The 72,089-nt window shown below is 38.1% G+C and overlaps 1 protein-coding gene across 1 annotated transcript; it reads left to right on the top strand.

The window, feature by feature from the left end:
• Positions 1-29,374: 29,374 nt before the first annotated feature.
• Positions 29,375-65,679, top strand: CWC15 (CWC15 spliceosome associated protein homolog). Its single transcript, XM_027849373.1, has 7 exons — positions 29,375-29,489; positions 30,745-30,883; positions 33,811-33,923; positions 37,332-37,420; positions 38,732-38,845; positions 61,923-62,041; positions 65,291-65,679. The coding sequence occupies exons 2-7, from the start codon at positions 30,753-30,755 to the stop codon at positions 65,418-65,420; spliced, it is 696 nt and encodes a 231-aa protein (XP_027705174.1). The 5' UTR covers positions 29,375-29,489; positions 30,745-30,752; the 3' UTR covers positions 65,421-65,679.
• The last annotated feature ends 6,410 nt before the right edge of the window (positions 65,680-72,089 follow it).

Here is a 72,089-nt window from a genome sequence, read left to right as displayed (position 1 = left end):
TTCTTTTAAGTCAGCTAAAATGCCACCTTCCACAACAAGTCTTTCCAGGTGCCCTTTAATGCTAGTGTATTAGTGGTAGATTACCGCCAATTCACCCTGTCCATATCTTGAAAGTACATCCTTGTATGCATGTTGTCTCCTCTGTTAGAATGTGAGACTCTTAAAGATAATGACTGTTTTTGCCTTTCTTTGTATCCCCTGGAATACAGCAAGTGCTTAATAAATGTTTGTTGACTGAGGGACTGTGCTTCTTAAAATAACCATCTTTCTTCCAGGTTCAATTCATGTGTAACTTCCCATAGGACTGATACTCCCATTTGTTAATACTCTTTCTTACCAAACTCATAGATTTTTATCTATTTAAATATTGTATTCCTCAGTAAAAGGTAAGCTCCTTGAGGGCAGAACTATTTTTCCTTTTATTTTTCTATATCTAACACCTTGCACATTGCCAGACTTACATATAGTAGGCACTTAATAAACGTTTATAAACATTTGTTGGATTGAATTAGAAGCTAATGATCTGTGGCGATCTTCTGCTTCACATCTATCTCTCATCCCAGTGTACTGGGCTTTCTGTCTCATCCACCAACCCACTTATCACCCTCAACTGAGGGGCCCATTCCTGCTTGTCAGGGATACAGCTATTTAGTTATGACTCTGTAGTTACGACTTGAATCTGATCACTTAAATGCAAACCGATAGTGGAACTTTGCCAAATCCAGCACCACAGAACAATTTTGCTTGAACTTGAAAAATAGATTAAAAATAAACAAAAATTCCTTTTACAATGTGACTTTAGAGGATATGTCAAAGCAACTTAAATACCTAATAGGAAAGGAGAAGCCACTGAGACAAGTAACAACTGGGTGGAGGTGCAACCATAAGTTTCTAGATATTGTAAATGAGACCCAAGAGAAACAAAATCACTACCCAGGGATGTATCCTCTGAGTTCAGTCACATCATACTATATTCATGTTTGCTGGAATGAAGATGAGGAAATGAGAGAAAGAGGAGTGGGTAGGCAGAGTGAAAGAAGAATTTGTCCTCTCTGTGGCCCTTCATACTTTTAGCTGGATGAAAAACAGGAAAAACAAACCAAGACTCTTATTTTTGGCTTCTGATGCAATTAGTTCCCCTCCTCCCCTTAGCCTCAACTCTTAGTTATTTATAACACAGAAATCAAACAACTACATAATAACTCCCTAAGGATTAAATTCAACAGTCAAAGCATTTCAGAAATCCAAATCCTGATACTTTAAATCTTTTCTTTTCCCTCCTATTCAAATGCCTCTGTGGGATGAAATGAAGCCATTATCTCCCTGCCATTGAGGGTAGCCAGTCCTTTGTTGATGTGAGTTTTAGAGAGTAGGAGGAGGGGGAGAAAGGAGGAAGGTGGGACATGGGATCCAGATATCACATCAGTACATTCTTTTCCAAAATCTGCCAAATGATTTTAATAGAAGAGGATTATCTAGGAATAGGGATGCTTAAAGATATAGGGGACTAAGTGAGCAAAGACAAGGTAAAAGCTTGGCCAGGAGGAGAACAGACTCCTCTCCTCTGTAGGGATAGAGAGAATGATAAGGAAAAAGCATACTACAGAGCTCTCTTCTATTTAGATCACAAATCTCAAAAGTGGAAGTGAACTCATGAGGAAACTGAGGATCAGGGATGTTAATGCAATTTGCCCAAGGGAGCAAGTAATAATGACAGAGGAAGGATTTCATTGCAGGTCCTTAGACTCTACAGCTGATTATGTTTGTTCCTTTTCCTACAGTAGAGAAACAAATGGATAATTTAAAAAATCCTGGCATTAGTGACAACACAGGCCAAGTTTACATCTGACCAGTGATACTAGTAGAAAGTAAATGGAATTGGCTGGAGCAGATGCCACTCCAAAGAAAAGCGGCCTGTGCCCATTTGTTATGCACATCTGAAAAGGGAGTGACTAGCTGGGCACCTCTTACTTCAGGCAGACATATATGTGTCCATTTGCTGCTTTCTGCTCAGGCCTATAATTATGTGCCCAGCTGCTGCAAATGAAAGACACATTTATTCCTAAGGCATCTAAAACAAGAAATCCATTTTTAATATGTAATGGGGTAGGGAGGGAGAGACTGGACAATGAGGGAAACCGATTTCTTGTTCCTGAACTAGGGGCATTCTCTACCACCTTGGGGAGAATGGGCTCAGTGTATGCTACAAAGTATTTGCCCCCACTAAGTTCACTTTCAAACGCAGAGCCAATGGAAGGAGTCACTCCCTTGCTCGAAGAACCGTACATCTCACTTGTGAGTCAATCCACTCCTCAGGAACAGCTCCTTTCTGGGCTCAACTGCTATATATCTGGTAGTTTGGGGGCCTTTTACAAAGCCCTATACCAAAGGAAAGAAGACACAGACAGGAAGCAACCTTTATCTCAGCTATAAATTGCCTAGGAAGCTATGCACTCATGGTCCAGTCTGGAAGAGGAAGGACACCTCCCTTATCTGCCCTCCAGAACTCAAAGAGTCATTCTTATACCACACGACCATCAAGAAGGAAAAGGGGGGGGGGGCAGCTTGGTGGCACAGTGGATAGAGAACTGGCCCGAAAGTCAGGAGGACCTGAGTTCAAATCCGGCCTCAGACCAAACACTTGACACGTACTAGCTGTGTGACCTTGGGCAAGTCACTTAACCATGACTGCCTCACTAAAAAAGAAGAAGAAGAAGAAGAAGAAGAAGAAGAAGAAGAAGGAGGAGGAGGAGGAGGAGGAGGAGGAGGAGGAGGAGGAGGAGGAAAAGGGGTTACTTTCTCCATTGAGATATATTGGATGTACTTTCAGGTCCAGTTTAGCAGTCAACCAAAAGGTCTTTTCTTTGCTGTGAAGTAAGCTGACAAGAAAGTCACAGAATACCAGCAAATGCTCTAGAGTAGAGAATGAAACCTCTCTATTCCACATTTGTCACACACTTCCAGGAGCTGGTTCATCAAATGCACATGCTCTCAAGACCAGGGCCTCATTGGCCTGTCCTCCTATTACACACGATCCTGTATATATTGAACTATTATTGCTCCTTTCATTTTGGCTTACTCCCATTTATTGTTAACTTTTTCTTCTCTCTTTTATATTTTTAGGATAGTCAGTCCATTAACAATGTTGACTGAATCATGCGTATGAATAGAAGGTTAAATAAGACTTAATTTCTCATTTGGCTGTAAACTCTTCCTCCAGAGTTTCCCCAAGTTTCTGAGGATTTTTGACTCTGAAGGAAACTATTTTTTCTGAGACATCATGCAGCTGGGACAAGGAAAGCCACATGGGAAGGCAGCAGAGAAGAAGGCCCGCCTGTTGCTCAAGCTGCAAGAGTCACTACTTTGATCACATTTCTCCCATCAAGCTAGCAGGTAGTTTGGGAATTGAAGCTCTGTGATGGAAAGTGGAAGAAACAAATGGAACTAAGACCTTGTGGCATGCAGACAGCTCAAGAAAGTAGGAAGAGAGAAAAGGAGAACAGATACAATTGCCTAGATCTGTAGGTCTGTACAACTGTAAGATTATTGAAGTGATAAGATTACTGGGCATTCAGTCCACAGTAGCAGTCCAATGAAATTATTATTGAAGAGCACAGTTATTTACAATGATTTCAGTCCAACAACATTCATGCAAGATTTTAGATTGAGAGAGGGGTAATTAATTTAAAAAGGAGAGGGGATTTTCTTCAGTTCAACCAGTTAGGGGGTTTGGAAGAAAGCTAATTACCAAGAAAATTTTTGCAATGTTAGTAATCTCTGAAGTATCTATGCCCATTAGACTATTAGAACCCAGAAAGAGAGTTAATAGGGAAATGATCCAATAGTAGTGAAAGACAGAAATCGTTATTTGTTCAGGTTACTACTCTACTCAAAGCACCAGTGCTTCATTTGGCTGCACCTATTATTCAATAATTTGAACAATGAAGCTTAAATGCATTAAAAGACAAAAGACTGCTGTATAAACTAGGGCCCCAGAAATAGTCATAAAGATATAAAATATAGGGAAAGGGGAATTCTCCCCAGTCTTCTTTGCACCATTTGTCACAGGCTGGTGAAGCTATCTATCATTCAGCATCATGGCAGCCAGCAATAATTTGAATTCATGTTTAATTTTATCTCTATTTTATTTCATTCCTATTTAATCCCTAGTGATCCTAGTGCTGGCTGACAACTCAGTCAATTCAGTGATTGAGGTCTAAGATCCCTGGAAGCCCTGAATGTAGGGCTGTGATGGAAAATGTTTAACAAGTAGCTCTCAGGGAAGAAAATATACCTCATGATACATTTCTAAGTTTAATCTGAGTTACTGACGGTTTCTCTCTTTCTTTCTTAAGTCCGGGCAATCAACAAAACAATAAACTGTTGTTGTTCAGTCATTTCAGTCACCTCCAAGTCTTCGTGACCCCATTTGGGGGTTTTCTTGGCAAGGATACTAGAGTGGATTGACATTTCCTTCTCCAGCTCATTTTACAGATGAGGAAACTGAGGCAAAAGGGTTAAGTGACTTGCCCAGGGTCACCCAGCTAGTAAGAGTCTGAGACTGGATATGTACTTAGGTTTTCCTGACTTCAGGCCCAGAGCTCTATCCACTGTGCCATCTAGCTGCCCAGGAAATGAGTCAGAGGATAGGTAATTTTTAATGGGATATTGGGAAGAGATGGAAAAATAATAAAGGGTACCATCTGAGAAGAATGGGACCCAATGTAGCACCACGCTGAGATCTGGGCCCCCATAGAGCCACACGAGAACACAGGACACTTCTGCAGAAGAGATGATACAGGGAGGAAGGACAAATTTCAATACTTCACAGTTATGCTAAGGGCCACCCCTAATGACCTGACATCTCCCCAATAATTTTAGTGCCTTCATTGCACTGATAGTTGGTCTCAAATTGTATATATGTTTTGCCATAAGTACACAGGCTACTTGCCTAGATTACTAAGAGCAATTTCACAGGGCCATCTTCTTAGCAAGGAATTTGTGCCTATGGCAGGGAAAGATGCAGAGTCTCTTTCAGTACGTGATGCTGATGAATTGCAGGGTGAAAGATGAACCTGCTGATCACTGCCATTCTGATACTCTTTGGTTGGCTTCCTGAGGCCACAGTTTTTGCTTTTTTTTTTTGTAGTCAATTCCCAGCAGCTGTTTGTGGCAGTGTTTAAACTGATGACTACACAAAAGCTTTAAAAAATGTTTTTAATCATTAATGGACACAACCCTCTGGTAACAGTGTCTTGGTTGGGATATTTAAGATCTCCAGAAATTAACTCTTTTAACTCAACCAAAAAAATAAGGGAAAAGTTCCTTTTAGGAATAATTCTATGTAACTAGCTATTAGGATCAAATTGAGGGTTGAATTCCTTACAAGTAAATAGAGACCAACACAGAGAGTTCTGGAAGAAGTCTCAGAGATTAACCCTAGGTTACCTACAGTTTAGGATCCTCATCAAGTCCTGAAAGTATTTTAATACATTTTGTTTTTTTATAAACATTTTTTTGGGAGGCAGTCGAGGTTAAGTGACTTGCCCAGAGCCACATAGCTAGTAAATGTTTGAGGTTGGATTTGAACTGAAGTCCTCCTGACTCCTGGGCCGGTGGTCTATCCACTGTACCACCTAACTGCTCCAATATTTTATTTTAATTTTAACTATATTTTATTTTAATTATAAATTTAACAAACATGAATATTTCAATATACAAAAGGGGAAGAGGGAAAGGAAAACACATTTATTATTACATATTAAGGGCCTACTCTGTGCTAAGTGCTTTACAAATATTCTCTCATTTGACAAAGAACAAGAAATGAGGTGGAACACCTCCTCTACGGCCTCTGCCCCAAACAGTCCCTCATATTTACTTGTTAGGGTACCAAGAAGGTGCAGATGACTACTTTCCTAGGGTTTTTATTGGGTAATCTTGAGGATCTGGGTTTTTAGCACTCACTGCTAGTGATTATCTATCAACAGCTGAAATACATTAACTTTCAGAAAAGAAATTTATTGGCAGTGTACAGTAAGAAGAGTCAGTATAAATCATTTTCCCAAATCAGAGGCACACTTTCCCACACACAAAGCCCTGGGGCAGAGTGAGATCATACTTAAAGTACAGTGGTAGTGAGGTACATATAGAGGACATATGTAGCAAAGTTTTTGTTCAGTTGTTTTTCGATCATATCCGACTCTTCATGACTCCATTTCGGGTTTTCTTGGCAAAGATACTGGAGTGGTTTGCCATTTCCTCTCCAGCTCAATTTTTGCAGATGAGGAAACTAAGGTAAAAAGGCTAAAGTGACTTGTCCAAGTTCACACAGCTAGTAAGCATCTGAAGCCACATTTGAACTCAGGTTCTCCTGACTCCAGGGCTGGCGTTCTATCCATTGCACCACCTAGTTTCCCTATGTGGCAAAGGGCTACCTGATAAATCCTGGTGCTGGGAGTTCTTTTTTCCCTTCATAGAATCCTCATGAGGTTCCCTCTAGGTGTAACTCTCAGGTTGCTCTGAGGATTGGTGACCTTCTAGGGCCCATAGTCACAGCACATCTCTCTGCCACAAGGGACTCACTTCCTGAAGCTGCCACTATCAACCAGTCAGTCAAAAAGCATTTTTTAAGTGCCCCAGGGACTGTGCTACATACTGAAAATACATCATTATCAAATATCTGTCCTTCTACATCCATCTGCAGGCATTTCCTCTGTTTTTGGCCTTTATCTTTTCAATGGCCACTACCACAACCTATAATGAACTCCAATATGAGACTTGTTGGGATGGGATATATGACTTGAATAGGACTGTAAAAGGGAATACTTTACTCAAAAGGAATAGGTAGAATAGATAAAGGCTAGAGAAAGTGTAGAGCAATACAGCATATTACAGAAATGTAATCGTATGAGGAAATTTAGGAAGTAAGGGTGATGAGAGAATGATAAAGAACATTTGGGTGAAGATCAAAGGAAGCAAAAACAGGTGATGTCATCAGAGTATCCTATAGACCATCTGAACAGAAAGAAAGATTAGATAAGGAGCTCAACAAACAGATAAGTTTATCATAGAAGCATAATAAAGCAGTGATTAGATACTTCAATTATCCATATAGCTACAGGAGCTTTTTCTCTTCTGAAAGAACAGGTAATAATTTCTTGGTTTGCCTTAATAATTTCATCTTTCAAAAAGTAGAGGAATCAATGAGGGGGACCACTATTCTTGATTGATGCTTACCAACAAGAACTACTTGTGTTGGAAAAGAAGGGAACTTTTAAGGCAAATGACAATTCCATCTTAGAATTGTGACAAAGGAGAGAAAGGAAAGCCAAGGCATGTTCTGTCATTTACCTTAGAATTTCAAAGGATTTTGAAAAAGGACAGTTAAGATCTTATGGGTTAAGTCAGACAATGAGGGATGGGAAATGTTCGAGAATTAAATTGTGAAAACACAAAGAGAAATCTTTCTGAAGAGGCAGGTAAGAGGAAATGCCTAAAGAGACTAATATGGATGTACAAGAAATTCAGTGACCAATTTCAATTTTAAGGTATGCACAGAAAATGGAAGTAAAAGTAAGTAACAAAGCCTGGCAAGGTCCAGTAAGAATGGAGTGAGGATCCGGATTTATGCTCACAACAAGCTGAGGTTGGCAAGGAATGCTAAGGACAACAAAAAATAGGGACTTTTTAGCCATGTTGGGGAAAATAGGAGGATCAAAAAAGTTTTAGGACTATTGTTTTAGATAGCTAGGATAACACTGGTGGTTGTCCTTTGTGCTTGAAGAGAACCAAAATAACACCACTATGTAGGGGTCAAAGTATAGTGTGTCCAGCTGTGGCTGATCAAACCACTATGAGCCTGGAAAGCTCTGTCTACCAAAGGTCGGACACCAACAGCCCACATGAACATTTGGAGTTGAGATGCTTGTATATCTCATACTTCTTTTAAGCTATGGCAATTCCGCTTTGCTCATATCATTCAGCACCTTCTTTGATGTGGGCACACCATGCTGGGCGGTCCTGTGCCAGTGTCTCCCATGTCATGCAATTCCAAAGTTCTTCAGAAAAGCCTTGAGGGTATCCTTGCATCACTTCTTCTCACCACCATGCAAGCACTTGTCTTGCATGAGTTCTCCATAAAACAGTCTTTTAGGCAAACATACCTTTGGCATTTAAATGTGGCCAACCCATCAGAGTCGCACCCTCTGCAGTAGAGTTTGAATGCTTGGCAGTTCTGCCTTATCTTGGTACCTTATCTTGCCAAGTGATCTTCAGAATCTTCCTAAGACAATTCAAATGGAAGTTATTCTGGTTCCTGCCATGGCACTGGTATATTGTCCAGGTTTCACAGGCATACAACAATGAGGTCAGCACAACAGCTGTGTAGACCTTCAGTTTGTTTGGCAGCCTAATATCTCTTCCACACTTTCCTTTCGAGCCTTCCAAATACTAAACTCACTCTGGCAATGTGTAAATCAACCTCATTATCTATGTGTACATTCCTGAAATGTATACTGCCATGGTAAGCTAACTTATCCACAGGATTCAACATCTCTCCATTTGTTGTAACCAATGGTTCTACTTTTATGGATGGTGTGGTGCTGGCTGGTAGAGAACTTCTGCTTTCTTGGTGTTAATTGTTGGGCCAAAATTAACACAAATGGCAGAGAATTGATCCATACACTCTTGCATTTCAGCCTCAATGGCTGCATTGAGTGCACAATCATCTGTGAACAAAAAGTCACACATCAACTCTCCCTTCACTTTAGTCTCGGCTTGTAGCTTTTTCAAGTTATGTAATTTACTGTTAGTGTGGTAGCTAACTTTGATGCCATTTTCATCCTTGTTAAAGGCATCCAACAACATTACTGAAAACATCATGTGAAAAGCATGGGAGCAAGCACACAGCCCTGCTTTACTCCATTGGTGACTGGGAAAGCATGAAAGCAACAGGGAAAGCAAGAAAACAACATCCATTATTTAAAATCCATGCAAACATGTCATCATGGAACTGGTGTACAATACTGATAAACTTCTCTGGGCAAACAATTTTTGCTATGATCTTCCAATAACACTAATTCATTACTGAGAACAGAGCTTTTCAATTTTTATTTTCTTTCTCTTTTCTCTGACAAGAAAAAATCAGAACCACAGGATGTCAGAGTTGGAAGGGACCTTAGAGGCCATTTAGTATAACCTGTACCTGAAAAGGGTTCCTCTCCACAAAATTCATGGTGAGTGATAATCCAGGCTTTTCTTACAGACTGTAAGTGACAAACAAGCCAACCACCTGTCGAAGTAGTCCATTTTTAGTCCATTCCACTTTTGCAAAGCCCTAACATTTAGGAGGCTTTTTTCCCCTTATATGAAGCCTATTTTGCTTCTTTGCATTTTCTTCCCATTCCTCCTACTCCCATTCTTAATGCAAGCTGAATATATTTAATTTAATTTTCAATTAATTCTTGCCCTCAAACACTTGAAGATAGCCATCACATCCCACTTCCTAAGTCTTACTTTTTTTTATAAGCTAAACATCTTCATTTCCTTCACTAGATCCTTTTATGAGATGAACTAGAGTTCTTTCTCTGGTTGACTTCCTCTGGATACTCTTTAGCTTATTAATGTCCTTCCTGAAATGTGAAACCAAAGGTTGAATGTGACTACATCTGACTACATTTAGAACAAAAATGACTATCAACTGAGAAATAGTTAAGCAAGTTAGGGCAAATGAATGTGATGAAATACTATTGTGCTGTAAGAAATGATGAAGGGGATGGTTTCAGAAAACCTGGGAAACCTTGTATGAATTGATGCAAAGTGAAGTGAATAGAACCAGTGCAGCAGTTATACAGAAACAATAATATTGTAAAGATAATCAACTTGGAAAGACTTAGTAACTCTGATCAACACAATGACCAACAAAAATTCCAAAGGATTCATGATGAAATATAACATCTATCTCCAGTTAGAATGCATATTGAAGCATTTTTTTTCTTTTCTTTTCTTTCTTTTTCTTTCCTTCCTTTCTCCCTCATCTAGCAGGCATATAGCAGGTACTTAATAGATCCTTCTTTCCTTCCTTTCTTCTTTCACTTTTTCTCCTTTCTTTCTTCTTTTTTAATACTAGTACATACATATAACACGTAATAGAGATTCATGGTCTCATATGTAATCATCTTTTTTTTCTATTCAGTTTTGTATTTTGCATTTGGAAATTTTGTATTTGGTTCATTTTATTTGGTATTTAAGTTCAGAATGAAAAACATCTTTATAAATTGATGCTGATGAATCTTTATCTTTCTATCTTGTACACTGAAAAGGACATGTGTAATTTGTTTAACTTACAAAGAGGTTGCTAGCACTCTTTGCTGACACCAATGATGAGACATGCAAAAACATGGTCACTCATTGTTCTGAAGGAAATCTAACATTGCGCAATCCTGCTATATGGAAGAAATTGCTCTTCTTCAACTTTCTACAGGCCTCTAGAACATCGGGCCACATTTTTAAGAAAGGGAAGTTCTACCTATATATTGTTACGTGAGTCACCTCCATGAAGGAGCCCCAGGCAGAGTGAGGATGACCAGTGTTTAGGAGCACAATGAGGTAGGAAGGAAAGAATTTAGATGCTAATAACAGGTGGCAGGGAATAACTTAGAAACCATACGGTCCACAAGCGCTATAGAAGTTTATGTCAGGATGAAGGTGGAGTGGGGAATAAAGGTAACAGGGTAGAAAGGGTGGAACGGAGAAGTTTAAGTTAGCATGAACAAGCCTCATATATCCTTATACTCATGTACCTGAATACAAAAGTCAGAAGACAGGAAGGAATGATGAGTGGGGTGTGCCTCAGATACCAAAGATCCTAATTTGTGTGCTATATTATGTTTTATTTGATTATAACTTATGTACAGTTATAATTTTTGTGTATACTTGCAAATATAGGACTTTTTCTCTTAGAAAGTATGTTTATTCTATAAATTAAAATTAAATAAAAACAAAGAAAGTATGTGCCTGGAGAGCCAGTGGCAAACTGGCAATAGGTGGGCAGCTTTGGAGTCAGGAAGACCTGGGTTCAAGTCAGATTCATGCTAGCTATGTGACAATCAGCAAGTCAAAACTCCTTCACACTCCCAGACAACTCTTTTAGACTACAAACCTGGCTCTGCAATTTACTACCAGTGTGACTTGCTGCAAGTCATTTAAACTTGCTAGGCCTTAGTTTCCATATAGTAGAGTGGACCGGATGATACCCCCCCCCCAATCAATTATTTGACTCCACAGGCTAAAGAACAATATTAACTTGTTTACAAAGACTACCTGTGTCTGAACAGTTAAACTCGGTTATTGCTTGATACTCGATCATTCCTATAGAGAGACTGTGTGGTATGCAGCAGAAAGGGCACAGGCCACAGAGGGAAGAGACCTGTATTTGCTTCCTAACTCTGACCCTTAGCTTGTGTGATCATAGGTAAGTTGTTTCACCTCTCCAATTCTCAGTTTCTTTTTTCTGCAAAAAGAGGATCATGCCACTATGTACCTTATAGGGTTGTTGAGAGAAAGCACTTAGTAAACATTAAGGTGTTATATATAATATATATATTTGAGTTATTACTATTATGATGAGATGTTTTACAAAAGCAATCACTTCAAATAAAAATCAACTCACAGCAAACATTGGATTTGAGGTGGGATTGGACTTTTGAGAAAAGTTCTTACTGTTTATGGGTTTTTTAAAATAATATTTTTCAATTGACAAGCATTTTTCCCTGCCTTATAATGCTCTCCCCCCACCCCCAGACTGAGGAGAGAGTAGGGAAAGATATGTAAATTAAATGGGATGAGGAGGGCAGAATGGGGAACTTTTGGCAAATTGCCTCAATTTTGGAGGGGAAATAAGAGGTGAGGTCTCAGGCTAAGAGGGTAGGAGGGGAAGAAATCTCATGAAAGGATTGAAACAAGGAGGTTGATTCATTTTGGCAGCTATGGAGAGTGGGATAGTGAAATGATTAGGGAAGAATAGCGTGTTTTCCTTGCTGCAATGAAGGCCCAGTTGAGGTTGAAAAAAAATAAATTTTAGTGGCCCCAATAAGCACAGATTTGGTTTCATTATTTCCTTTAGCTCCTTTCTGCAATATGGGAATAGAAGAAAAGGAGGCCGATGGTGGGAGTCACACAGGGCTCAGGTTTGGCAAGGCAGGATTTTATAGAATGGGGTGGGGGAGGGACCCAAGAACAGAGAATAGTACAGCATCGAGATGGTTCACCAATAGGTAGAGATAGGGAAGGGAGGAGAGTGTGGCTGGTGCAGGGGTGATGGCCTGGGAAAGAAGAGACAGGTATTAGGACTAGAGGTTACCATTGAGGACAAAGAACAAGGCTAGGGGATGGTAAGGCATTGTTCTCTGCTCCTGAAATGCATGCTTCCTTCCTTCTCCCCTGTCTACTTAACATTCTTCTACATCTTATCTCTGAAAATTTTTCCTATCTTTCAAGATCCAGATACTATACCACATTTTCCATGAATCCTACCCTAATCACACCCTGAAAAGATAACTCTACCCCTTTTAAATGCTCAGTACTTTGTAATTTGCTTATGGTCTTAATGTAGTCTACTATGCATTGTACTGTCTTCTCTCTCTCATACGTGTGTGTGTATACTTGATTTTACTAGATAGAAATTTCCCCCAACTAGATGTACTCTTTTTCACCTCCTCTGACTATTCCAACTGGCTATGACAGCTTTGTTAATGAGTACCTGTCACAATGCCAAGCTAGGTTCACGTGGGCATTTATTGATGCTCTTGAAATAACTGCACTCCCTTCCATTTTGACAAGTGATCTCTGGAAGACATTCAACAAACATTCAAAAACAAGCCTCTATAGCTAAAATTCTCAGTGTATAAGTAACAGGTAGTCCAGAGTGATCTAGGTAGGATGAGTAAGGCATTTTTTAACATGGACTTTCTTAACCTTTGACACAAACTCTCAGTAGTGCTAATGGTCAAAGATAAAATGCAGAGGCTAAGCTCATTCCTTCTGTGCTATAGAAAAGGCTGTATCCAGTCAACTCAGACCTCAAGAGGTATCATTACACTCATAATCCTGCTGACTGGCTTGATCCAGGTGCCAAACAAACAATCTCATAAAATGGAAAAACTCTCCTGCTCCAGTAAGGTAGCACGTCATGTGGCCTTAAAAGATCAATTTCTAATTAATTACTTAAACATTGTTCTAGATCTGTAACAACCAGCCTTCTAATGAAGGAGGCCAGATCAGCCAATGAGATCACTTTTCTGATGCAGTCTAATACTCAATTTTTAACAGATGTTTAATATATATAAAGTAGACATTACAATAAGAAAGTTGAAAGAACCGAGAAACCACCTCAGCCAAAAAAATGTACTGTCCATGCCAAATGGAAAGACACGACAGCCAGCAACAACACTGGTCTGGAATACAAACAGATCTGCAAAACTGGCATCACATTATGAGGAAAGCGCCTCATAACAAACGAGACTAGCCGTAGAGGAGAAGACAGATCTGCAGAAAGGCTGAGGTGAAATCCAACTAAATCAAATTATCATCACAACCAAAACTAGGGAGGGGCAACTAGGATTTTGCTAGAGTGAATAACTTTAGAGGTTGCCAACAGCACCATCCCAGGTACACTTTCCAAGGAAATACTCTTTGTAAAGTTCATAAACATTTGTAAATACTTGCTTAGCTCAGTACGTGACCTGTAGTAGAGATTTAATAAATGCTTATTGCCTCTCCTCTAATTGTTTAGAAGTTTTCCCTTTGAGATTTCCACCTACTGCTCTTGGTTTTGCCATCTGGAGCCAAACAGAACAAGTCTAATTCCTTTCCCATTCGATAGCCCTTCAAATACTTGGATACAGTTATCAAGTTCCACCTGAGTTTTCTATTTCTCAATCAAACATCCTCAATTCCAACCAGTCGTCGTGTGGCATAGACTCAGAGCCCCTCATCTTCCTGGTTGTCTTTCTCTAGATGTTCATCAGGCTATCAAAGCTCCTTCTTATCTGCAGTGTCCAGAACTTAACATGATGCTCAAGATGTGGTATGAATAGAGTAAAGTGCAGTGGGATAGCATCTCTTCTTCTTAGAAGAAGAGATGTGCTTGTGCTTCTGAAGTAATTTTTTCCTAAGTATTAAATTATCTATTAAATTTAATCTGTTTAGATTCAACCCAATATGCTACCCCAGAAGTCAGCAAACTATGGCACACAGGCCAAATCCTGCCTGCTACTTGTTTTTGTACAGCCCACCAGCTAATAGTGGTTTTTACATTGGAATGTACATTTAAAAAAATATCTAAAAACTATTCTTAGTTTGAGGATTATGCAAAAACAGGCAACAGGCTATATTTGGCCCATAGGATATAGTTTGACCCTTGAGCTATACCATCAAGATATCTGTGGTTACTGTCATCCAATGTGTTAGTACCCCCTCCCCTTAGTGTTCTATTCAAATTTGGGAAGCAAGCCATCTTAGTCTTTGTCCAGGTCACTGAAAAGAATGCTAAATTACACTGTGCCATGCACAGATCCAAGCTGACATCCAACTACTTTTAAGTACTTTTAAATACATCCAACTACTTTTTAAGTCCAAACTTGTAGCTAGTTCTTGACTCCATTTAATTGTGTTGCTCTCGTATATCTCTCCATCTTTTCAACAAAAATAGCATGAGGTAATTTGTTAATATCTTGGTTAAAAAAAGTATCTGTAATACTTTCCTGACCTACCAGTTCAATAACTCTGTCAAAAAATACATAAGGCTCCTCAAGAATGAACTGTTTTTGATGTAGCCATGCTGGTACTTTGGGATCACCTCTTCATTTTCTAGCTGTTCACTAACATCTAATAAACTTTTCCAGAATATTGCCAGGAATCAAAAGCCATGCCCACTGGCCTATAGTTTACAGATTCTGTTTCTTCCTTTCTTTTTAATTTGGAAAACTGAAGCATTTGCCCTTCTCTGGTTCAGTGGCATTGTTCCCATTTTCCGTGATCTTCCAGATACCACTGACAGTCACTAAACAATCACATCTGCCTTTAAGCACCTTAGGAAGTGGTTCATCTGGGCCAGGTGATTTAGTCATTAGCAGAGTAGTCAGGAGCTCTATAATTATCTTGATTATTAACTCCCTGTTTGTTAGTCATTTTGTTCTGTCATTTCCAATATAAAATTCATTCTCTTTGTGAGAGGAAAAAGAAACAAAACAAAACTTGAACAACTCTGCCTTCTCTCATCAGTTATCATCATTTTATCTGACCAAGCAATGGTCCTGTCCCTTTTGACCATTTTTCTCCTAATATAGCTTTAAAAAAAAACCATCACCCCTCAAAACAAAACCAAAAAAGCCCTCCCAACAAACTAGCTTTTTGTTGTCCTTAGCTTCTCTTGCCAACTTCAACTAATTCTGGGCTTTCGTTTTCCTGACGTTGTTTTTCTATTACCGTGCCACAGTCACATTCATCCTCTGTGACCTGGTCTGGCTTCTATCTTTTATACACTTTTTTTATAATCTAAATTGGTTTGTGAGTTCCCTGTACATCTACATCCTCTCTCTTCAGAGATCCTATTTTTCCTTAGCACTGGAATTATTTCCTTTTGTATCTTTGGAATTTCATTCTTAAGCATCTCTCATCCTTCCTGGGTTGATTTCCTCTGTAGCATTTTAGTCCCTGGATCCCACCTCTCTTTTCTTTTCTTTTTTTTTGCTAGGCAATGGGGTTAAGTGACTTGCCCAGGGTCACACAGCGAGTGGATCCCACCTTTCTTCTGAAACTTTTGAAATCTGCTCTCCCAAAATCTAGGGAACACATCAGTATATTCTCAGATTTCAGAGCAGTCACCTCCGCCCCAGGGTTCCGATGATTCCCATCCCAGCAATCGATTCCTCCCTGTCAGTGAGTCAGGTCCAGAATGGTATTTCTTTTTTGGTTCCTATGCCTTTTGAAAGATGAAATTATCATTCAGGGATATCAGGACATTATTAGCCAGAGGGAGGGGAGGAGAGAGAGAGAGAGAGAGAGACAGAGACAGAGACAGAGATAGAGATAGAGAGACACAGAGACAGAGAGAGACAGAAAGAGAAAGAGAGACTGAGAGAGAGAGAGACACAGAGAGAGAGAGAGAGAGATGGAAGGAATGTTCTAATAGACACAACTGAGTAGCTGAAGTATCCCCCACTATTATATCATGCCTCTGTACTAGGCATGATACCACCTATTTCCTCTTTCTGTTCAGATGATCTACAGTAGACTGAAGTGACAAAATCCTTTTTAACTCTCCCTGCACTTAGCTTCACTCAGATACTTTCCCTACTCTGGCTCTTGGATTTCCTCATAGGAGTAATATACAGTGTTGCCTCATCTCCTTTAAAAAAATCCTGCTTCTTTTGAAAAAGGTATCGCCATCCAGAGCCATAGTCAAGTCATAAATTCTGTCCCATCAAATCTCAATACCAATGAAGCTGAATTTGCCTGCTTGCATTAAAACCTCTAGATCCTCGTTTGTTACAAAAACTCTGGGCTTATGTGTACAGACATTTGATGTCATGAGTTTACTACTGGCTCCTTTCTTGGATCATTCCTCTTGTGAATTTACGAGTATCTCAGCTGTTATTCTTTTTTGTCCTTTGTAGCTACTCTCTTGGTAACCAGCTTGAGGGCTACCCGTAATAGTTATCACATATAGTCTTCTTGCTCCTCCTTATCTCATATTTTTCAGTTTAAAATCCTTTTGATTAGATTTACAAGATACTTGGCAAATATATTCTTACTAACCTTTGTCAAGAACATCCCATTTCTGGCCAGGGATCTCTCATCTCAGATTGCTCCCACTCTTTCATTTATTTTCAAACTTTCCCTGTTTATGGACTCATTTTCTGCCATCTACAAACATGTCCATGACTCCACCATCCTGAAACAACTCTCACTTAATCCTTCCATTCCTTTATTATTATCCCATATCTCTTCTGCCCTTTGTAGTGATAATCCATCAACTATAGGTTTCTTCACTTTCTCTCCTTTCTTCTGAACTCCTTAGAATCTGACTTCCAACTTTATCAATCTTCTGAAACCGATCTCTCCGAAGTTACTAATAAACTCTTAGTTGCCAAATCCAATGGGTTGTTCTCAGTCCTCATTTTCCTTGACCTCTCTATTCAGCCTTTGACACTGATGATTACCCTCTCTTCCTCGATACTTTCTTCTATGTTTTTGAGACACCATTCTCTCTTGGTTCCTCTACCAATGTCACTGTTCCTTTTCTGTCTCCTTTGCTGGATCCTCTTCCAGATCGTGCCTTCCAACCATACGTGTCCCTCAGGTATCTGTCCTGGGCCTTCATCTCCCTCTATATTACTTCACTTGGTGATCTCATCAGCTCCCATGGATTGAATTACCATCTCTGTCCTGATGATTCTCAAATTTAACTATCTTGCCCAAAACTTTCTGCTGACTTCCAGTCTCACAACTCCAACTGCCTTTTAGATATCTCAAACTGGATGTCCAGAAAATATCTTAAACTCAAAATGTCCAAAATGGAACATATTATCTTTTCCCCTAAATCCTCCTTCCTCCTACTTTCCTATAGTATAGAGGGCAATGTTATACACCCAGTCCCTCAGGCTTGAAACCTAGGAGTCCTCAGCATACCTTGCTCACCATATTCAAACTGTTGCTAAGGCCTCTTGATTTCACCTTTGTACCATCTCTCAAATACACCTCTTTCTCTCTTCTGACACTACTACTCTACTGCACTCTCTTGCTTGGTGATCTCATCTATTTCCAATGGGTTCAACATGATCTCCATGGAAAAGATTCCCAGATCTACATATCCACCTCTAGCCTTTCTCCTGAGCTCCAGTCTTGCATCATCAACTACCATTTGGACATCTCAAATTGGTTGTCCTTATAGGCATCACAAACTCAACACATTCAACACAAAACAGACCATCCCCTCAAATCCTCCCCTCCTCTCAACTTTCTCATTGCTGCCAAGGGCACTACCACCCTTCATGATATCTCCTGTATATGTGCCATTCTCTTCATTCACATACCACTGCCCCTTTCAGGCCTTCATCACTTCATGGCGGGACAACTGCAATAGATTTCTAATTGGTCTCCCTAACTCAAGTCTCTCCCCTCTACAATCTATCTTCCACTCAGTTGCCAAAGTGATTTTTCTAAAGTGAAGGTCTGACCATGAAAACCCTTACTCAAATATACTCTAATGGCTCCCTCCAGGTCTCCTGTATTAAATATAAAATGAGTTTTGATTTTAAAGTCCTTCACAACCTGACCTCCTTCTTACCCTTTCCAGTCTCCATATATTTTATTCGTCTCCAAATACTCTACAATTCAGCTAAACTAGCCTTATAGCTCCTCCCACATGTTATTCCATTTTCTTTTTGTCTTTCACTGTACCTTATACCTGGAATCCTCTTCCTTTCGCTTATCTTCACTTCCTGATTTCTTTGAATGACTTTGCTGAGATTGTAATCCAATTACGTAGTATAATAGATACATATACATACAATATATGCTATACATACACACATATGTGCCGATTTGTATATTGTCTCCCCAATTAGAATGTGAGCTGCTTCAGGGCAGGGACTATGTTTTTGTCTTTCTTTGTAACTTTAGTGCTTAGCATAGTAGCTGGAATATAGTAAGAATTTAATAAACACTTGTTGATTGACTAAAATTACTTTTTAGGTTCCTTCATTAATTAATCAAGGGGACATAATATATAATTTGTTCACCAGGTGGTGCTACACTCTAGCTATCAGTCCAGTGGTTTTATCGAGGTATCTTTTGAGCATGCATGGTGCTTTCCCAAAGGCTGGGCATTATGCCAGCTATTCACCAGAAGGAGCTAACCCATAAGCTCTTAAGACTATTCCCCTTTCCCACCATAAGAGCAGCTGAGCAGATTGACTGAGGGCTAGTGACCCTCACTACCTGGATTAAAAATTCGATCTGGGGAAAAAGAAATGGAATTCACTCTGCTAACTATTGGACTTAGTGGGAAAATCTGTATTAGTTCTCTTAGTGACTTTGCCTCAAGCCCATATTTGGGAAATCCGATTTCATTTGACCAGTCTCATTCATAAAACCTAGATGATTGATTAACTGTGAATGACTTAGCTATTCTCAGCAATACAGTGATCCAAAACAATTCAAAGGACTTTTGATAAAAAATGCTATCCACCTCCAGACAACGAACTGATAGAGTCTGAATACAGATTGAAGCATACTTTTAAAAACTTTATTTTTCTTGTTTTGTCTGTGTTTTCCTTCACAACATGACCAATATGGAAATATGTTTTGCACGACTGCACAAGTATAACCTTTATCAAATTGCCTGCTTCTCAATGAAAGGGGAGGGGAGTCAAAATTTTAGCAAATGAATGTTTAAAATTGTTTTTACATGTAACTGGGAAAAATAAAATATTAAAGAGAAAAGAAAAACCTAGATGACTAACTTTTCAGTGGCCATACAGCTTGCTAAAATTGAGCAAAATGAAGAACTATAAAGGTCACATGGCAAAACTAAAGAAATTGCTGGGAAAGATTAAAGGGATTTGGAATTCATTGGTATTGGTTTTGCAAATAGAGGAAACAAGAAGCAACAAGCAGCTGGGATTCATCTCCTCGTATGATCTCATCAGTGGCTGAGAATTCATAGCAGCTACCAACCTGGTCTCTTCAACAACATAGAAGCATTCTCACATGGGAAAGCTGGTCAGCCTTATCACTACAAAGCCTTGGCTCTATCTATGCTCCACAGGCTTAGGCTCTGCTACTGCAACTCTCTATCATTTGTTCCAGAACATCTTTTGCTGCACCAACTTCAGCTGCAATGGAATCAGCCCAGCAGCAATCAAGCAAATAGCAAGTAATAGCAAGCAACAAGGGACTGCTGGCAACTGCACTCCCCACTGACAGCATGGAGAGAATGGCCTGGAATAGTGGACCAGTAGTCTCTTCAAAGAAGAAGAAATTCACAAATGTGGAGATGTGTTTGCCCGGTATCTCCATGGTTTGTCTCCAACTATCTCTTCTGGGAGGGAGGGGCCGTTAGGAGCAACTTTTCTTTGAGGAATATTTATACAACCTACCTATTCATAAGGACAGCATTTTGTAAACCTTAAAGCAATATAAAAGTGAGTTAATAACAATAATAATGATTAGCAAAATAGGAATACTAATTGTACTGCCTACTTCACAGGGCCATTATAATGAAAATGGCACAGTGGATAGAGTGCCAGGCCTGGAATCAGCAAGACTCTTCTTCCTGAGTTCAAATTTGCTTTCAGACACTTATTAGCTGTGTGACCCTGGGCAAGTCACTTAATCCTATTTGCCTCCGTTTCCTCATCTGCAAAATGAGCTGGAGAAAGAAATGGCAGAACACTCTAGGACCTTTGCCAAGAAAACCCCAAATGGGAGTATGGCTGAACAACAAATAACTTTGTAAAGGTTAAAATGCTATACAAATGAGAGTTGTTATTATTATTAGTATGGACCTCATGTATTAGTATTGCCTCTACCCCAAACTGAATACCTTCTATATACTTAGCACTATGCTAGGCACCAGATGGGGTAGGAGATAAAGGAAGCAGGAAAAGATATCTTAAATGTTTCTGTCTTCAAGGAGTTTTTTATCAAGTTGTCTTAAAGTAATCATATGCAAAATAACTTGCAATCTAGCAAGAAGCTTCAAAAACCAGTTTTGTAGTACCTAGTAACAGTTGCTATGGTAGTAAAAGCTTTATCCTGCAAGTAAGTGAAAAGTCATCTGTGGGTAATGCTTCCACATTCTTTGAGCTTCAAACCATAAACAAGGAGAGTCAGACAGCTGAGGCTAGTCAGGAAGCTAGATTTTGAGCTAAAAAAATAGTTAAATTAAAGTTTTCAGTTGTTTGTCCTTTGTACTTGAAGAGGACCAATGATATCACGATGCTGGGGCCAAGGTACAATGTGTTCATCTGTGGCTGATCAGTTCAATATGAGCTTGGCAGGCTCTCAATAAGGACCCTTTAGCGCCTAGAAGTCAGGGGTTAGCCAGACAGAGTAGGAATCAAATTGAGAGATTTTCCTACTATAAGCTGTTTTTTTGGCCCTAAATTCCCATTGTAAGCACAATCTCTGACTCTAGGATGTAAGCCAAAGTAAGTTTGCAACTCAGCATTTAGTTCATATTAATAATCATTCATATTAGCCAGCATAGTACCTTATAGAACCTAAATGTTTGAAATTCTTTAAAATCTTACTTTATGTTGAATATTTGATTATATAAATTATTTTAGTAGGTGGTGATATGTCAACTATTTTAATGGTTTATTTTTATACCAAAAAAAGGGAGAAAAAACATATTTAAAGTATCAAAATGTGAACATTATTTCTGAAATAATGGAATGAGCAGCTACATGGCACAATGGAAAGAGTACCACACCTGGAGTCAGAAAGACTCATCTTCCTGAGTTCAAATCTGGCCTCAGATACTTACTAGCTGTGTGACCCCGAGCAAGTCACTTAATCCTGTTTACCTCGGTTCCTCATATGTAATGAGCTGGAGAAGGAAATGGCAAACCACTCTAGTATCTTTGCTAAGAAAACCCTAAATGGGTCATGAAGAGTCAGACATGTGAAAATGACTGAAAATAATAACAGCTCCTGGAATAATTCTATCTGCTTTGCCTACAGTACTCTTCCCGTCACCATCTGGTGGTAGCTACCATAATTGGAGGGGTTGAGTTTCAGTTAGAGATAACCTGGAGATAGTTTGGTATAACGAGCAATTTTGAGTCTGGGGTTCAAATCCTAGCTCTGCCATTTGCTACATGGCCTCTCCGGGCCTCAGTTTCCTCATCTTTAAAAAGGGGAGTTGGGCTAGATGCTATTTAGGCCTTTTCCAATGCTATATCTACTGCTGCTGCTGTTTTGTCCTCTGTTCTCAAACAGGACCATGACATCAGGAAGGTGATGCCATGACATTCAAGTGAACTGATTTAATTGAGGGAGGGCTGTGCAAAGTCACCAGCCTTACTTTCTCCTCCAGAGCTAGCTGGGTCCAGTGGCCAGATATGGATCAGAACAACTAAGTGGCCCAGCAGAAGCGTGCTGGGCCCATAACCCAGAGGTTAATGGATTGAAACCATCCTCTGCTAAAGTGCTAAATCTATGCTCCTGTGAACTGCCTCCAAGGAGAAGGTCCTACAGATCTACCTATTTTGGTGATAGCAAATGTCATGGTTGTTTCAGTTTCGTGTTTGACCCTCCATGACCTTATTTGGGACTTTTCTTGCCTTCCTGACAAAGATACTGGAGTGGTCTGCCATTTCCTTCTCCAGCTCATTTTATAAGATGAGAAACTGAGGCAAAGAGGGTTATGTGACTTGCCCAGGGTCACACAGCTAGTGTCTGAGGTGGGATTTGAACTCTGGTACTCCTGGCTTCAGGGACAGTGCTCTACTGTGCCACCTAGCTGCCTAAATGTTGCAGGGTCCTTGTCAAAGCAAAAGATCAACTCTCTAGTGATCCTAAATACTTCCTTTTTTAAGAAAATGTATGTGGCCTCAATCCTGGGGAAAATGAAGCCCCACCCATGGAGGAAATAAGAGCTGTGTTGAATGTGTTTTGCATTTTCTATTTGATAAAACAAAGCCTATGGTGTACTGGACAATGTGCTGAACTTGATAGAAGACATGAATTCAAATCCTGCTCTATTTACTAGCTGTGTGACATTAGGTAAGTCATGTAACATCTCTTTGCCTCAATTTCCTCTTAAATTAAATGGGAATTATAATAGCACTTATCTCACAGAGTTATTGGGAACACTAAATGAGATAATAAATGCTTTTGGCAAAGTCGAAAGCACAATATAAATGCTAACTATAATGATATGATGATGATGATGATTTGTTGTATTGTTAGCTTCAGTGCTTGAATTGGAGCCAAAGGCCTTCTACGTCTTGGGTAAGACCCTAGATGAATGCTAAATTCTGTATTCTGAAAGGGAACTCTGAATAGAAGTACAGATCAAATGGGCCTTTTTGTAGGAAGACCCCAATATTGAGCACTGTCTGTGTAAACCCAGAATTATGCTTATGGGTCACAAGTTAGGTTGGCCCGTTGGTTTCAGCTGCCTCAGTACCCTCTGAAATCTACCCACATTCCATTTTGGACAAACTGTATTTTGCTCAGTTAGCCTGGGCTCACACAATATAAATAAGCACATCTTAGGCTTTCCTTATCAGTCTATTCTCTTATCCTCTAAAAGTTCGGAAATTCTTACATCTCTCAGCCCCCACCAACCTCACTGAAGCTCACACTAAATTAATGATTTTTTTAAAATGATCCATTCAACTCACATGTGACCAGGTGATGCACTTATATTTTTCTTTCCCTTATAAAATTAACCAGCTTAAAACTCACATCAACCTATCATATCAACATCCCAAGTAATTTGTACGGAAGATGTTTTTAGTTTTAGTACCTGGCATATAGAATCTATCTGCACAGTGACTGGAATTAAGGTCAGGCTGATGCAGTTATCCTGACATGAGATGATAAAGGCCTAAATAAGATTATGAGATACAGCAGAACATGTCTTTGAGGGGAGGACTTTTTTCTTTAATTTTGTATTCATCACAGGGACTCATAGAAAGTATTCGATGAATAAATGTTATTGGCAGTATGTTGAGGGATGAATATAAGAAATGCTTTTATTAGCCTTTTTCTTAAAAATCTCTAAATCCAGTGCTACCAGACTCTCCTTGTTTGTGGTTCAAATAAAAACTTTTCTGATACAGGGGAAAAGGAATCCTTGAATATTATGTATTCTGGGTGCCTGAGCTGGATTAAAAAGTACACAATTTTTTGGATTCAAATTTGTCTCTGGAACAAACCTCCAGCTAAGAGCATAGATCTGGGTCCACCTAATGAAACAACGTCATCTAGCAGTGAGATGTATAGAATTTCCATCTATGCTACTATGACATTCCTGATGAAGCCAATGCAATTTAAATAGTGCATTTAAAAGACATGAAATATTACTGCTAACAGTTGCAGAGCTGGGGCCAATGTGCTTTGGTAGAGAGTTTCCTCATTGGAGTTCCCTCATCCTAGGAAATCACAAATCTGGCCCCATCCCATTATTGCTAAATTATACTTATCAGTGTTTGTGGTGACATTTTAATAAAATTGTCTCTATAAATTTTATAATTGGAGACTTTGCTCTACACGGAGTTTTGTACATACTACTAAATGTCTCCCTACTCCCTTGTATTACTGTAATAACTTTCCAGGTAGTTTCTCCCTCCAACAATCCATTCTGAAAACGGTTGCCTGACTAAGAGTCCTTAAAAACGTTTTTATTATGCCACTCCACTGCTCAAAAATCTTCAATGTGCCCTCACTGCCCATAGGATAAAATCCAAACTGTTGTCTCACCTTGCAGAAGGAAATTTAAATCCTACTAATATCTACTGTGAAACTTCTATTCCAACAGATGTGCCTTATAACTATCCACTATTTATCTAAAGAATGTTAAAACCTGCCTATTTTTCACTCATACTGCTCCCTCTACCAGAAATGCTCTCTCCAACCTTCTTCACTTATGCAAATGCTGCCATTCATTCATTTAGGCCCAGATCACACCCTATCTCTTTTAAAGAGCTTCTACCAAACTAATCCAGTCACATCAATTCAATCTAATGCAACAAATGAATTATATTTGAGAGAATATAATTCTCTCCTTGAAACAAAAGCCCAACTTATTTTTAACATGAATACTCTTCCAGTGACTCTATGTGACTGTTGATTCATGGTATACCACACAGACGATGAATAAAAATTTGTGGTCACCCAAAGGGCATTGGAGAGGGGCATGGTGGTTGTGAGCTGTAGCATGTTGCCAGTGAGGAACTGTGCAAAAGAAGTGGTATAATGAGTATCATCTTGGCTTCTAGTGCTGGCCTTACAAAGAGTTCTGTCCTGCAAGAGTTCATATTCTATTTGGTGGGGGGGGGTGCAAAAAGCACCCAGACAAATTAATACAAAGCATATACAAAGTAATGTAACTTGGAAGGGGAGTGTTGTTAGCTTGGAGGATCAGGAGGGGGGCCCATAACCTGTGCTTTGAAAGAAGCTATGGATTTGACGTGGCAGAGATGAGGAAAGTGTATCAAAGGCATGGGGGATGAATTTGTACGAAGGTATAGAGGTAGGAGACAGAATTTTGTGTACCAAGGAACAGCTGTCAGTCCAACTGGACTAGAGTACAGAATATGTGAAGAGGTGTGACATGAAATAAGACTGGTAGTACTTAAATGATGTGAAATACTGCTATGAGTCTAAGTTGCAAAATAGCTACCAATATGCCATAGTTTAGTCTTTCCATACCACCTGTCAGGACTACTTCTTGAAAATCCTCCTAACTGGTTTCCCTGCCTTTTAACCATCATTCACACAGCTGTCAAAAGAATCTTCATAAGCAACAAATCTTCCCACATCATTCTCCAGAGGATCCCTATTGCCTCCAAGATGAGATATCAAGTCCTTAGCCTAGTGTTTAAGGCCCTCTACAATCGGGCTCCAACCTACCTTTCCATTATTATTTTTCAAAACAGCTGTAGCTCTCACTTGTTCATCCTGTGCATTTCTTAACCAAGTCCTTTCTTGGGGGCCTTACTCAATTTCTCTAGACATCAAAAGGGTACCAGGGGTACATGTGAGTGATGTTCTCACTGTTACTGGTCTTTTTTTTTTTTAAAATCATGCATTTCTTCAGTGACAAGTTACACTTGTTTCTCTTGTAAAATTCCTTGTTTATCATGAATTGCAGCCATCACACCCACCATGTATCTCTTCACTGCCATTGGGATGATCCTCAACTTAAATACCTTAGAAATTTTAGTAGTGTTCCATGCCTCACAGCCATATAACATCACTGGAGGAATACTAATGTTCAAAAGTGAATTTTTGTTTGAAAATTGGGGTGATTAAAAGGACTTCCCAGTATTCTAAAGACATGCACTCATGGAGAAGCATTTATTGAATTACTCATATGTGTAGATGGAAATTGTTATAAAGGCTTAAAAAAATCTAAAGTAGGTTTCGATCCGGGTTTCCTGACTCCAAGAGCATGCTACTGGGGAAGTGGGGGAGAGAAAAGGGGAGGCAGGAGCAAGAGGTTTAGAGATAATTAAGTTTTAAGTCTGGATGACTGAGAGGATGGTGTACAAAGATGAGTATTGATTTATGCTGCTTTGCCTCAAAGGGCAGCTCTAACAATATGAATGGAAGTTGCAAAGAGGCTGACTCTGGTTCCATGTACGGAAAGAGTTCCTTGAAATCAGAGCTGCCCAAAGTGGAATGTACTGTCTCCAGAAGTGGTAGATTTGCCATCTGGGGAGATTCTTCATGCCAAGGCTGAATAACCACCTGCTGATATATGCATTTTCAGGTACAACTTGGATTAGATTACCTTGAAACCCCCTGCTGCTCTGAGTTTTTGTGATTTCTCTACTGCGACAATTCAGCAAACATTTATTGTAGCACCTATCTGCAAAGCACTGTGCTAGGTTCTAGACATTCAACAGGTCCCTGCCTTCAAAAGAATTTACATACCAGGGACCCTGCCTATACATCTTTCTGACCCCTACCAGCACCTACTATTTACATATGCTAGTAAATCAAGAAATCTTTGTCCATCAAAATACATATAGCATAGACACTATAAATGGACCATGATTTTAGCCCAGAATTGAAGTGGAAGAGTAGGAGAATGAGCTGGATTGTTTTGGGGAAACTGCAAAGCTTCTTCCCGGGGGTGTGAAAAATTATTAACAACCAATATCTTAGGGAGATTCAGAGGCTCTCCCCTTTTTCTAAATTCCCATTTTAAAAAGTTGTTGTCTTGAAGGATATTACTGATAACGAGATTGCACTGACTCTCCTAGATTTTGATCAGCCCCCACCCAACCTTGGAAGATATTTAATCTAGATTGGGGAAGCCCATTATGTTCTACTTAAGCTTGGGGGGAGACAGATCCTTTTGTCTAGATAGCCCAAGGCTGCAGGTGGTCTGAGTAGAAATAATTTTCTCTGTTAAAGAGTGATGTGATGATGGGTGACATCAGCCGCTCACTGGAAAGGTATATAAACTGTGAGCCCTGCTGGCATGGTTGTCTTTGGTCTAAGAGACAGTCAATTGACCAATGACCATCCTTTTATTAATAACCTGCTGGCCTTATTAATAAAATTATTAAATTACCTAGAAACTATGTCTCTTGAACCTTTTTAAATGTCACAATGGGAAGAAAGGATCATATTTTATAGTACTAATGTTCTTCTGGTAATGACATATGGCTGTGACACTACAATCTTCAAAGAACTAAAATTAAGAATTAATCAAAGGGCAATGGAGAGGCACACAGCAGGAGGCATGGTGCTGGGGGAAGAGCACTAGATTTGGAGTCAGAAGACATGGGTATGTCACTATACTCTCTGGACCTCAGTTTCCCCATCTAAAAAGTGAGGGGGTTGGACTTACTGACATCTAAGATTCTCTTCCACTTTTAAAATTATGATCATTACAAACACATAATTATGGAGGAGTAGCCTCCAAATTTGCATAGGGAATTCCAGGTGAGGAAACTCCATCTACCAAAGCAGTCGTTTCCTAATTTACAGACTTAAGAGGGTTAGTTGTCTAACTCATCCATGGTTATATAGCTAGAATATGCCAGAGGTAGGACTTGAGCTGTCTTTTTGACTTTAATGATAAGGACAGCAAAAGTTTATATAGCACTTACATGTGCCAGGCACTTTGCTAAGTGCTTTACAATTATCATCTCATTTGATCTTCACAACAACCCTGAGAAGTAAGTACTGTTATCATCTCCATTTTGCAGATAAAGAAACTGAGGCAAATAAAAGTCAAATGATTTTCCCAGGATCACACAAGTAGTCAAGTGTCTGAATCCAGATTCGAACTCTGGTCTTCATGACTACAGGCCCAATTTAGTAACTCTTATAGATCCTACACTTCACTATTGTTCCCCCACCCCTCCCAACACTGCTATAATGTCTCTGGCCTGCCATCTCTGGGGCTGGAGTAGGAAGTGATCCCCAGGATACCTGCCAATTCCCCGGATGTCAGGGATATCTACTTTCATGTCTCCTCAGGATTTTTCTAACTGAAGCCTCGAATACCAACCTGCCCTTTTAAAGGTCCAATAAGGAGATAGGCTCAAATCCATAACAAGCTGGCTCACTCAAATAATCCCTTAATTATTCCCTTAATAAAATGCGTCTGGGTCAACAAGCTATTCAAATTAAGCTATCCCTGCTAATCAGTGCTCCAAAGCTGTCAAATCCCTATCCTTATTTTGTTAAATATTTCCCAGTTACAAAGACCCATGCAGCCCGTGTTGGACACCTCCGCACTACACTGCCTCTTACCTGATTTTTAAAAACTACTTTTTATTATATCACTGCTCCGAGCTGTAAGGCATTTACAAGAGCGACAAATGGGATTAAAAAACACTTAAACACACCACGTCCGCCCCTGTACGTTTTCCTCCCAGTACTTGGGTGGATCTGCTCTTCAGTCATCGTCACAACCCATTCCAAACCCTCTCCTCCTGCCTGACTCGGGTCTGTGTCCCTGGATTTTAAATTCTCAATAGGAGGCGGTCCTAACGCAGATGTGGAGGCACGTCGTTGCCTGGATACCAGCGGGGTACCAACGGGTCAACCAGTGACAAATGTCAGGACAGGGCCACGAAGGCCCACCTCCTTTTCCGTCTGCCCTGGGACACCTTTGACGGCTCTCTCCTCAGGTTCTGTGAAGCTCTTTTGTTTGCCAACAATGTGTCCTTCCACCTCCACTGAGAGAAAACGCGCGGCCTAGGCAGGTGGATCGGAGTCACTCTCCGGGCAGGCGACCAGGGACTCACAGTCGACCCCTGGCGGCCACACGAGGGCGGCGCCGGGCACAAGCCACGGCTTCCATCCGTCTGGCACTCTGCAGTGCAGGGGCGAGGAGAACTGGGGCGAGATGGAGAGGGGAGGCCTTTGGAGAGAAGATTGGGAGGGAGAAAGAACCAAGGAAATATTGGATAAATGAACGTTCACGAGCCGAACTGCGGTTGACCGGAAAAGGCGGGCTCAGGCTTTCGTCTCCCGGATGCGCCAGCGACTTCCGCTTCTATTCCCGCCCCGTCGGCGGCCTTTCTCCTCGACGATTGGCTGGTGGCTTTGGTTATATGACGCCTTCCGTTAAGCGCCACTCCGCCCTCTTGTTTTTCTTTTCCGGTAAAAGAGAGTCGAGTTGTTCTCAAACTCTATGCTCTTCGGGGTCGGCGCGGAGAGCTGTGGGAAGAAGGAAGAGTAATGGTGCTGGTGTAATATCGCAGGGCTGTGGGACTGACTCGCCTGAAGTAAGTGACGCCGGAGTCCTCTCTCTGCGGCTCGCGGAGAGGAAGAGGCTATTTGGGGGGATGTGGAGGTGGGAGATGGGGAAAGGCTGAAGGGGAACTGAAAGGAGAAGCCAAGGCGCACGGGTTCCAGGGATGCGGGGTCGGGTGTAAAGGTAGGGCCCGGGCTCGGGCTGCTGGTTGTTGCCGCTTCTCCTTTGCTGTCAGAAGGCTCATTCTTTTGGCCCTGGGGCTCCGGCCACCTCTGGAGCATTCCCTCCTTTGATCTCCGGTGGGGGACGTGCCGCCCTCACCCCGCGTTAGAGTGTAACCTTCTTGAGGGAAGGCTTTGGATGCCTGGAGTGCTAGGATCTGGTAATGTCAATAGCAGGCAAACTCAGCTTCTGACAGAGGTGGAGGAACAAGTGACTTCAGCGCCCTCAAATTTGGTGGAAAATAGATTTCCACTCCCCCACCCCCCAATAGTATTGAACCCCATATTTTAGTAGCAACAGCAAGACAGCGACAAGAAGTATATTATGGTAACTTTTAGTCCAGAAAATTGAATTGAGGGATATGAATATTAAGGATGAGAATTTTGCCTGTTTACCTGAACTGTCAGGTTTAGCCCAGAGCAAACATTTTTGGCCAACTTGAAGCTGGAGACGAATGAACTTGTATACCTTTGTTTCTTTCAGTTTTCCCTTGCTCGTTTGAGGCTCGTAAGATAGTTTTGTGAGTGGATTTTGCCTTTAACCACTCACAGTTTCTTGGTAAGAGTACTGACTTTGGAATTAGAGGATATGAGCTCAGGTCCTGGCTGTACCACTGTGTTATTAAGAAATTCACTTAAGCTCTTCAGGCTTCTCTTTCCTTATCTCTTCCTGAGGAGAGTAGCCTAAATGACCTCTCAAGTCCTTTCCATCCCTAAATCTGATGAAGATAATAAGCACAATCCTATTTGCCAAGGTTTGGTGAGAATCAGGCAGTGGTCCTAAAAATGATCATTTTCTCACCTTTCTAGGACTTTCAGTTTGCTGTGGTAGGTCATTGTTTTGGGGGAGTGTGTTCTCAATGTATGTGCTGTTGTGATGTTTGTATGGTCTTTAGATAAAGGTACAAATAGAAAAAGAAAGTTATTGAAAAAGGGGATAGTGATGATAAATTCAGTTAAATGAATTTTGGAAGCACCGTTGCGTAGAATTTTAGCTCTACTTTTGAAACTAATAATCATCTTAAGTATGCATATATGACTGAATATAAATGTATATCTTTGAAGCGTTGAAGATGACAACAGCGGCAAGGCCTACGTTTGAACCTGCAAGAGGTGGAAGAGGAAAGGGTGAAGGTGATTTGAGTCAGCTTTCCAAGCAATATTCAAGTAGAGATCTACCTTCTCACACAAAAATTAAATACAGGTAATAATGATCTAAGTTTTTCTTGTCTTAGAGAGTTTTTTTCTTATAAGTCAGAAAAAAATTTTGTATGGTTATGTAATGAATTCTTCTGGTTAATAGGGTATTGCTATACATGCTTATTACAGTTATCCAAGAATTAGCAGTAAAATAGAAACATTAAAACTGTATTTAACATAAATTTCATTCTTTAATGTATAATGAAGATTTTTTTTCTGTGTTGTGTTCACATGTACACAATTACTATTGTCAAAGCACAAACATAATAGAAATTTCTATTTAGTAGAGCATCAGTTTACTTTGGAGGATTTACTATATGATCATAAAACTCTTCTGTATCGTGAGATTGTATTTTTTATGGCCCCAACATCTAATTTAGATTTCAGTTTTTCTTTCCTGCTAAATATGGCCTGACTTTACACTGTACCTACTATGATTCAAGTGTATTTAATTAGCTTCCTTACATTTGGTCCATTCTATTGATAGCAGCAAGAACCTTTTTTTTATTTTAAACATTGTTTTCATCATTTTACTTCTTATCAGAAATCAGACTCCAGGTATCCTGAATACCTCACACATGCATTTAGACCTTGAAGTATTGTAATGGGTTTTTAAGCACACTTATGAGTCTCTTTTACCAATAACGTGAGTCTTTGCTAATACCCTGGCTCGTAATTTGAGTTTCAGGCATTCAAATATATTCACTCCTCATCTCATATTACTCGCTTTACCCTTTTCTACAAGCCAAAATAAAAAATAATCATTACTAGCTAAACTCCATAAAAAAGATGAGATTAATGAGATAATAAGAGTCATTTAGCTATAATGAGCATAAAATTCTTAATGTATGCCGAGGAAAGATAGACTTAAGCTTTTAAACTTGAAATCAGAGGTTAAAGAATAAAGACGATACCTACAAATGAGTTGGTGTTCTTAAAGCAAGATGTGTTGAGCATAAAGATAATCATGGAAACGGATGTGACCATGTTGAGACTTACTGGAATCCTGAAATTAAAGTTGAATGAGAATAATACATTGAGAGCAATTAATACCTACTCAGTGCCAGTTTTAATGTATACTTTTGGAACTTTGAAATGGTCGTAACAGATTTGGAAAGTATCCCAACACATCCTCTACACTATTAATGAAACATAGGACCTATCACTGTAAAGTAGCTATAGAAAGAGATTTATACTACCTCTTCAAGAAGGACAGAGATTGATAGACATTCTTAAAGCAAATAATAATCAAGTCTAAAATCTACAGAAATATTTTTAGAACAAGCAGACATTACTTCACTGGGCAATATTGTCAATACCGTTAGTTTTGTTCAGTATAACAGAAAGCAGATAACTTTTAGAACGATTGTTTGAAATGGCTAAGATCCAAGAAGAGAATCAGAAGAATGTCATAGGAGACAGGCACATGGATTCTGGCTTAACCAACAATATATTGACAAAGAAATGTTAAATGTTAAACAGATGTGGTTTCATTGAGCAAGTAGAGGGATTTATGATAGCAGTCCAAGTCAGTGCCACCAGAAATCTTCCATGACACTGGCAAACATCTTTGGTGAACGTTATGTCTCCCTTTTTTTTTAATGCTTTGCCGATGAATTCTGATGAATTAAATGAGCATGATTTAATTTTATATGATCTTATTTGTAGGAAACATACTATGTGAGGCAAACCTTTAAGGCTACATTGTATTCTACAGAGTCAAACACCCTTTTTGTAATACATACAGATTTTAGGGTCTCAACATCTCTTGGTGTGTGTGGCTGTAATCTCCTGTAGAAAAGAATCTACAAATATTACCCTTCAGTAGTGCTTAAACCATTTCATATTTCATCAAAAATAAACTCAATGAATAGACCATTCTCAAAAAGATTTTATAGACATGAGAAATTAAGCATCGTAGTCAGGAGTTGCTAATGTCTTTTTGACAAGCCTTTTCACTGGGGAAATAATATTGCCTATGATCTCTCCCATTTTTTAAAATCTTTGCTCTTTGAGATCTTGAACTATATCATCAGTCCTGAGTACCTTTGAAATTATTTTGCCTCTTTATAGATTTCTTCTTTATGTATTTGGTCAAGTTAAGCTATTCTTCTTGACATCCTAATTACTAATGCTGCTTCCTCAATTAATATATTGGGTTCTGGGGTAGAGGAGTCCAATTCCCCATTTTTTGTTTATTTCTAATGAAAATAGCTTGCTATAAAAATATTAGCAGATATAGTCTGGTTTTTTTTTCTCCTTCCAGTTTAATCTATGTGTTGAGCATTTCCATATACATAGGAAAGATTTTAAACAAAGCCACAATCTATTATGTAAAGCTTACATTTGAAAAAGAATAGAATAAATTCAACATATTCATTTTAAATTTATCCTGTTTATCTGTCTCATTCTGAACCTCCTGTTCTCTTCTGTGCATTTTTAAAAATGCTACAATGACCTTTTTCTTCATCATCCTCTTTTTCTTTACAAACTAAAAAACAAAAAATCCTACTTTATAACAAATAAGTATAGTCAAGCAAAACAAATCACACATTGCCATGGCTAGAAATTAGTATCTCTGTTTTCCCCTAAATTGTCTAACTCTCCCTCGGTTTGTAGGCAGCTTACTTCATCACTGATCCTCCCCAACAGTGATTGGTCATTGCATTGATCAGATTTCTTAAGTCTTTCAAAGTGTTTTTCTTTACAGTATTATAGTTATTGTGTAAAGTGTTCTGGTTCTGCTCATTTCAGTCTACACCTTTGATTTATTTTCCTCAGTGGCTCTCCATCAGGGAAAAAGCCATGCATTACCAAATAAGACATTCTTCTCAAGTTGTCTTAGATTCAAAACTGTTTCATTGGTTGGTTTGTAAACAAGCTCTAATTTTTTTTTTAAGTCTTCATGTTTTCATTTTATTTCTGTGTTAGACAAACTACTCAGGATGCTCCTGAAGAGGTTCGCAACCGTGATTTCAGGCGAGAACTAGAAGAGAGAGAGAGAGTTGCTGCAAGAGAAAAAAACAGAGATCGTCCAACTAGAGGTACCTGAATTATTTTGGATACTTATAAACTATTATAAGATATTTGTCTGTTTAAAAAAAAAAACATGTGGTATGAAGCATTTTTATTCAGGTTACTTCAACAGCCTTGACATATCTGAGCATGTCAGACAGTTTGGCGAACATTCATTCAGAGCCTGCTGTGCATAAGGCACTGTTAGATAATTGGTATAGGAAACAACGACAAAAATGACTATCCCCTCAAGGAATATCTCTTCTGCTGGGGAATGCAGTCTGTACTGGAATAAATTCAAGGTAATTTGAAGAAGCAAAGAAAACACTAATGACTGGAAAGGTCTGGAAAGGCTTCCCTGTTGAGCTGGCACCAAAGCTGAACCTTGAAGGATTTGAAAGGGGGCAGTGTAGAGAGACAGCACACTGGGCATGGGTGATGCAGCTGAGCAAATTCAGAAGCAGGAGATGGAACAGTGAATTTGAGAATAGAAGCAGCTAGGTGGCACAGTGAATACCAGAATGTTGGGCCAGAAGTCAGGAAGACCTGAGTTCAAATGTGGCCACAGACACTTAGTACGTGTCTAACCTTGTACAGGTCACTTAACCTCTGTCTTCCTCAGTTTCTTTAACTATAAAATGGGGATATAATAGTGCCTACTTCCCAGGGTTGTTAGGATCAGATGAGATAATTTTCCATTAGATTGTAAGCTCCTTGAGGTCAGGGGCTCTCTTGCTTCTTTTTGTATCCTCAATGCTTAGCACAGTGCCTGGCACAAAATAGATGCTTAATAAATGTTTATTGGCTGACTGACTGAATAGCTAATAATGCCCTATGGTGGGAACATAAAGCATGTGAATGGGAATAATGGGAAATAACTCTAGGAAAGTAGGTCAGAGGCAGAATTTGGAGGCCTGTAAATTCCAGGCTAAGGCAAAAGGAAGCCAGTGAAGATTTTTGAACATAGTAATGACATATTCAGATTTGTGCCTTAGGATGATTATTTAGGCAGCTGTGTTGAGGATGGATTGGAGAGAAGCTAGAAGTAGAGAAATAATTTTGGAGGCTTTAAAAAATAGTCTAGAGGAGAGGAGACGATTGGTGGCTGTGTACATGGAGAATAGACGTTGAATGATAGAAGTGTTTTTGGAGGTAGAATTGAAAGGAATTATCAGTTGGACATGGAGCTTCAGGAGGTGGGAGGGAAATGTTAAAGATGGTGACAAACTTAGGAGGATAGTAGTACCCTCAACAAAAAAGGGAAAGTTTTGGAGGAGGAGTAGATTGGGGTTAGAGGGAAGATGATGAGTTTGGTTTTGAACATGTTGAATTTTAGTTTTGAATAGAACTTACAAGCAGAGATATATATCCAGCAGGCAGTAAGTAATGTGGGACTCAAGTTTAGAACAAAATTAGGGTTAGGCATATAGATTTGGGAGTCGTGGACCTCAAAATGATTATTGAATCCATGGGAACAGATAAGATGAATAAGAGTATAAAGAGAAAGAGGGCCCAAGATAAAGCTTTGTGGGAAATCCAGGTTTAAGGAGTGGGAGATGAATAATGAACCAGCAAAGGAGGTGAAGAGTAGTTCGACAGGTAGGTGGAGAAGGAGTAATACCATTGAAGCTAAGGGAGGAGGGTGCATCCAGAAACGAGTGGTTAAGTGTCAAAAACTGCAGAGAGATAGGATGAGGACTGTGAAAAAGCTATTAGAGAAATGCAAATTAAAACAACTCTGAGGTATCATCTCACACCAGTCAGATTGGCTAAAAATGAGGGAAGTGGAAAATGACAGATGCTGGAGGGGATGTGGAAAAACTGGGACACTAATACACTGTTGGTGAAATGGTAAACCGATCCATCCACTTTGGAGAGCAATTTGGAATTAGGCCGAAAGAGTATAAAACTGTGTACACCCTTTGACCCAGCAATACCATTATTAGCTTTGTGTCCCAAGGTGATGAGGGAAAAAGGAAAAGAACCTATGTGTTCTAAAACTTTTATAGCATCTCTCTTTGTGGTGGCAAAGAATTAGAAATTGAGGTGATGCCCCATCAGTTGGGGAATGGCTGAATAAGTTGTGGTACATGACTATGATGGAATACTATTGTGCTGTAAGAAATGATGAGTAGGTTGGTTTTAGAAAAACATGGGAAGAGTTGCATGAAATAATGCAGAGTGAAACTAACAAAACCAAGAGGACATTGTAAACAGTAACAGTAATATGGTTCGAATGACTAAGCTACTCCAAGTAATATGTCCATTCAAAGGATGGTCTTATGGAGGAAGGACTTATGAAGGAAAATGCTATCCATTTCCAGAAAAAGAACCACTATATGGAAGTATGTATTATATGGTTGCGCAGATATATCTATATCAAATGTTGGCCTTCCCTAATGCACAGTTGGGAGGAGGAGGGAGACAACTTGGAACTCAAAAAATGTAACCTGAATTTTAAAAAGGAGTGGTTAAGTGTCAAAAACTGCAGAGAGAGAGATTGAGGACTGAAAAAGCTATTAGATTTAGCAATTAAATTATCTTATATAAAGTAATTAGGAATTGTTATAGTTCATTAACACTAAGTGTTATCTTAATTTTCTGAAACTTTGTAAGTTAAATTTCATCTTTATTCTGACTAGTTTGTTAATTGTAAATTACCTTGAGACTTGTGTGTGGGATATAATGGGAGAATATAAAGTAAACCCCACTTTTTATCTTCATTGTAAGGACGAATTTCTTTTAGTAAAGAATATTGGATAGGTGACCTCTACAAGTACCTCCTAACCCTAAGTCCATCCCAATGGAATCTGTGAATTCCTTGCAACCATCATTTTAGCAGTTAATGAGGGTTGCTGGGAGCCTCTAGGAACCATGGGGTAGGGGAGAGGTTACTATCTGTAACTGTTGGATGTTGGAAGTTCTTCAGAAGTAATAGCCATGATAGTGTTTATTCACTTTATCTCATGCTTCCGGTGACTTTGTTATCAAGATTATTTACCATAATAGACATCTTTGAGCCTAAAGATACCTAGTCATCTTCCTGATCTCCCACCTTCCTCTCTCCTTCCCTTCCCCTCACCCTCACAAAAAAAAAAAATCAGGTAGTGATCTCTATGTCTTCATAGAATATTAATCTGTATTTTGTACTTTTCTTATGTATTTACATTTTAGCATCCCTCCTAAATTGTAAACTCTTGATAGATGGGATTATCTTATTTCGGTATCTCCCCCAATGTGTAGTGTCATTAATTGAAAATAATAAGGACTTAATAAATATTTGTTGAAAGAATGACTTGTGTAGGCAGTTTGTATCCAGAGCACAGAATCTCTGGAAGTCATCAAATTGACTAACTTGTTTTAGCTTTCAGTTAGAACAGAATGAGCTGTTTCTTTCCATTCTTGTTTTAATGATCTTTGTGATTTTCTTCCCGCAGAGCACACAACCTCATCTTCTGTGTCGAAGAAACCTCGATTAGATCAGATTCCTGCAGCCAACCTTGATGCAGATGATCCCCTAACAGATGTGTGTATTCTCTTTGACTTCCTTTTGGTGTTCAGAAACATTTCTAGTCCTACATTTTCTAGGAATACTTATTTCTATTCATTTGTCTGAAAAGAATATGTACATATTTTCATTTCTTGTTTTTCAAACATTTAGCCCTGAAATCATTACCAACTGTTTAGGGCATTTTGAAATGAAAACCATCTTTTGAGTCTTGGGACTAAAAGAATCTTTAAAGGTTATAATTTATTTTTTTTAAATGATAATCTTCTTTCCTTTCTAAGAGGCATAGGAGAAAAATTCAGTTTGATGTAACCTTTCTTCAACTTAGTCTATACATAAACAAAATTTGAAGGTTAGCACTTATGATCCCTGATGAAACACAAAAGAAGGTTCCACAACCTAGCATGCATCACTGAAAACCTCACTCTTTCAAACTCCTCAAGTTAAACCTGGGATCTGTGGAATACTCTGTCTAGTGTCTTGAATTCTGATTACAGAAGTACCTGATAGTCTTCTGGGAAGCTAGGCCTAAGGTTTTTGTTTTTTGGCTTTTTTTTTTTTAATTTGCCCTTGAATTACTTAAAAAATTAAATTGGAATCTAATGCTGCGCATGCACGCAATATTATAATTAGTTTGCTTTACGATTTAAATAGTTGTCCATAGGACATGGAAGAAAAGTCTTCTGGGTGGCCTGTCAAGGATAGTCTGGAATAGAGAGCATATTTCAGCATTCATTCAAGTTAGCTAAGATTGAGTTACCAGCAGTGATTAAAAGCATGTGGAGCAATTTTATTCAAGTGTTTAAAGATTGTTTGTTTGAAATCATAAACTCTCTTGCCTTGCTTCTGAGAATTCAGCAGCCCTTTTTTGGATTTTGATTATACTTGGCCTATATAATTCCTAGCTTAGGGCTATTTGAGCTACTTAAAATTACTTTGGTTCTTCTTGGACTTATTCATTCTTATTTTGCTTTGGGTTTTGCCTCTCTTATTTTTCTGACTTTAGTTGTATCAACCGAGTTGTAGTAGTTGGGCTAAGAATGTTTTCATCTGTTTGGTGCCTTTTGCCATATAGGAAATTAATATTTTTTTCTAATGTTAGAATACTATTGCTGTCATTACAACCATTAATGTTTTGAGAATCTCCTCAGTAATTTTGAGGGTGTGTCTTATTGCTCAGACATTTAGTCTGTATATCTTCTCTATCTAATAAAATTAAGACTTCTCACTGATGTGATGAATAGTAGATCAGTTATATGGGGTGGGAGGGATCAAACCCTTGTTCTAGTTTTCATTCCTATTTTCTTAAATTATATGTATTCTTTCTAGGAAGATGATGAAGATGAAGATTTTGAAGAAGAAAGTGATGATGATGACACCGCAGCTTTACTGGCAGAACTAGAAAAAATAAAAAAAGAAAGAGCTGAAGAACAAGCCCGGAAGGTACAGATTTCTTCAGGGTTGTTTTTTTTTTTTTTTCTCCCTCTGGTCTCAAAATCAAAAAAATTACTGATTTAAGTGCAACCACGTGTTCATATTTTTCAGTAATTCTGCTCTCTGCTATGATTATGGATTAGAGCAGCTGTTGAACTATAAATCTAGTTAGTTTCACATTATAAGTCCCTTTGGTAATATAAAAAGTTCTTGCTAGTCTGGTATTGACCTTATTAAAGGGATCTTCTCATTGTAGAGTTCCTATGATTCTAGGCAGTTGTTGGGAGACCTATTCAATTAAACAGTTCACACATTTATTAAAGTGCTTACTCTACGTAAGGTATTTTGTTTTGCATTTGGGATACAAAGTCAAACGTAGTCCCTGTCAGTAAGGAATTTACATTCTGTTGTGAGGTACAGCATATAAACAAACAATTAAATACAAGGTAACTTAATAATGAAGATAATTTTTAAAATCTTTTAAAATGTTTTATTTTAAAAATTAATTTGTTTTTATGTCACCTTCATTTCCTAATATATCTATTCCCCCTCATCCTAAGAGTCATTTTTTATATAAAACTGGAAAAGTGAATATATTTTCCAACTTGATCTTTGCTGGTTTTTCTTTTCTTTTTTTTTAAATAAGTATTTACTGATGTTTTTCATATCACCATAGTTTTCCCCATTTCACTCATTCTTTCAGTCCTCTTCCAGGAGAGCCATTCCATATAACGAATAGTAATTTTTTAAAGACCAGAAAAAAAAGGAAAGAGTCAGGATGGCTGGTTGATACAGTGCACAGGTCTGAAAGCACGTGCAGTGTGCGACACTGGTGGGCCTCTCCTTTCTGTAAAGGTGTGAGTTGAGAGTGTCTTCTTATATCTCTTCTTTTGAGCCGTACTCGTTCTTTATATTTTTGCAATGTTCATTTTTGATTTTGTGCACGTTTACATTGTTGTAGCCATTGTATATATTGTTTTCTTAGCTCTGTTTACTTCAGTTTGCATCAATTCATCTCAGTCCTCATCAGTTCATGTCAACATCCTCTGTGCTTCTCTATATTCATCATGTTCATAATTTCTTACATCACAGTAATATTCCTATTACATATATGTACCACAGTTTGTTTAACATCCACTTTTTTCCAATTCTTTGCTGGCACAAAAAGTGCTTCTATTTTGGTGTATTTGAGGACTTTTCCGTTATCGGTGGCCTCTATGATCCCAGGAATGGAATCTCAGGGTAAAGACTATGGATATTTTAGACTTTATTTTTATAGTTCCAGATTGCTTTCCAAAATGGTGGTTCTCATTCACAGCTCTACCAGCAGTACACCAGTATGCCTTTCTTCCCACAACCCTTCCAGAATTGATTATTATTCTCTTTGTCCTCTTTGCCAATTTGCAGAGTGTGAGGTGAAACCTCAGGGTTGTTTTGATTTGCATTTCTCTTATTTGTGATTTGGAGCAGAGGTGTCAGATATGTAGCCCATAATACTCCTGAATACACCCAAACTAGATTAAGATATAATTGGAAATACTTAACACATTAAATAAAAACACATCAAAACATAGATAATATTCTGTTTGGTTTTTTTTTAAGTCAGTATGCAGCTTGCAGGTATTTGTATGTATGGCTTAGTGGCCCTCCTTCTGTTTGAGTTTGATACCACTAATTTGGAGTATTCTTTCATGTGGTTGTTAACAGTTTGCATTTTTTCATTTGAGAACTCTTTGTTCATACCCTTTGACTACTTATCTGTTAGAGAGTGGCTTTTGGTTTTACTTATCCATTTATTTATTATCTTGGATTCCAAACCCTTATCAGAGAAATTTGATACAAAGATTTTTCCCCATTTGACTGCTCCTCTTCTTAATCCTAGTTGCATTAATTTGTCTTTGCAGAAGCTTTTCGGTTTCAAAGTTACCTATTTTATCTTTTGTAATTGCTTCTGTCCCTTATTTGCTTAAGAATATATCTCCTACTGGTAGCTGTGAGAGGTTTATGATCTGCTTTTCTCTCATTTCCTTTATAGTGTGATCCTCAATACCAAGGTCATGTATTCATTTCTAGTGTATGTGGAGAATAGTATAAGGTGTTGGTCTAAGCCCGATTTCTGTCGGGCTGCTTTCTAGTTTTCCCAGCAGTCTTCATCAGACAGAGTTCCCTCCTAAGCCCTCTGCTTTACTGAACATTGGGCTCCTGAGCTCCATTGCTCTTGACTCTTCCTTGTCTGGTCTGCTCCATTGGCCCACCTCTCCACTTCTCAGCCAATACCAGTGGGTTTTGATGACTACTGCTCCACAATAGAGCTTCAAGTATGGAAGTGTTCTTTTGCCTTTCTTCTTACCTCCCTTCATTGTTGCTCTTGATTTTCCAAATAAACTTTGTCATCATTTCATCAAGTTCTCGATATTATCTCTTTGACAGTTTGGCATAGCATTAAAGTACAAACTAACTTTGGTAATGCTGTCATTTTAATTATAATGGCATGATCCAGCTATGAGTACTAAGTATTCTTTCAGCTATGTAAGTTTTTTTTTTGGTCTTTTGTTTGTTTGGTTTTTTTTTATAAAGCAATTGGGGTTAAGTGACTTGCCCAGAGTCACACAGCTAGTGAGTGTTATGTGCCTTTGAGGACAGATTTGAACTCAGGTCCTCCTGAGTTCAGGGCCAGTGCTCTATCCGCTGCGCCACCTAGCTGTACTTTTTTTTTTTTTTTAATTTCTTGAAGGAGCACTTTGTAATTGAATCTATACAAGTCTTTTGTGGGCTTGGGTAGACTGATTGTCAGATACTTTATGCAGTTTGTGGTATTTGGAATAGGATTTTCCTTTCTGTTATTTCCTCTTAAATCTTGTTGTTATTATATGGAAATATGGTTGATTTTTTTAAGTATTTATTTTGTAGCCTGAAACTTTGCTGGGTTAATTTTCTCTAAGTGTAGTGTCTTTGATTCCTATCGTATCAGTAAATCTCTTTACTTGTCTTTACATCTTTAATTTTTTTTTTGTATTATTGTTATTGGTAGCATTTCATAAGAGAACATTAACAAGTAGAGATGAGTAGAGAATTAGGGCCAAGGCCTCAAAGATTATATGACTTCTGAGATGAGATGAAATGATCCTTGAGAGAAGATAATTCTGAGATGCAGAAATGGGAAGGGAGAGCATTCTAGGCATGAAGAGGATGGATGAATTCTACAAGTTAATGAAGGCAGAAGATGGAATGTCAGGTTTTGGAAATAGCTGAAAGTCCAGCTTCACTAGAAATAGATTTCATAAAGGAGAATAATATAAAATCAGGTTTGGGACACACTTTACAGAGTCTTAAAAGCTGTACTGAGGATTTTATATTTATTTAAGAGGCAGCAGGGAACCACTGAAGGTTTATTGTTGATGAGTGACACAGTTATATCCTTAGGAAGATGATTTTGGCAGTTGTGTGGGTGAAAAGTTGCAGAGGGGAAAGAACAGAAGCAGGGAGACTATGTAAGAGGCTATTGTATAGTACAGGAGAGGAATGATGAGGGCAGGGCTTTTTCACAGTAGTATTTGCAAACATTTTTTCTGTGGTGTTTTGGCATTTGAGTAAGGTACATGGTGCTGGAATATGAAAATGTTGTCAGTCTTTGCCCTCTACTGATAAATTGGCTGGAAATTTGTCATAAAAGAGGATTCTTTTCATTAAACTGCTATAGAATATTTCAGGAACCATTAAAAACTATATCTAGTACTATAATAGTTCTCAAACTTTTTTTGTCTCTAGAACAAAGACCATCAAACTGATTTCTCACTATCCACCAAAATCCTCCCCCAGAATGAATGAGAATGTTGAGCCTCCAATAAGGAATATCATTATAAACTTTTTCATTCATAATAAACAGTTATATCCATTGCTATTAATGTAAGAGAATTAGATCTTCTGGAATATTCATGTGACATACAAGCATCTTTAGACTACAGTTTGAGAATCTTGATTGTTAAGGTATGCGGCTTTGAAAAGAGACTTAAGCAATTGTATTAAGAAATTTTTCTAAAAGTTTGGCTAAAAGTACTATCCATTTGGATAAAAAAGTTCTTAAATGTGAATTTAATTCGAGAGAGTGTGGAAATGTCTAATTCTGTTAACTTTGAGTTTATAACTTGATACATGTTATAATAAGAATCATGTTTTTGTAAGTAAAGTAAACATTTGCTAGGTTTTAGTTGATTGGTACAGCATATAGTAGTACATTTTATTAGAGAACTTTAAACATCACATGCATATTTATAGCAAACTCATAACAGTAGTCATGCTGTAAATGTCATTACAAAAAAAATGTTTTGACCAATCGGGGATTGGTTTCCTTTGATCTTAGTATAAAGGCAGAATAAGTCTCTTAGTGATATAATTCTATTGTTTTCCCAGCTTGAAATGAGAAAATTTTGTAGGCCAGGAAAAGAGCATGGGAAAAACTCAGTGATGTTTCACTTACTGAGTTGTTCAGAGAACGATTGGAATTTTTTTTTTCTTACCACAGCAGTTTGACAAAGAAATTGGTCATAAGAACTAAGGACTTTTCTACCAGCAAGTAGGCAGAGAATTTTGTGCTGACCTGAACCAATTGTTCAGTATTTGTGTTCCTGCCAGGCAGTTAATACTAGAAGAAAACATAAAGGGGGCTCAAGGAACAACTCTCCACTCCCCACGTTATCAGAGAGAGTTAAGTAATCCTTGGGGGAAAAAAGTGGAAGAAGGGCTCCAAGATTTAAACAAAGAAGGAAAAGGACTTGAAGAAGTACAAGTATATCTTTGCCCGTATCAAGTAGTTGTTGGATAGAGTGTGCCATAGAGGAGAAAAGGAGGAAGGACAACCACACATGGAGCTAAGAAATAGATGTAAGGCTCTTTTCATTGAGGGGATGACTAATCTCTTTAGGAAAAAAACCAGGTGCTTGAGCCCCAAGGGACAATAATGTGTATTTTAGTAGGTAAGTACCTTTAGTAGAAAGATCATCCAGTAAGGGTAAGGGTCAAAGGGAATACAAGATAAATAATATGATTGCTGATTCTGCTTAATACTACTGAGGCAGATATTGTGGAACCAACTTTGTCAACAGAGAGGTCTGCTCTCTTCCCATGGGGTGGGGGGAGGGGGTGTGTGTACATGAACATGACACAACCTCACAAGACTTTTCAAATCTTATGACTGAATCCAGTTATTCACATGAGAACAAATACTACTATGAGAAGGAATCTAGAAAACATTATAAAGATTCTGAAATTCTTGGTACAAAAATAAAGCCCTCAAGGGGCACACTCAGGTGGCAGATACTTTCATTAGTAGTGCCAAATAAAAACAAGGACTCTAGAAAGTGAATGGCTGATTAAGAAGTTGGTATCTGAAAATGGGATTTGGCTTTCTGGGGCATAAAATAAAGGAATGTCATTGTCTATGCCGGTTAGACTACCAAAGGGACACTTTACAGAGCTAGATAAAGTAATAATAAAATTCATTTGAAGGAATAAAAGACCCATGATATCAAGAGAAATAATGAAAAAGGGTAGGAATCAAGGGGGAATAGAATTTCCACATAAACCGTAATAAAGCGGAATCATCAGACCATTTGTTAACTAGTTAAAAAATAGAAAAGTAGAGCAGTGGAACAGACTAGACAGGGGAAAATGAGTAATAATAAATTTAGTAACTCAGTGTTTGACAAACCTAGAAACATAAATTACCTAGCAAAATTACTGCTGGGAAAATTAGATTTAGTATGGTATACCTTAATCCACAATGAATTCAAATTGGATCTACTGCTTGAATATTAAAAATCATGCCATTAGAAGAAAAGTAAATCATGTACTTTTTACCTCTGTGGGTAGGAAATCGATTCTTAACCAAACAAGGGATAGAGGAAATTACAAAACATGAAATGGATAATTTTGATTACATAAAATTGGGAAGTTATTTGCACACAGAAAATTAATGAATCTCAAATAAGAGAAGTGATCTACGGGAAAAATCTTTGTGTCATATTTCTTGGACACAGGTTTGATATCCAAGATAAGTAAACAGCTAACAAATACATAAGACCAAATCCATTAGATAAATGGAAATGAATAAAGATTTCTCAGAAGAATTTTAAACTATTAAAAACCTTAGGAAAGAGTGGTCTAATCACTAATAAGAATAATGCAAATCAAAACAACCCTCAGGTTTCACTTCACATCCAGTAATTTGGCAAAAGATAACCAGAGATGGGCATGATCAATGTAGGAGAAATTGTGGAAGGATAGATACACTAATGCATTGTTGGTGGAGTTGTGAATTAGTACAGTCATTCTGGAGAGCAATTTAGAATTATGCAAATAAAGTAGTTAAAATGTCCACTGCCAGTCATGTACTCCAAGGAGGACATTCATTAAGAAGAAAGGCTCCATATATACTAAAATATTTATAGCAGAATTTTTTTTTTGGTAGAGAACTGAAAACAAAGTAGATGGCTAAACAAACTTGGGTACATGATTGCAGTGGAAATATTATTGTGTTGTAAGAAATGACACATGTGAATACAAAGAGCAAGGAAAGACATGAAGTAATGTTAAATGAATAGAGCCAGGAAACGTACCCGTTGACCATAGAAATAAAAATGAAAAAAAAAATGGTAAACATAAAACAATAAAAAATGAGTGTTGTGAAATTATAAACCACAAATTTGGTCCTAAATCAGAAATATGAGAAGACATCTCACACCATTCCTTTGCAAGGGGATGAGATTCCCAGGAGTGTGCGATGTTGTATATATCAGTTTTCAGTTTATTAATCTGTGTTGCTGAATTTTTTCTCAGCTTCCTTTTTTAAAAATAAATTCTTATTAGGGATCTCTTCTTCGGGGGTGAGACGAAATCTGGGCAATGTAAAAACAAAAGATAACAATAAAAATCTATTTTAAAAAAAGATATATTCTTCTTAATATACACATTGATGTAATCCAGGAACCAGGTAGTAGTGTTAGAGATTTGGCTATTTTCTTCATTGGTCTTCATTGACCACCTTGACAGAAAGAGAAAATTGATAAACTTTTTTTTTTTTTTTTGGAGGCAGTGGGGGTTAAGTGACTTGCCCAGGGTCACACATCTAGATAGTAAGTGTCTGAGGCCTGATTTGAATTCATGTCCTCCTGATTCCAGGGTCGGTACTCTATCCACTGTGCCACCTAGCTGCCCCAATCTTGAAAATTGATGAATTTTTGAAAGTGATCATAAGCATAACATTGAGCCAAGATCGTAGATAATTTTATCTAAACATCTGTTGGAGTTCTCTGCTAGAAACAAAGAAGCTAATGATTTCTTGACTTCCCGTAATTATAATTTTATCCTTGTAAAGGTGGAGCAAATAACAAGTGGAACTATCTTGGATCTAATTCTGAGCGATGAGAAAGAATTGGTTGATTTAGTGAGAATAAGAGAAACCTTTGGCGACATTGACAACCTCATCTTATAGTTTGTAATGGAGAAAGAAAGAAAAGTCTGGCACAGGAATAGGAACACAGTTGGAGGTATGGAGGGTAGATGAAAAGATGAAAAAGAAGACATATTCAACTGTTACTTTACTTCTGGTTTCTCTGCAAGAAGAATGAATTTTAGAACAAGAATGGACAATGGAGAGTTGAAACTCAAGGAAACAGTAAGAGACTACATAGCTGTGGAAGAGTTTGTCAACAGGTTATCAAGAGAACTGGCACATGTGGTTACTGAGCTGTTGTCAGCTCTTTCTGAAACGTCCTAGGGAAAGGAGAAAATACAGAAGGGTAGAGGGCCTGATTTTTTTTTTTCAAATAGAGAAGAGAATGTGGACTGCACTATAGCACAATCTTGAATTGTTAGCAAAATTCTAGAACGTTATTTATTAAATGGATTATTATCAATTTAGTTAGAAAAGGAAGTGGTGATCCCAAAACATAACTTCTTCATGCTCAGGTCATACCAAATTCACTTCATTTCCTTTTCTTTTTAATAGAGTTATTACACTGTTATACTGGTAGATCAAGAGAATGTTATAGATATTATTTACCTAGGTTTCTGTAAAGCATTTGACAGAGTCTTTCACATTGTCCTTATGGAGGAGATGGTATGTGGCCAAGACCATAGTTTTGGTTCAGTGGAAGGGGAGTTTACTAATAGTTGACCAAAAGAGGAATGAACTACTTTAGGAGAAAATTGGGGAGACCCCTCACTTGGGGTCTTCACGTGGAGATTGAGTTACTTGTCTGGTTTGCTGAAGATGCTATTCTTGTTCACATATAGTCAGTTAATAAACATTTTATATATACACACACACACACACAAATACACACAATATATTGATGCAATATATTTGCTATATATTATTAATATGCTTTGTTAACATATATAGATTGAACTGAATAGTCTAGTTCCTTCTAACTTTGATATTCTGTGATTCTTTTATTACTTGAAAGATTGCATTATTTAGATTCTTTTTCATTGAGCTCACTTTTCTTAAAAACTTTAAATATCATAGCAGGAAAGTATGAGTTTTTGTTTATGAGGTTAGGCAGCTTTTTTGAAATCTTAAGTAGTATTAGGGGTATTTTTCAATCAGTTACAAAATGTTTGTTGAGTAAGCACTGTGTGCAAGATAGCATACCTAGCTCCTATGGGAAATACAAAGAAAATGAAATATATATCCCATTTACAAGGGCTCTAACAAAAGTTGAACACAATTAAAAAGGTAACTATGGCACACTATAAATAAATGTGGTATTCACAAATACTATAGGCATTCAAAGAAGCAAGTATTCACCTTGGTGTCTAATGATTTAGAAAAGTTTCCCAGAGGAGGTAGGACTTCAGCTTGGCTTTGGAGGATAATAGTATTCAGATCTAGCATACAGAACAAGGAAGGCATGGGGGGGATGGCTGAGGAGAGTATTCATAAACACATACTGAGTTCAAGTCCTGCCTCTGATGCTTACTTAGCTGTATCACTCAGCCAATCACTTGACTTCTGTCTCCCTCAGGTTCCTCATCTGTAAAATGGGGATTATAACAGCATCTAACTCCCCAAAGTTGTTTGGAGGATAAAATGAGATAATTGTAAAGTGCGTTGTAAACCTTAAAGCACAACTTAATGCTACTCCTATCATCATCATCATCATCATCATCATTGTCATCATTACATGTATGATAGTGGAATGTATAGACTCAGTCACTGCATAAATCCAAAGTATAAACTTTGTTTAGTGAGTGCTGAGTAGAACAATCTGACTGGAGTGGAAAATTCAGGAAATGGTAATGATAGAAGATGAGAATGGAAAGAAGACTGTTTTCTTAATTTATAAACTTGTAGCTTCACCAGCTTTTCACAGTTAGCCATTTTCATTTTGATCATGTGTATAGTTAAGATAATTTTTTAAAAATTATGCTGTCAGAGCTAGATGTGAGTAGCTTCTTGATTTGATAGCCTTATAAAATATCTTAAAAGTACAACATTCACTTACAGTACTGTGTTTATGTTAACCTATTAAACTCTGCAATTTAAAAAATTAATTATAATTAATTTTAAATCTTGAATTAAATAAAAAAGTACTTTAGAAATTTTTAATTTTTAAAAATAATTATAAATCTGAATTTTCTTATTTATCCATACAGCCAGCAGAGGGCAGTTGAAGTTGCCATCTGATCATTTTCTCTTAGACATTTTCTTCTCAGACTGAATCATAGAATTACAGAATTTTAGAGCAGGAAAGGACTTTAGAAATCTTTTTGTCCAGCTCTACTGAAGTGCATTTGCTTAAAAAATTTTTTTAGGTTAAGGATCTTGACCAGCTCTTATACTGTGGAGTTCTGCAAAATGGAATTGGGGGAAGACTATCAAAGAAAGGAGGAGAAAAGGTGATGAAGAATAAGGAGATGAGATAGTAGAGGGGGATTTTTTTTTTCCCCAACTAAAATGATTTTAGTTGTAGACCAGGAGATACAGGGTCGTAGGTTTTACAGTTAAAAGATTGAAAGAACATCTCATCCAACCCCCATGTTTTATATGTGAAGAATCTGAGGTCTAGAGAGGATAAATAACCAGCCAGTGGATAGAGTGCTGGACCTGAAGTCAGGAAGGCTCATCTCCTGAGTTCAAATGTGGTCTCAGACACTTAGTAGCTGTGTGACTCTGGGCAAGTCACTTAACTGTTTGCCTCAGTTTCCTCATCTGTAAAATGAGCTGGAAAAAGAAATGGCAAACCACTCCAATATCTCTACCAAGAAAACCCCCAAATGGGGTCATGGAGAGTTGGACACGACTAAAACAACAAAAACCATACTCACAGTTATGGCTAGGGATAAGCAGCTAGAGACTAGGTGAAGGTATATTCAGGACAACAGATTGCTTCAACGATGCGACCTCCGCCTAACATCATTTAGAATGCCCATTTGCCATATATGCCGTATAAAAACTTTTTATCATACTTTTATGATATAAGCTATTCTTACATTTTCACGTGATCATTATCTTTACTATACCATAATTTATTTTTCCAAGAGAATGTATACTGTATATTGTAAGAACAGATAGAGCTGTGTAATTGTTATAATTCCTAACCACAGTGTCTGCAACTTGTTTACAAGTACATAACCGATCTCTGAAAATGTTATCAAGTTTGATGGGTTTGCAGATTTGAAGCATACATTTTCAAGTCAGATTGATTTGCAATGCATTGTAGTAAAATAGTAGATACAAAAAATTGTCAAGTCCTGGGTGGTCCTATTCCACTAAATTGAGTAAGATTATGGAAAAAAAAAAAAGAAATAATGGGAGGGTAGCTCAGCACTGAAGTAAGAAGGAACAAAAGAATATCTGAAAGGAGAAAGAAAATGGAGGAATTTAGGTTCTTTGTATCGTTTCAGACTAGTGACCATCTTGTCGTGGATATTCTGTACTGGCTCTCCTGCTTCTCTAATTCTTCCTCCTTTTTCTCTGTCATTGATTCTTCATCTTTTCCCCAGCTCCTCACAGGAGATGTTCCCTAGGAGTATCTTTAGTCTTTTCCTCTTTCTCGTCATTCTTAGCTTTAGCTGTTCTGTTTTAATTATCTTATTTCAAATAACTTCACATATACAAAGTATCTCAAAGTGTATAAAGTGCTTTCCATAGAACTATTTTATGTAAAACTATGATTGTCCCCATTTTATAGATGAGGAAACTGAGGTTGTGTCTTGTGCACAGAGCTAATAAATGTTAGTGGATGAGAACCCAGGCCTCTCCTGGTTCAGGGTCCAGTGCTCTTTCTACTATCTCATACTACCTTTCAAGCTCCCCAAATCTGTTACCTTTAACCTGTAGTCTCAGACTATCTCTTGAATACCATACCTATATCTTGAGGTGTCTACAGGACATCTCTCCCTCAATATCCCCCAACTTGTCAAACTCCACATATGTAAAACCAAGCTTACTTTTATGTCAAAACCTGTTTCTTTTTCTGCCTTTTTTGTCTACCTAGTCACCCATGTTTGAAACCTTAATGTTAATTTTTAACTCTTCCCTTGTCCTTACATATCCTCTCCTACCAGTTACCAAGCCTTTATCCTGTTTCCATGCTTTCTGTCTATTTCTGCTGCCTTCATTCTGGTACAGGATAGCCCAACTTCTTAATAAAGTCATCTCTTTTTTCCTCTTTCTAAACTGTTTTTCATACTACTACTGTACCCAGCTTCTCATGCATAAGACAGATCATGTCTCCCTCTCACACCTGAATGACTTGTTGAATTCCTATGCTGATTTGGAGTCAGAAGACATGGGTTCAAGCAATTACTAAGCTTTTATTATTTTTTATTGCTGTGTGACATGGCTCTACAGCTTCTACTGCCAGAGTCACTATGGAAACATCACTTACCTTTTCTGGGCCTCTTGTTTCCTCATCTGAAAAATGAAGGATTGTAGGGTCATAGATTTAGGGTTGGAAGTGTTAGCAGTCACAATCCAGTCTCCTTATTTTACAGATGAGGAAATAGAGGCCTGGAAAAGTCAAATGACTTGCCCTGTGATATGTAAATAGAAAGACTGGTATTTGGAGGCAATTCTTATGAGTGCAATCAGAATTTTTCCTCCACTCTACCACATTACTACCTGAGGGGTTAAATTAATGATCTCTTAGGTCCCTTCAGTTTCTGAATCTGTGATCCTACTCATTCTCAAAAACTTCAAGTCCTACCTCCAAAGAAGCTTTCCCCAAGTTCCCTTTCCAAACTGGAAATAGCCTTTCCCTTGTCTATCTTAGACCTCATGTACCATTATGTTTGCAACCTTGCTACATGCACTCAGTATTATTTTGTGTTACAGTCACTTGTTTATTTGCCTTACCCCATCCATACCAAATTGTCTTACCCCCTTTATCGCACAGTTTATGAAAGCAGAGGCTGTCTTATCCTAACTTGCATGGTAGCCAGTATAGATGTCACTTACTAAATGTTTGTTGAAATGACTGAATTGAATTAAATACATGTTTGCTAGTACCCAGATGAGGGAATAGAGAACAGGTAGTTAAGAAAGAAAAGACTGAATCACTTTGGCCAAGTCTTCTATAGAAATTTTTTAGCCCTGTGAAAGACACTGAAATTTGAACACTTCTAGGTATTGTACTTCAGGGAGAGGAAAAATGCTGATATCTTACAAGGTAACTTTATGCTGTTTATTTCTATCTGCACTCTGGGATCCATTCTGGGCTCACTTGGTTAGAACATTGTGCTGATCAGGTCAAAGTTTCAGATTTGATCTCAAGTCAGCCTAGTTGACTTTGAATGAGAGAAATCTGTGCTTAATTAACTCTAACCAGCAGTTTCACAAATCCGTGCTCTGTGTTACAAGGAGATTGAACAAAGAGGCACAGTACAAAACCTTTTGTGACTCCTGATAAAGTCACTTCCAAGTACCTGTGCTACTTATAAAATCAGTATTGTGGGATTCTTTCAATCTTATTAGTGATTCTTAGTTAAATGTTTCAACTCCCTAAATGTATGTGCTTTAACATACAATGTTTAAGCACAAGATTAGATACATCAGTTTTCCATACTTCTGGAACTGTTTTCTTAAGTAGTGAATATTTAATGTGAAGACTACTCACTAGCATGATTCTATATGCAGTGTATAAAAAGAATTGTGATCAGATATAAATAGAAGTGTTCTCATTGAATCACAGACCATTTGCTTTTTTTTTTTTAAGTATTCCCATTTGATATCGAGGTTGCACATAAGAATAAAATCAAAGTGCATTTTGGATTGTGTGTTGTTAGTAGTTTTCCATACCAGTATCTTTTCCTTTTCTTTCCTGCTCTATTTCATCTCTTCCATCCTTCTACAATATGTACTTTCTAAAATAACTCTCCTTTCAATATGACTAAGCCTTATAGGCTTCAGCTCCTTGCTTTTAATTGTGGTACAGAATTATTTAAATATAGTATTACTTGCTTTTCTATAAATGGAAAGGTAGGACATGAAACATTTGCACCACTCAGAGCTACAAAATATAGTAGTATCACAAAGCAAAAAAACAACTTCCACTTCAGGAAATAACTGTGAACCTCTTAAGCTTTAGAGCAGAGGTTCTCAAACTTATTTGGCCTAGCGGCCCCTTTTCAGAAAACATTTACTCAGCACCCCCCTGGAAATCTACTTCCTTTAACCCTTTAACATTTTTTTTAAAAAATTTACATCATTTCAAATTACTACCGCCCCCACCCCGCTCATTCCAGTGCCCCCTAGAGGGCAGTATCTCCCACTTTGGGAACCTATGATCTAGAGCATAATTTGTAATAATAGATTGGCGAATGTTGGAGAATATTCGTATAAAAATGACTTCAGTGCGCAAAAGAGAATTAAGGCTCCATGCTCATTTTTCTTTGGTCCACTAAAGAATAGAATAGTTTAGGGACATACCATATTTGCCTACCCTGAAATCCTCTCCAGTTTTGAGGGGAAGGTAAAGGATCTTTGGGATATCATCCATCTTTTCTGGTGTTGTAGATAAAAGTCCTAGAATTATCAAAGCTTTTTTGCCCCAAATTCTCCTTTTGCCTTTGACATTGTTGTTTTATAAAATGTAATGATATAGTAATTCTTTTCCATTTGCTCTAGTATCAACTTATAAGATTCTTGAGAGTCAGGGTAAAACAAACAAGGGTGTTGATAACTAGATTGATTATGTAGTAGGCTTGAGACTTACTCTGGAGATTCATTAAAACTTCATCTTAATAATCCAAGGAGAGAGCTTTATAATGATGTACTTCTGGTACTACAGTAACTAAACACTCTAGGATGGAGGCAGAGTTTGGTGCTCAGGTGTTTTGGTGAGGTTCCATCTCATTTGTTCTGTTATCCCCAGAGGATCTAAAAGTAGTTTACAGAGTTCTGACTGTCAGCATCACTAATATTGTAGATGGAAGTTGTGAGACCAAGAAAAGTTAGCCAAAGGGCAAGTTAGTGGCCACAGTCAAAATGTGGTACAAGTCTCCTCCCACTGCTACCACAGACAGAACTGTACCTGCCTAAATTTGAGTGCACCCTGTCCCCCAGTTACCACCCGACACCTAGAATTTATTAATTCTAGGTAGATACATATGTCAGTTCTAAGTTGCCCTTACTTTGGGCTGCCTGATAATCAGCTCCATTTGCCTTACCTTGTAACCTGGTTCAAGGCCCCAGCCCCACTCAAAAAACATGATAGCCCACTCCCTTCCATGATCCTGCTGCTCTTACAACCAAGCAGTCATTTTGGGGGGGAAAAACAAACAAACAACTTTTAAATATTATTTAAAATAAAAATTTTTGTAAGAACAAAAAATGTTTATGCCATTAATAAAATACATTTAAAGTATGGTTTACTTCATCATTATCATTTCCTTTACAATTTATGTTTTGTTTTATAACGTGTATAATATGTTAGTGCAGTAGGAGATTTTATTTTATTGTGGAGGGGGGGCTAGGAAATGGGATTAAGTGACTTGCCCAGGGTCACACAGCTGGTAAGTATCAAGTGTCTGAGGCTGGATTTGAACTGAGGTCCTCCTGATTCTAGGGCCAATGCTCTTATCCACTGTGCCACCTAGTTGCCCCGAGACTTTATATTTATGAATAAATTATATTATATTTATGAATAAATATACACATATTAGGGGTGCATGCTCACATAGTTTTTATTGATGGGTTACTTGGTCAAAAATGTTTTGAAGGCCCTACACACACCACAATACCTTTCAATAGTAGTAATTTGCTAACTGTCCTTATTGTTTTCATTAAAGTCATTTAATCTTGAACACAGAATCTACTTTCCCTGTTCCTGCACTTGGACGTGTACATGCCACATACTCTCCTTCCCAATGTAAATATAGATCCCTTAGTTTGACTTTTACTGATATTTTTTGTACACTTCTCTTGTCCAGTCTAGATAAAAAATCTGATTCAGGAACCCTTCCCTATTTTCCCATCCTCCTAATTGATAGTTTAGAGCCATCATGGTCAAGGGAAAAGATGCTGTACTGAGGGTGAGGCCTGGATTTGAATCTTGGTATTCTTATCCTCTGTTATCATGGACAAGTATTTCTCAGAACATCAGCATTCTCAAGTGTAAAATGGGAGATAGAAAACTTAGGCCTCACAGACTTATTGTAAGCAAAGCAATTTGTCAGCCTTGATGTATTAAATAAATATTATTATTGATTTGAAGAGATGAATTCTCTTAAGTAGTAGCTCTCAGAAACTTTTAGGCCACAGATGACTTTGGCAGGGTAAAGTGCCTTACAGCTTACCCATCATCCCACCCATACTTGTCATCAAAAAACTTGTCCTTGAAATTAATGGGACAAATATGTTTCTTTGGGTGAACAGCAAGTTGGTTAGGTTTTTGTCCATTTTAAGTGAATTATTAAGTCACATCAGAAGCAAAATATATCTGTTTTTATATTACAAAAGTTAACAGTGTTAAGAGAATAGTCTGCAATTGTCTTAGGGATCCTTAGTTACCACTAGTGATCTCTGCACTGTACTCTGAGAACCAATATTTTAAAGAAGCTTTAGTAGAAAATGTTTCCCTTGTGTGCCAAGGGAAAAAAACAAAGTTTGAGACTGTTGACTGGGGAAGTCTACCAGTGGTACCTATTATTACTGCCCTTGGAAACTATTCAGACTTACAAATCAGAAAAACTGTTAAATTTTATTTTTAAATTGAGCTAAAGGAGTTTTTGTAATTATGGTATGGAGGAAGATGGACAAAAATTGGCAGGGGTGTGGGGAGAATGGATATCAAAAGCATAGAGAAAACAACTGAGAACAAATATATTATTTAAAAAATTCTTTCTTGTATAAATTAACATTAATAGGATAATACTTGTGGCCTTCAGAGATTTCTGATGTAATTTGATGGATCAAAAGATGATTAGATTATTTTGTACGTTCCAAGAAGTTTCATACTAGATTTGTGTCCTTTAGATTGTTTCAGTTTGGCACTTAATGCTAATAAAATCATCTAGTTGTATTCTGCTTTGGAGCATAACAGCACAGCTCCTTTCAAAGAATTTGTCAAGAACCTCTTTCTCAGTTGATAGTTGGCATAATCATAAATCTTTAAAATTATTCACTATGCCCACAGAGCTTTGCTAATCAACAACATTCGGATACATTGTTACTTAAAACTGTCAGTCTTCTGTAATGATTTTAGAGAGTCGAAATTGTACAAGAAGTTGTTATAAAACTTTGCAGTCATTTTACAAACTTCAGGAAACCGAGAGTGGAGGGGAGAGGGGAGAAGAATTACTTTTTAGTAATTTCAATGAAGAAATGAAGTAAACTAAAATAGTTGGTATTACTGGTTTCAAATTATTGAAATAATTTGGAAAAATGAGTTTTTAATGATGATGGCAGATGCATTCCCCTTTCTGAAACCCAAGTATCTTTCCTAAAAAGAGTAAGAAATTATACCAGTAGGTCAGATGGCATTTCTTCGTCATCGCCGACAGAAGTAAAGGTAATTGAAACTATTTTCTTTCCTGTTGAAAAAGAATCTACTCAACCTGTGAGGTGAAGAGGTCCTTGAATTACAATTCTTCATGCTATTCACCAGCGCGCTCCTCACTTAAAAACTAATTTTGGCCAAACAGGCCTGCTTGCTGTTCCCCATATGCAACCATCTACCTCCTAGTTCCATGTTTTTGCATAGCTCTCTCTCAAGCCTTCAGTGTTCTCCCTCCTTAACTTATACGTCTTTAAAACCCCCTAGTTTCCTTTAGGGCTCAGCTCAAGTACTATCTGCTGTTCTTCATTCCTCCACTTGTTAGCTCCTCCCAGCCCACTTTCCCCCAAAGAAATCAATATGTATTTTTGTATTCTTCTGTTTATTTCTCTTTGAACATGTTTCTCTCCAGCAGAATAGAACCTCTTTGAAGACAGGGATTGTTTCACTTTTGGATTTGTGTCCCCAGCACATAGCATAGTGTCCAGCATGTGGCATGCACTTAAAATACCTTCATAATAATAACTGATATTTATGTAGCACTTCATGGTTACAAAATACCATCACACACATTATCTCCTTTCAGTCTCACAAAACCCTGAGTGGTAGGCAATGCAAGTTTTATCCTTTACAGATAAAGAAACTGAGGCTCAGTTTAAGTGATCTAGGCCGAGGGTTACAAAGCATTTTAGTGGTAAAGCCAGTCAAGGCCACTGCTCTTTGCATTGTGTCAATGATCCCTATTGTAAATTTCCAGATTTGGAATATAAAAACCTGAGTATGCTGGGTAAAATTATGTTTTCTGTACAGCACATGTGAATTTGCAAGGTCACCTTCATGGTTAGTCTTTCTAACTTCATGGTTAGTCATTCTTTTTTGTGGTAATTTTTTACATATTCGAATGTATCCTTCTGGTAAGTATTTGTTCTAGTATTCGAGGCCAATAATCTGTTTATTGACTTGTTAAGATGCTGGCTCTGCTAGTAGATAGTAGTTCCCATTACCTTTTAAGGATATCTCTGTTTTTAGTGTCATGCATTTGGAAGCTAGTAAGCACTAATAGATTTTATTTTTCTTTTTGGAAAAAAAAACACACTAACAATAAATTGCATAATAGAGCCTGAAAACACACACACACACACACACACACACACACACGCACACACACACACACACGCACACTGAACACCTTGAAAAATAGTACTCTTGTATTTGATTCTGTGACTTTATAGTGAGGCTTAGTTAAGAGTTCACTTAATTTACAGCCTTTCACTTATGTTAAAAGGTGGGAAAAAAAATATTTTTGACTTCCATACTTTCAAGAGGGAGCTAGGGCTTAGGTGCTGGACTTAGAGTCAAAAAGACCTGGGTTCAAATTCTACCTCAGCATTTATTTAGTTGTATGATCCTGGACAATTATTTGGAATTTCACTTCTGAGCCCCAGTTTCCTCATCTGTAAAATGTGTGTGATAATAATAGTAGCACCTACTTCACAGAGTTTTTGCGAGGATCTAATGAGGATAAAACATGTTATGTAAATGTAACAGTTGCTTGGTTTAGCAGTTAGCTTGTATAGATATTTTTTGAAATGTCATGGATCCTGCTAAGGATTTCTTATAGAAAGCAAGAATTTTTACAGATGTTAAAGATAAGCACTACTGGTGGTACTTCTGAGATTATTCACTTTGACACCAAGAAAAAAGTTTTTTCGTTAGGAAAATTGTTTTGATTTTATATATCTGACCTTTGCTGTAAATTGAGCACATAAGCAAAAGATGTAATTACCTTTCTAACTTTGGTGTCTGTGAATGTTTGTCACTACTGTTTTTAACTTCTAAGCCCTTAGCGACTGCAAATGCAAAATGTGTTCTAAGTTGTGTGCTGTCATTTATCAAATAATTCAGTGTGTTTTTCAAAGACCAAAATGTATTTTCCACATAGTTAATCTTTTATGTGAGATAATTGTTGTTTACAGATGTAGTTTCTACTTTAGACTTTTGTAAATTAGTTGACTGAAAAGAGAGTTGAATGTGCTCTCATTGGTTTTTGTGGCTGGAGGGTACAAAATCTCATATCTTTTGGAGGGGAAAAGTAATGTTACAGAGTATAACATTCCAAGGTCTTTGAGTATGATAGTAAAGACAAGAACATTTTGACTGTGACTTATATTAAAGGAATCATGTATGTTTTTGTTGTGATTTTGTCCAGAAGTAGTGCCTTATTACTAAGTAGCAAACCCAAGTATTAATATTGGCTTCTTATATGCTTTTTCTCCCAATGAAAATTAAGTGAGATTGGTTTTAAATTTACTTGGGAAGCATTCCAAGTCATCTTTGGAAGATAATAGCAAGCCATTGAAGGTTTTTGATCAGGGACATGACATCAGAATTTTGCATTAGGAATTAATCTGATGGCAACATATAGGTTAAGTTAGAGAGACTTGGAGACCAGTTAAAAAACTAGAGGTGATAAATACCTGAACCAGTCATAGGAGAAGAACTGAAGTGGAGGGAATGAATGTTAAAAATGAGTATTAGTTGTTTAAGGAGAAAGGATACCTGTACGTGTGTGCAGACCAAGGAAGGGGAAGGAGTGCAGAGAAGTGGGAAAGATTACTGGTGGAAGAGAAAAGAGTCATGAAAACAAGATTTTTTCCAGAAGTGATGAGAGGATGATAGAATCAGGAGCTACATGTGTTGTGTTTCCTTTTGAAAAAGAGCTGTGTCAGAGTTGAGGGACAGCGGTACATAAGGCAGAGATTTGGAGTCTGAAGACCTGGGTTCATGTCCCAGCTCTGTCACTTAATGACTCCAGGCAAGTTATGTATTTTGAAATCATAACTGAAAACTACCTTTCCTTTTTACACTGTTTTGTATTCTGTGTGGTTCATTTTTATTTCCTGATTTGTTTTCCTCTTAAACTGGAGAAATGTTCATGTTCTGGCACATTCCTATTAAGATTAACCTATATAATGAAGCAACTTTTTCTTATGGGGATGACAGCTGAAGCATGAAATTTGTAATGAATTTTGAAGCCTTTTCCTGCTGACAGGAGAATTGGTAGTGAATAAGTATCAGGTAACTTCAGGCCAGTCTTGCAAAGTAATAGTTTGGGTAGTAACACAATTTAGCTTTCAAAGCCAGTGACCTCAGTTTTATGCCAGATACAATCACATTGTTTTATTCCTTAAGTCATTTTTTAGGCCATATTGTAGAAAAACCTTGTTTTTCTGATGTTCACCTGTCATCACCATCTTCTCTGTTACCTAGGCTCAAAACCCCTCTTACCTTTGACTCATCTCTTGCTCCTACCCAGTCATATGGCCATTCTAAAAGTACTTCTAAAATATTTCTCGTCATTTCCACCCCTTCTCTTGTCTCCTCCTTGTCTGAATGATAATATTTTCCCAAATGCTCTCCCTGTCACAGTTCTCTTTACTTCACTTCATCTTATACAATGCTGCCAGATTAATTCTTCTAAAGCATAACTTTGACCATGTTACACACACTGACCAAAAAACTTTCACTGGCTCCCCTTTTTCTGTTGAAACAGATCGCTGTTTGGCCTTATAGCCTGGGCTTCTATTTTTTGGTCCCAGTCTACCTTTCTATTAGCCTTACCTCCTACTGTCTCCCTTCTCATACTTCTTTGACCATTTCCCACATATCTTTGCTTTGGCATCTCTACAGTTGGCTCACATACTCTTGTCTTTGTGGAAAGGCTTTCAGTGAAACCCTCTGTCTATCCTTTGGGGCTCAGGCTGGACACAGCTTTCAATTCCAGCAAATCAGTCAACACTCATTTATTAGGTACTTGCTGTGTACTGGGCAGGGGGTTAGATCATGGGGATAAAAAGACAAAAAGGGAAACAGTCCCTGCCCTCAACAAATTTTCATTCTCTAGGGAAAGGGACTAGAACTGTGATTCCATTGATATATGCACAAAATCAATAGCAGGAAATTTGGTGAGTTGGGAGCAGGGACAGTAACAGCTAAGATATCAGGAAGGGGGTCACATGTAGAAGATAGTGGTTGAGCTGTGCTTTACCAGAAACTGAGGGCCCTGGGGGGTAGAAGGGAGGAGGAAGTATATTCCTGGGTTTGGGGGACAGCCCATGCAAAGTTTCTTATGCAGAATACCAGCTATGTACTGGGAAAGATGCAAAGGTGAAATAAGACCCAATCTTAAATTCACAGAGCCAGTCTAGAATGAAACCTACCCTTTAACATTCAGATACATGGTTTCATCAGTGTGAGTCTCCTTCCACGATAAAGGTCACATAGCTCATCCACACTTTCTTATTTTGTGTATCTGTTCCATGTTTTTCTATAAATTTTTTATAGGTGAGCCATCCAGTAATGACTTCCTCTGGTTCTTTTAACATCTGACCTGCCCCAGTGTAGCACTCAGCTGATTAGTTATAGTCTCTAATTCTTACTGCACGATCTGACTAATATGTTCTCAGTAACTTCTTTGTTGCCACTTATGCTTACATATTTGTGTTAGTGATACAAAGACATGAGTTTTTGTGGCAATAGGCAATTTGGAATCATTGAAAGCATTCCGCTGCTTCCCAAATATGATCAAGTCTGAAGTGGTCTTCCTACTGAAATCTGTGCCCAGCCAATTACTGTCCGGTATATATAGTCTGTTCTAGGAGATACATATGTCAGTCCCTCTCAGTGAGAGAGATTAGACCCCATGATCACTAGCCAGGATCTTTTTCTAACAAATTCTATGTCCTTACAATAAAAAAAAGAGATATTTTTAGAAATTTTTAAGTAGAAGAGGCCTATAGTCCAGCTCTTCATTTTACAGATTAATTTGTGGCCCGCAGAGATTAAGTGACTTGCTTAAGGTTGCAAAGCTAGTTCAATGACTAAGCTAAGACTGAAATCCAGGAGTTCTGCCTGCTAGTGCAGGGAATCTGTCTAGAGGGAGGTATAATTTTCAGTAAGCTTCAGCAGGTCAATTTTGCCATGAAACTTGCTACCCTACACTTATTTCCTTTCTTTCCAATCTTGCCTCCAACTCCTTAAGAAGACAGGGCAAGGCTCCAGGACTAAACATCTGTGCTGATTTGTTTCAGTCTATAGGAATGAGGAAAAGCAGGTGTCATAAGTGAAACTAGGCAACCAATGTAGTCATCCTCTTCTAATAGCTACTTCCTTTTGCCCCAGGGACAAAGTTGGTTCTAGGAAGAGGGATTACCTTACTCTTTCCATCATATTTGGAATATTGTGATCGGTTCTAGGTGTCATGTCAGAGGAAAGATGTCAGCAAGCTGGACTGTGTACAGAGTAGGGTGACCAGGATGGTGAGAGGACTGGATACCCTGTCATATGAGGATAGACAGAAGTAAAGGGTGGGATAGCCTGGAAAAGGGAACCTGATGGCTATCTTAAAATATTTGCAGGACTCTCTTGTGGAAGACTGAGAAGACTTGTTTTACTGGGTCCCAGACAACTGGGCTAGGAACAACCAGTAGTAGACGCTGCTGAGAGGCAACTTTCTGCTTGATAAAAGGAAATCTTTCTGAACAGGTTTTTTGTTGTTGTTGTTGTTGATTTGTTTTGTCTGGCCCTGTGATTTCATGGGTATAGGAAGAAAACTCTCTCTTTCGTTGCAGGTAGATAACTTTCTATAAGTTCTCAGTTGCCTGGGCCAGTGAGAATTTAAGTGATTTCTCCACAGTAGGTCACACAGCCAGTATGTGAGCCCAGGTTGTTCTGACCACTGACGACACCAGCTCTTATCCATTACTCAACGCTGTCCAAAAGTGGATGCGATGCCTTAGATGTTAGTAACTTTCTCATAACAAGAGGTCTTCAAGCAGAGTGGATGACTACCCTCAGAGATGTTGGGTAAAAAGGATCCCTGTTCAGATATGGGTTGGACTGAATGATCTTTTGAGGTCCTTCTAACTCTTAGTCTTTCTGATTCTGTTCCTTTGTCAAAGTCAATATAATCTATCTGTACCACCACATGTGAGAGTTTTGCAGTTTAAATCCTACAGCCTTTTGTCTTGTCACATAAGTAAGAAAAGATTACCCAGGAATTACCTTGATACATGTGTGATTTACAGGAACAAGAACAAAAGGCTGAAGAAGAGAGAATTCGGATGGAAAATATCCTCAGTGGAAACCCTCTTCTTAATCTCACTGGTCCCTCTCAGCCTCAGGCCAACTTCAAAGTAAAGAGAAGGTAGGGACCTGCTTCCTTTAGCCCCTGGGATAGGGGCAGCAGCCTTATTTCTTATTCTGATTGAGTAGAAGTCTGACTGATGTTTTAAATGGCTTAATTTGCTTTTATTCTCCTCGTACCTAGCAAAATAGAAAATAGAAATAGAAAGCCTTTAACACTTCCACCTGCCCTCCACTGCAAGATTCCTCACATTCAGCTTCAGGGTGGTCATCTGTGTACATTTACTCTGTAGGTCAATAATGACCTCACTAGTATTGCTTCTGTAAGACACATACCTTCTTATTTTGCTTATCTGCCATTGCTAGTAGACTAAAGTGAAGCTGTCATATATCATTTGTTGTGTAAAGAAATAGGGTGTGTCGGCACTTCATTTGAGAGGTAGCCGATTGCTTCTCATTGATACATCTTAGTACATGTTATCAATTTGCATTCTGCCTTACGCTTTCCACAGAACTCATATTGTTTGTTTTCTATTAGATATGTATTGTGTAGCCCTACCTATAGGGCACATTCATGTGGGTAGGAATTATTTAAGAGATCTAGCCAAAAGAAACAGGCCTGCACTGCACTTTGAATTTGTTTACCAAGTACTGGCTCAGTCACATTATTTTATTTCTGTAGAACATTAGTTTTTGCTCTTCATGTATTTAGTGTATGGACTATCTCCTCTAAGTGTTCACCCATGGTTTCTACTACAGTTATTGTTGACTGATTAAAGTGTAGTTTTAGCATTTGAGACTGTATCACTTTGGAGACAAGCTAAATCAGCCATGGAAGATTAGTTAATTCTGACTTATCAAGAAAGTTGTATCAGGGAGCCTAAGGTGATACTATTTCAGTATTTAAAACCTAGAAGTCTTAAAATTTGAAAAGTATCCTTTTGTTCTAAGCCATGAAACTATTTTTGTTCTTTTCATTAAGAGGTTTGGGTTGGTTGGTTGGTTGGTTGAATACCCTAAAGTAATATTTTTTTTCCTTTAATTTTTTAATTAATTTATTTATTTTTAGTTTTCAACATTCACTTCCACAAGATTTTGAGTTCCAAATTTTCTCCCCATCTTGTCCCTCCCCCCACCCCAAGATGGTATACATTCTAAGTACCCCTTCTCCTAGTCTGTCTTCCCTTCTCTCTCTCCCACCCCTTCTCATATCCCCTTCCCCTTCTATTTTCCTGTAGGGCAGGACAGATTTCTATACCCATTTCCTATATATCTTATTTCCCAGTTGCATGTGAAAATAATGTTTTTTTAACTTTTGTTTTTAAAATTTTGGGTTCCAAATTTTCTCTCTTCCTCCCTCCGCACCCACCCTCATTGAGAAGGCAATCAACTCAATACAGGTTATACATGTGTAGTTATGCAAAACACTTTAGCATAGTAGTCATGTTGTGAAAAATTACATATATTTCCTTTCATCCTATCCCACGCCCCATTTATTCTATTCTCTCTTTAGACCCTGTCCCTCCTTAGAAGTGTTTGCTTCTGATTATTCTTCCCCCAATCTGCCTTCCCCTCTATCATCCTCCTGCTCTCTTGTCCCGTCCCCCCCATTTTCCTGTAGGTTGGTTGATTTCCATACCCAGTTGAGTGTGTTTGTTATTCTCTCCTTAAGCCAAATCTGATGAGAATAAGATTCACTCATTCCCTCTCACCTTCCCCCGTTTCCCCACCGCTGTAAAAGCCTTTTCTTGTCTGTTTTATGTGAGATAATTTACCCCATTCTACTTCTCCCTTTCTCCTTCTCCTAGTATAATCCTCTCTCACCCCTTAATTTTATTCTGTAGATATGACCCTTTCATCTTCAACTCACCCTGTGCCCTCTGTTTATCTGTCTATCTGTCTATCTTATCTTTCTGTATACATACATACACTTTTTTTCCCTCCAACTACTGTAATACTGACAAAGGACTCATGAGTTACAAATACCATCTTTCCATGCAGAATGTAAACAGTTCAACCTTAATAAGCCTCTTATGACTTCTCTTTCCTGTTTACCTCTTCATGTTTCTCTCGAGTATTGTATCTGAAAGTAGAATTTTCTATTCAGCTTTGGTCTTTTCATCAGGAATGCTTGAAAGTCCTCTGTTTCACTGAATGTCCATTTTTTCCCCTGAAAGATTATACTTAGTTTTGCTGGGTAGGTGATTCTTGGTTGTAGTCCTGTCTCCTTTGCCTTCCAGAATATTATATTCCAAACCCTGCGGTCCCTTAATGTAGAAGCTGCTCAATCTTGTGTTATCCTGATTGTGTTTCCACAATACTTGAATTGTTTTAAAGTAATATTTTGGATAAGAGGTTCCTTACCTCTTTTGTGCCCTGGACCCCTAGGCAGTCTGGTGAAGCCCATTGAACTCTTCTCAGAAGAATATTTTTAAATGCATAATATAAAATACATAGATTACAAAGAAAACTGTTAAATACATTTATCAAAATAGGGCAGCTAAATGGCGTTGTGGATAGAGTGGTGGACCTGGAGTCAGGAAGACCTAAGTTCATATCTGGCCTCAGACACTTAACTTGCTGTGTGACCCAGAGCAAGTCACTTTATCCTGTTTGCCTCAGTTTCCTCATCTGTAAAAGGAGTTGGAGAAGAAAAGGGCAAACTACTCTAGTGTCTTTGCGAAGAAAACTCCAAATGGGTTCACAAAGAGTCAGACACAACTGAACAACATCATTTATCAAAATATTTTAAAAACTACTCCCCAAGCACTTAATGGCAGTGCTTGGTACATGGCAGGTGCTTGATAAATGCTTAAGTCTGACTTACCCACGTTAAGAAAACCTTTATATTGGATGTTTCAATTAGAGATAACCTTTCTTAATTAAGTTTTTTCAAAGGCCATTATAAAGTAACTTATCTAAATATTTAGTTATACATCGGTCAAATCACTGTATACAGGAGTATATAGAGCATGTCTCATAGAGGAACCATCATGAAAGTGCTGGTGATGATGGTGGTGGTTCTTACTATGGTTACTTATAGTTGCTTAGATAAAATTGAAACTTATATTAAAGATTTTCTGGTAATTTTTTCTTGTAAATGTAATGATCTAAGATTGATTCCAAGAAGATTTACATTTATATAAAGGAGAAATGGTTTTAGACAAAATAAAATTAACATCAGCATATAGAGTGTGTTTAAGTAAGATATCATAAAAATCATAATCATTTAAATTCTGCTTACTGCTCATTCCAAACTGGACTACTTAAAACTCTACTAATAAACCTTTTGTTTTTCTAACACTTTTAGGTGGGATGATGATGTTGTCTTTAAGAACTGCGCCAAAGGAGTAGATGAGCTGAAAAAGGACAAAAGATTTGTAAATGATACCCTTCGATCAGAATTTCACAAAAAATTCATGGAGAAATATATCAAGTAGTACAGTTTTATGTGCTTAATTATTAAAAGGGGGCTCATTCCAACTTGTAAGAGTTGTTCTGGCTTTGGTTTAGTCAGGATTTTCTTCCCATGCTCTTAATGGCATATAGATTTCCTGTATTTAAGATTCAAAAATACCTTATTGTGTGTGTGTCAATAATACTTTATTTGATAGTGGCATCCTCAGTCTAGGAATTGGTTTAATCTCTCTTCCTACATTGTTGATTTATCATTTAATAAACCAGTTTGTGTTCTGTGAATGTTTCTAGTTCCATTTTTTTCTTATAAAAATGTTGTATGGGAAAATCTGGTTTTCAATAAAAATTTTAATTGTCTAAATACTCCTGTGTCTCACGAAGTAATCTTTGGCCCCCAGTGTTTAGTTTGAATTTATGAAAATGGTGAAAAACTTCATTTTGTGTTTTAAAAGATTAGTGGGATGTTGTCTATTAAGGCTGTCCTTTGAATGTTGTTGTTTAGGTATTAGTAAGACTTGGTTGTTTTCTTCTCATTATGTGACACTGAACCAATGCCATTTATTATATCAGTCCAAATATAGGTCTTATCCCTGAGGTAGGATGTTTGAGAAGAAAAAATATACATGTATACCCTAAAAAAATAACACTGATTATAAACTCTAATGAAGTTTTATATAAGATAGATTGGATGTGAGGAGGGAGTGTATTACCACACTGACTTGATAGTTTATTTTTCCCATGACTGTCTGTTCCCTTGTAAAGAAAAAGGATGAAAAAATTAACAAGGGAGTTCATTTTTGTCCTTTTTTTCTTTGTAGACTAGATGGGTCTGAAAGGGTCCTTGAGAGTGTAAGCCTGGCATGTAATGTATTGTTCTCTCTTCCTCAGGGACCACATTCTTTCCCCTTGGCTTGAGATAAAAACTTCTGGAAATGAGCACAATACATTTTATTTGCCAGCAGGCATGGGTTTTCCTCCTGGATATCCAACTTCCATATTTCTCTTTCCATCTGAAGTGTACCAGCTCGAAGAGTACCATGGAGGCTTAAAATTTACCACTATTGAACAACACTCAAAATAAAATGCTTGGAAACAGGAAAAAATTTTTGTTTTCTTAAAGGATGTGTCAAGAGTATTAGGAAAGGGAAGGAGAAGTTGGGAGATGTATCTAAGCTGTAATAAAAAGTTGTTCTTAAATATAGACTGAGAGGAAGTGTGGCATAGTGGATGGAGAGCTGATTTTGGAACCAAGAAGACCTGGGTTCAAGTCTTTGCTCTGGCACAGTGGCTTCCTGGCCAGTCACTTAGCCTCTCTGTGCTCTAGACCACTATCTAAGACTATAAATTGCAGAGAAGGTACTGACACTTGTATTGGTAGAAGGACTTTACTCTTCCAAGAGTTATCTATAACTTTGCCAAAGGATGGGTTCAGGATTTGCCATAGTAATTTAAACATTGCTGTCATTTCTAAGAGAACCCCAAGACTTTGTTAAGATAGCTTTTAACTACTTAAATTCCATCATCCATTTTGAAGACCTTCCCATACTTTTTTTTTTACTTTTTTACTTGTCTCTTTACCTGTTGCTAAAGAATGAGTATGATCTTTACCTTTTTCTCTAGTTTCTTCTCTTTCCTTCTTCCTCCATTGTGCTTTTACCTTTTCATCAGTAATCTAACTGCAAAGAATGTTTTGCTGTACTGGACATTTTCTAACTTTGTAATTAAAAAAAAAAAGGTATCTCATCTTCAACCCCAATCCTATTGCTTCCCCATTTAGAGTTGAGATTTGTTTACTGGAACAGATTGGCCGTGGATGAGTGAACATCTGGATAAATCTCAGCAAGTGTTATCACAATAACCAAAATACTTAACTGTTCTCGACAGTGTTATAAGAGCTATATCACACTTAGCTAAGCTAAGTGAATAAGCAAACATTCTGAAAGGAAGATTGTTGTTCAGTTATTTTCTGTCACATCCAACTCTTTGTGACCCCACTTGGTGTTTTCTTCGCAAAGATACTGGAGTGGTTTGCCATTTCCATCTCCAGTTCATTTTACAGTTGAAGAAATGGAAGCAAACAAGGTAAAGTGACTTGCCCAGGGTCACACAGCTAATAAGTGTCTGAGGCCAGATTTGAGCTCAGGAAAATGGGGTCTTCCTGACCCCAGGCCCGGAACTCTACTGTACCACCTAGCTTCCCTGAAAGAAAAATATTTTAATATAAATTTTGTAGCTAATTTTAGCCTTACTTGGAAATTACATACGTGTTTCTGTCCTCTTTCCCTACTATTCAGCTATATATCAATCTAGGATTTACTTTACTGCAGTCCTTTAAATTTGGTGTACTTAATTCTTTAAAAGTCCTGAGAGATGGGTACTACAGGTGGTTTCAGCTCCATTTTACAGGTGAGAAGTTAAGCAAGTTGACTAGGATCTCCCAGTAAGCAAATCAAACCCAGGTTTCACCTGACTTTTTTCCCCTACCACAGCACACTGGCTTATACATGAGAAGCAACATAATGTGTAAAGATTACAGCTAGAAATGAGGAGAAGCATTAATTAGCTGTATGTCCTTGGTTAAGCAAGTCATTTTGCCTGTCTAGACCTGTTTCCTCATCTGCCAAATGAATAGTTTGCACCAGATAACCTTTAGTGTTCCTACCAGAAGTAATTCAGGAGTGAGAATTTTCAAACTTGAAGGCATCTTAGCAATGACCTCCACATCATAACTCAGCTTTAGATGATGCTTCTAAGTTTTACAAAGCATTTACTTTTGAGAACCAGGCAAGGGACAGGGCCCAAAGAATCAAAATTATCTGTCCAACACCACCCCTCTGGAAAGGCCAGATGCCCTGACTCCAGGCCCACTGTGCTGCCTCTCTGTGATCCCAGGTTTCTAAATGCTCTGTGCTCAGCTTACTTTAATTGGTATACTGTGAAAACAAAAGTGGGGATGTGGTCCCAAGTAATAGTCTGTTGCTGTAATATAGCTTTATGATTTATTGATGCAATATTTTACATGGCGTTTTCCTATTCACATGAGAGGCAGCATGGCGTAATGGATAGAGATCAAGCCTTAGAACCAGAAAGACCTTGGTTTAAATCCTGTCTCTGACCCATACTTGCTATGTGATTCCTAGTCAGTAACTTAATGTCTTGGTGTTCTTGGCAACTCTTAACACTAAGGTTACAGAGAAGATGCTGATCTGCCTTAGTAGAGATTCCTCATCGAGAGTTCTCTATACCAAGAAAATTACAGGACCATTTCCTATCCATATTCATACTTTAGAGGATAAATGACACATTACATCCTAAGAATGTTTGTGTAGAGCTATGCTTTGTTTTATGGATGAAATTCTACATAATTTGAATAATTAACATTTATATTGCACTTACTTAGGCACTGTGCTAAGTGCTTTACAATTATTATCTCACTTGATTGTCACAACAACCCTGGGAGGTAGGTGCTGTTGTTTTCTCCATTTTACAGATAAGGAAACTGAGGTTAATTGATTTACCCAGGGTCACACAGCTAGTAAGGGTGTAAGGCTGGATTTCAACTCCAATCTTCCTGACTCCAGGTCTGACGCTGTATCTACTGCATCACCTCATTTGGCATGATACCTCTTGGGTATTAGATTTATTCAATGACTTATGCCAAAGGGATGGTGCTATAGTAAAGCATTAGAGATTAGGGCTACTCTGTAAATTAATAGGAATAACATTAATAATACACAATGGAATAAGCCTTGGGTTTGGTGTCAGAGCATCTGGGTTCAAATCCTGACTTTGCTACTTAGTACCTGACTGTGGTTAACCTCTCATGGCCTCAGTTTCCTTACCTGTAAAATGAGGAAATTGAGGAAGATGATATCTAAGGTTCCTCTCAGTTTTAAGACTATGATCTTTCCTCTCAGTGATCTAGGTGGGAAAAAAAAGAAGTCTTCTTTGATGACATACTCCTTTGCTTCACCTCCTACGCCAACCCTGTCTGGCAAAAGGGTTCCATCTGAACAGTGTTTTGTAGTGCTATCCTAAGCAAACTAAAATTGTTGTTTATCATTATCTATACATATGTCACCTAGGACTGAGGCCAGTGCTGAGTACAGAGTAAATATATGCTTAAGAAATACTTGTCAAATTGAATTAGATGAGTTATCTCTCTAGGCTTTAACATAAACATTGACAGTTTATCATTTGTCTCCTCTACACTCTCAGTATTAAATTCACAATTTCTTCTTATTTTTGAAAGACGCTGAAATGTGCCCTTAAAGTTCCCTGTATGTGTGAGCGTGGCCATGTAGTATATTTTGTTTACTCATTCTCCTTATTGAGGCCAGCTCTGGATCTAGGCAAAATCATAAAGGAGACAAAATTTGGATGTTTGTCCTCACCTCTCTTGGCCCTTCCCATCTCTCTAATCTGTTGCCCATGCCCAGTAGTCTCATGTCCCACCCCGCCCCCCTTCTCCAGCTCACCCAAGTTTATTTTCTTTAGGAAATAACTTGAAGAGACAGTGTGAGAGAATGAAAGGTACTAGACTTGGAATCAGGAGACCAGGGTTTGAACCCTGATTTTGCCACTACACTGCTTAAGACCATAAGCAAGTAACTTACTATCGATAAGTCTCAGTTTCCTCACTTATAAAATGGGGATAATAATACTTTTACTTGTTAATTGTGACCTTGTGGACAGGTCTTACTGATTCCAGGCCCGGCACTCTAGCCACTGAACCACCTCACTGTCTCTCAAATGAAATGAAGAAATAGCACCTGAGTCTTCTGTGAATGAGGACCAGGGCAAGTTTTGCCATTAAGATTAGGCGTGGTGGGCTGGTGATGGTTACCTGGACTGAACTGGGGGCTAGAACCTGGTGAATGCAGATAGAGGTAATCTTAGTGACTAGAGAGAGAATAAAAATAGCATTCCAGCCTTGGATCGGTCAGACTTGGGTTGGAATTCTGTCTTGGATACTTGTTCATTGTTCTGGGAATTTGCTACAGCAGCCATGCCTCTGCTCTCATGTCTTCAATCATTCCCTCTCCACTGCCTCCTTTATGTCTGCTTACAAACATTCTCAGAATTCCCTAATCTTATATCTAATCTTATATTTGTTTATTATATTATATTATTGTGTTATATTATATTATACCTATATTTGGCTTTTATCTCTCCTTAATCTTTCATATTCGATTATTTAGGAAATAATTAATAAATTAAGTCTTATCAATTCTACTTCTTTAGCATCTCTCAAGTCTATCCTTTCTTCTGCACGCCTACTTCAATTACTCCAGAACAGGTCCTCACACTATCATTTGGACCATTAAAATAGTATACCAATTTCTAATTTCCCCTCCTCTTCAAACCATCCTTCACACTGCTGCTGTGTCTTCCTCATATCCATACATGATCATATAACTTTTCTCTTTTAAACTCTTCACTGGACCAGCCAAGATGTCAAAATAGCAGTTGAGCTGTCCCCCAGAACTATGCTACAAAGATCTGGAAAATGGACTGGACTGAGTTCTGACTGTGAAATCCAAGAAAAAAAAATCATAGTGAATCATTTTTCCAGTCCAGGTCAGCATAGGGAGACAGAGAGGTCTATTGAAATTGGGGATGAGTATAGCCAAAAATGACCAGAAGCCTTCCCGAATGGGTACTAAACCAAGGCCTGCCCACAGCTGTGCACTAGGGAAAGAAGAGGCCCCAGGACTACACAGATGAACCAGATGTTGTGTAGGAAGCAGGAACAGGTGCCAGTTGGCAGCTCCAAAGCTCACTGCTCAGTACTAAGTCACAGATCCAGGGCAGACTGAGGAGGAGGCTTATACGTAGATATGGCACTGCAAGGCAGATTGGTTTCAGGTCCTAGGCTGTGTACTAAGCATGAAGAAAGTTTAGAAGTAACCGGTAGCTGTGTGGCTCTTACCTGGGAGTAGAGTCAGGGTTTCGATTTCAGCCCCCAGCCCAATTTGGAGCCTGCAGTAGAGTAACCAAGCCAGAAATCCCATGCCAAAGAGGTGCCTGCAATCTGTCACACTGAACCAGCAAAGCTTGCCAGCTGGCTAATAGTGGCTGATTCCAATAGCAATTTACTTGAACTCCAGCCTTAAGTGTGTTGCTCAGCCCGGAACCCAGGTCAGGAACTTGGAAAACTCAAATAAGGAGGGCATCACCCTAGATCAGACCATCTTGGGAGCACTAAAAGCTTGCAGGTACCCAGCTTGAGCTATCCTTAAGATCCTGAAATAACACAACAATGAATACTCCCAAGAAAGTAAAAATCTTCCATTTGCTTCTTATTGACTGCAGAGTAAATTTCAAATTCCTTTGCCTCGCACTTAAGGTCTCCACAATTTGGCACCATCTTACCTTTTTATCCTTATTTCATACTGTTGTTCTCCATATATGCTATATTGTAGTCAAACTGGACTATTTGCCATATGTGTGTGTGTATATATATATATATATGTATGTATGTATGTATGTATATCCTGTACTTTCCCAACTCCATGTTTTTGTTCACCTTACATTACACCTTCTCTCCTCCCCATCTCCAGCCTAGTGAATTTCTGTCCTTTAAAGCCAAACTCAAATGTCATCATCTCTTGTAAACTTTCACAAATTCTTTACACCCCCTCAAGTCAATAATGACTTTTTTCTCCTCAGACTTCATATCGTACTTTGCT

This window comes from Vombatus ursinus, unplaced genomic scaffold (genome assembly GCF_900497805.2).
Source record: "Vombatus ursinus unplaced genomic scaffold, bare-nosed wombat genome assembly UNPS02007344.1, whole genome shotgun sequence".
Classification (NCBI taxonomy): Eukaryota; Metazoa; Chordata; class Mammalia; order Diprotodontia; family Vombatidae; genus Vombatus; species Vombatus ursinus.
The sequence above is the reverse complement of the archived record's forward strand: the minus strand, read 5'-3'. Positions and strand labels throughout refer to the sequence as shown.

Bases quoted from the DNA above. Each gene is read 5' to 3' on its own strand.
- CWC15 (XM_027849373.1), top strand. From the start codon at position 30,753: ATGACAACAGCGGCAAGGCCTACGTTTGAACCTGCAAGAGGTGGAAGA. The intron at 30,884-33,810 runs GTAATAATGATC...TTTCTGTGTTAG, and splicing joins CACACAAAAATTAAATACAG to ACAAACTACTCAGGATGCTC. The intron at 38,846-61,922 runs GTACAGATTTCT...TGTGATTTACAG, and splicing joins CTGAAGAACAAGCCCGGAAG to GAACAAGAACAAAAGGCTGA.